We start from the raw sequence: 60,948 nt of genomic DNA on the forward strand, positions 1-60,948 counted from the left end.
GGACCACCCGTTTTCCCACTACCCCTCTTTCCCCGTTGGGCCCGTCCTCATAGGGTTTCCATTGTAACCGGGAGGCGGGGAGGGAGGGGGAGGGATGGAGGAGGGAGGTGTGGAGGGAGGATGGGAGGGAAGGGGGGGAGGGGATGGGGAAGGGGGGGAGGGGGAGGTGGAGGGAGGGGGAGGGAGGGGTGAAGGTGGGAGGGTGGGGGACCTCCCCTTTTCCCAGCACCCCTCTTTCCCCGTTGGGCCCGTCCTCGTAGGGTTTCCATTGTAACCGGGAGGCGGGGAGGGAGGGGGGAGGGAGGGAGGAGGGGAGGGGGATGGAGGGGGGGAGGGGAGGGGGAAGGGGTGGGAGGGGAGGGGGAAGGGGGGGAGGGGGGGAGGTGGAGGGAGGGGGAGGGAGGGGGGAAGGGGGGAGGGAGTGGGGATGGAGGTGGGAAGGAGTGGGGAGGAAGGGGTTGAGGGGGGAAGGGGGACCTCCCCTTTCTTTTTTCGAAACACTTGCCCCGGTGGCCCACGAGCATAGGGGCCCTTTGCTGATCTGTGTATGTTAAGTGACTTGCAATAAAAAACACAACTTTAAAAAACAATCAGTTGCTTTTCGCAACAATGTAGCACCGATCTCACACAAGCATTGTGACGTCACAAGCTGAAGACCTTGAAAAAAAAGGTTACAAATAAAAAAATGTAAATTTGTAAAGAGTAGACACCCAATAGCAGCTGCTTGTCCATTGTGACGTCACACGCTGAAGACTAAATCCGCACCACAGCGCCCCCTATAGAAACTTCAATAAGGGGGGGGGTGAGCGCTTTAAAACCTCTGTAACTTAAAAAATATGCGACCAAATTAAATGAAAATATCGCGGCCGGTCAGCCGGGAGGTTGGTGATCAAGGCGGTGCAAAAACCGTGGCGCGACGGAGGGGGAAGGGGGAGGGAGGGGGACCTCCCCTTTTCCCAATACCCCTCTTTCCCCGTTGGGCCCGTCCTTGTAGGGTTTCCATTGTAACCGGGAGGGGAGTGGGGGGGAGGGAAGGGAGGAGGGAGGTGTGGAGAGGGGAGGAATGGAGGAGCGAGGTGTGGAGGGAGGATGGGAGGGAAGGGGGGAGGGGAGGGGGGAAGCGGGGGAGGGGGAGGTGGAGGGAAGGGGAGGGAGGGGTGAAGGTGGGAGGGTGGGGGACCTCCCCTTTTCCCAGCACCCCTCTTTCCCCATTGGGCCCGTCCTCGTAGGGTTTCCATTGTAACCGGGAGGTGGGGAGGGAGGGGGGAGGGAGGGAGGAGGGGAGGGGGATGGAGGGGGGGAGGGGAGGGGGAAGGGGTGGGAGGGGAGGGGGAAGGGGGGGAGGGGTGAAGGGGGGGAGATGGAGGGAGGGGGAGGGAGGGGGTAAGGGGGGAGGGAGGGGGACCTCCCCTTTTCCCAGTACCCCTCTTTCCCCGTTGGGCCCGTCCCCGAGGGGTGAGGGAGGTGGGGAGGGATGGGGAGGGAGTTGCGGAGGAGGGGGGGAGGGAGTGGGGATGGAGGTGGGAAGGAGTGGGGAGGAAGGGGTTGAGGGGGGAAGGGGGACCTCCCCTTTCTTTTTTCGAAACACTTGCCCCGGTGGCCCACGAGCATAGGGGCCCTTTGCTGATCTGTGTATGTTAAGTGACTTGCAATAAAAAACACAACTTTAAAAAACAATCAGTTGCTTTTCGCAACAATGTAGCACCGATCTCACACAAGCATTGTGACGTCACAAGCTGAAGACCTTGAAAAAAAAGGTTACAAATAAAAAAATGTAGATTTGTAAAGAGTAGACACCCAATAGCAGCTGCTTGTCCATTGTGACGTCACACGCTGAAGACTAAATCCGCACCGCAGCGCCCCCTATAGAAACTTCAATAAGGGGGTGGGGAGCGCTTTAAAACCTCTGTAACTTAAAAAATATGCGACCGAATTAAATAAAAACATAATTTTCCAGAAGCTGTCCGCGTGGTGATTAATGCTGTGCAAAAATCGTTGCGCTACGGTTTACCGTTTTGGAGAAATCAGCGAAATCAAATATATATACATACAAATAAAACGACACAAGATCTGAGCTTTAATAGTAGAAGGTAGATAGATAGATAGATAGATAGATAGATAGATAGATAGATAGATAGATAGATAGATAGATAGATAGATAGATAGATAGATAGATAGATAGATAGATAGATAGATAGATAGATAGATAGATAGATAGATAGATAGATAGATAGATAGATAGATAGATAGATAGATAAGGGGGAAAAGGGTAACTCGAGAGTGGGACCCCTCCGGAATTAAAGCGGTCATCTCTGTGTGGAGCCACAGGAGATGGGCATGGTCCTCAATGAGTATTTCTCCTCTGTATTTACCAAGGAGAAAGACAGGAGAACGGAGGAACTTGGGGCAGTCAATGGAAGTGTCTTGAGAGCAGTCAGTGTTACGGTCGAAGAGGTGCTGAAGGTGCTATTGTGTATGAAGGTAGACAAATCTCCACGGCTTGATCAGATATATCTGAGGACATTGTGGGAAACTAGAGAGGAAATTACGGGAGACCTGGATGAAATTTATGAGTTGTCTTTAAATACAGGAGAGGTGCCGGAAGACTGGAGAGTGGCAAATGTTGTGCCTCTATTCAAGCAGGGAAAATGCTGGCAACTATAGACCAGTGAGCTTAACATCTGTAGTTGGAAAGTTACTAAAGGATATTCTGAGGGATAGGTTATACAGGCATTTGGACGGGCAAGGGCTGATTAGGGATAGTCAGCATGGTTTTGTATGTGGGCAGTCGTGTCTCACAAATCTGATTGAGTTTTTTGAAGATGTGACCAAAAAGGTCAATGAGGGCCGATCTGTAGATGTTGTGTACATGGATTTCAGTAAGGCATTCAACAAGGTTCCGCATGGTAGGCTGCTGTGGAAGGTTAGATCACATGGGTTCCAAGGCGAGATAGCTGAATGGATAGAAAATTGGCTTTATGGAAGGAAGCAGAGGGTGATGGTGGAAGGTTGCCTCTCGGACTGGAGGCCTGTGACTGGTGGTGGTGCCTCGGGGTGCGGTGCTGGGCCTGTTACTGTTTGTCATCTACATTGATGATTTGGATGAGAACATACATGGCAAAAATTGGCAAGTTAGCTGATGATACATAAGTGGGTGGTTTTGCAGATAGTGAAGATAGTTGTGAAAAATTGCATCAGGATCTTGATCGATTGGCCAGGTGGGTTGAGGAATGGTTGATGGAATTTAATACAGAGAAATGTGGGGTGTTGCATTTTGAGAAGTCTAACATGGGCAAGAACTACTCTGTGAATGGTAGGGCTCTGGGGAGTGTTATCGAGCTGGGGGATGTAGGGGACTTTATGGACTGTGTACAAGGTTTAAAAAAAATAGATATGTAGGTGAATCAACCAGGAAGAAAGCTAATTTGCTTCTTGTTTTGTGCACCAAGAAAGGGTTAATTGATAATCTTGTCACCAAGGGGCATTTAGGGAAAAATGAAATTAAACTAAACCAAACTAAACTGAAACAATAATGCCCTAATTAACTGGCTCCGGTTGTAGGATAGTGTTAATGTACGGGGATCGCTGGGCGGCACGGACTTGGAGGGCCGAAAAGGCCTGTTTCCGGCTGTATATATATGATATGATATGATATGATAAGTGACTGCGGCCTGTTCCGTAAATGGAGGAGGCTGCGTTATGTTCATTAATTTTTGTTTACCCTATTTGGCTTGACGTAATTTAAATCAGCCTGCTTGCTTATAAAGTGACAAGCTGACGTCAAATTTAAATAATGGAGGATTAGAGTGAGCTAGTTAAAACTATATTTTAAAAAAGGGTTCTTGTTACACATTGATACCTATGCCTAAAGGTTCTTTTTTTTTTTTTGGTCTGTCGAGTTTAGTTTTTAGCTTAGTAGTTTCCGACTGAATTTGTAGTTAACTTGCTAGCGGTTTCACAATTTAGCCTTTACCCCCGTTTACAGTATGTTAGGATATTTTCTCTCACTTTGTTTGAGAGCGTGGGGATGGGGGGGGGAAAGTCCGAGTTTTGTATGTGCTTTTGTGTTGGTGGTCTTCCTGTTTTTTTGTTTGAGGCAAATTATTATGTCGCTGCTTATGTAATATAATTTACACCTTCTGATGGTACCTGGGGATGATGATGTGCGTGGGAGGGTTACCATGGTGAGCTGGAATGTCCGCGGCATGGGCCACCCAATTAAACGAGCTAAGGTGTTTTCACACCTTAGGTCTTTATCTTGCGACCTTGTGTTCGTCCAAGAAACTCACATTAGAACATTGGGGCAGAGACAGTTGCGCTGTAGATGGGCAGATCAGATATTTCAATCCACATTTTCTAGCAAAGCCCGCGGGGTGGCAATTATGGTTAAGAAAAACATAGATTTCAGACATATTTCTACAGTAAGTGACCCGAATGGTCGATTTCTCATAGTAACTGGGTACCTTTACTCTGTTCATGTAACACTGCTTAACATTTATGGTCCGAATATTGATGATGCAGCTTTCTTCCGCAAAATCTTTGATAAGCTACCTGACCTTTCTAATACGAATGTGATTGTTGCAGGGGACCATAACACAATCCTCGACTGGCACCTGGATAGGTCATCAAATAAAATGTGTAGCCCTTCGAATGCATCCACGGTTTTGAAAAATCTCATCTCCTCCACCAATTTAGTTGACATTTGGAGGATACAGCATCCCACAGACAGAGAATACTCTTTTTTTTCTCTAAAATGCACAATTCATACTCTCGTATCGATTATTTTTTATTAGACTCGAAACTCATACCTAATGTAATAAATACCAAATATCATAACATTTTGATCTCAGATCACGCTCCAACCTCAATTATCTTTGACTTTAAGCTGTCTAAACGATGTGCTAAATGGCGACTGCGCCTTTCCTTGCTTAATGATGGAACTTTCTGTAAATACATGTCTGAAAAAATTACAGAATATTTGGAGACCAATGACACTTCTGATGTCTCGGACTCCACCTTGTGGGAAGCTTTCAAGGCAGTTATGAGGGGTCATATTATTTCGTATGAAGCGTCTTTAAAGAAATCCAGAGAGAGACGTCTACAAGAAATTGATTCTGAGTTTTCTCCAATGGAGACGTTGTATAGGAGCACAAACAACCCCCAAACGCTGCAAAATATGCTCAGTCTTAAATATGAGTATAACACGATTCTAACAAATCAAGTCAGTGACCAGCTACTGCGACTGAAACAGCGATATTTTGAATTAGGGGACAAACCGCATACATTGTTAGCCCGTCAGCTTAGAGGGCAACAAGCAAGTAGGGCCATACATATAATAAAATCAGGCAAGGGTGTTGTATTAACCGATCCAAAATTAATAAATGAACGCTTTAAGGAGTATTATCAAGAGCTGTATAAATCCAAAGCTAACGGTGATATCAATGCATGGTTAAAAAAGTTGGACATACCAAAATTAGATAGTGCCTCTTGTGAGGCCTTAAAATCAGAACCCTCCTCTGTAGAAATCATGGATGCAATTAGGTCATTGCAAAACGGCAAGAGCCCTGGGCCAGACGGTTTTGGAGTCGAATTTTATAAGAAGTTTGCTGACCAGGTAACTCCGATCCTGCACAGGATGCTCTCCCACTCAATCGAGTTGAAAAAGCTCCCACCGTCATTGTACAATGCTAATATTTCTCTCTTATTGAAACAAGACAGGGATGAAACCAATCCCTCCTCATACCGACCAATTTCTATGCTTAATTTGGATTTCAAAATTTTTACTAAAATAATGGCGACTAGACTAAATAAGTGTATAGAATCCATTATCCATACGGATCAGACCGGGTTCATCCCCAATAGGTTCTCTTTCTTTAATGTTAGAAGAGTAATGAATATTATGTATCACAAATTCGACAGTTCTTCCAAACAAGCCATTCTGTGTTTAGACGCAGAAAAAGCTTTCGATCAGGTTGAGTGGGGATATTTACTCAGAGTGCTGTAAGAGTTTGGTCTTGGTGCCTCTTTTATTTCCTGGGTACGTCTTATATATGCTCATCCCACCGCTTCCATACTCACAAACCAGGATAGGTCACCCCCTTTTGCCCTTCAGAGGGGTACGCGACAGGGCTGCCCCCTCTCGCCGCTAATCTTTGCGTTAGCCATTGAGCCGCTGGCAATTGGCATAAGAGGGCATGCACTTATAAAACCAATAATACTGGGTGGGGTGGAACATAAGATTTCGCTTTATGCGGATGATATTGCCATCTTTGTATCTGACCCTGAACATTCTGTCCCTTACCTATTCCAGCTTATTAATTCCTTTGGCGAAGTCTCAGGTTACACTATAAACTGGCAGAAGAGTGAACTTATATCGATAACAGCAGAATTAGACCCTGTATTCTTAGCCAGTTTAAAACAAATCCGGATAGTATAAAATATCTGGGCATTAAAATATCTAAAAACCCCAAGACCCTTTTTAAAATTAACTTTACCGAAAGGTTGAACAGGCTACAGGAGAACATAGAGAAATGGAGAACGTTGCCTATTTCCTTGATTGGCCGCGTGAACGCAGTAAAGATGGTCTCCCTGCCGAGATTTCTGTATTTATTTCAGAATGTCCCTGTTTTTATCCCCAAACCCTACTTTAAGTTAATCGATTCTATCATTATGCCATTTATTTGGGGATATAAAGCACACAGGATCTCAAAAGCTTATCTTCAAAAAACGAGGGAACATGGGGGACTGGGGTTACAGTGCTTTTTATATTACTATTGGGCGGCCAATGTTAGAGTCATGGTATAATGGCAGTATGCATATGAACGGGGAGTTGGATATGACCTGCCCCCTTGGCTGGCGATTGAAAAAAGCTTAACCCCAAAAACTTCTCTCCCTGCTCTCCTTTTTTCATTACCCAGATCTCTCATCTCTCTTAGAGAGGATCACTTCACTCTGTCCAATGCTCAGAGAATATGGCACCAAATTAGGAAAGCTTGTGACCTTCTGAATACGTCAATGCACGCCCCAATCTGACATAACAACATCACGTCCAACAACATCACGTCCATCGCCAAGAAAGCCCAGCAGCGCCTCTACTTCCTCCGCAAACTGAAGAGAGCGGGAGCACCCACACCCATCATGTACACTTTTTACCGAGGTGCCATCGAGAGCATCCTCAGCAGCTGCATCACTGTGTGGTTCGGAAGCTGCACAGCCTCCAGCCGTAAGACCCTGCAGCGCATAGTGAACACTGCTGAGAGGATCACTGGCGCCTCACTCCCAACACTCCTGGTCCTTTACACCACCCGCCTCACCCGCAAAGCATTGAGCATTGTGGGTGACCCCTCCCACCCCTCCAACAGCCTCTTCACCCTCCTGCCTTCAGGGAGAAGGTTTCGCAGCCTGAGGTCAAGCACCACCCGACTAAAGAACAGTTTTTTCCACCAGGCTGTCAGGATGCTGAACTCTCTCCCCTCCCTTCCTCCTCTCTCCCCTGCCCCTATGGGACCTGGACTTTAACACCCCACACACACGCACATCCAGCACCAGACACTTTTAAAAAAAAAATTTGAAGTGACTATATTTTATATTTTATGTTTTATGTTGATTGTTGTTTGCTGTGCCTTTTGTTTTATGCACTTTGTTCCTCGGGATTGTGGGAAACGGTATTTCGATTTTCTGTCTGTGTGAACTGGCTGAGGATTGACAATAAAATTGACTTTGACTTTGACTTTGACTTGACTTTCCCCCCATCATTTACAGACACAGCATTCAGAGAATAGAGCTGTAAAGGGATAGTTACAATAAAAGATTTTTACATAAATAAACACTTTGCATCATTTGATCAGCTACAATCCAAGTTCTCATTGCCCAAAACTCAATTCTTCAGGTACTTACAGCTGAGAAATTATGTTCGACAAAACAATTCGCTTTTTGAGTCCCTGCCCGAAGACGACTCGTTGTCCAAAATTTTGCTGGGTCCCCCAGAAGCAAAGAACCTAATCTCATCTTTTGTAGGTATCTTTTCAAACAAACTAGATAAATCTACTTTAAAAATAAAACAAACCTGGGAAGAAGACCTTAACATTGAAATTGATGACGATGTCTGGAAGGTAGTACTGAAAAGTATAAAATCCTGTTCTATTAATTCTAGGCTACAACTGATTCAATTCAAGGTTATACACAGATTACACTACTCTAAGGTTAAGCTGCATAAAATCTTTCCTGATCTCTCACCTTTGTGTAATAGATGCAAGACCGCTGAGGGTACACTCGCTCACCACTTTTGGACTTGTCCAAAACTTCACAACTTTTGGTGTCTTTTATTTCAATGGTACTCCACTGTTTTAAACGTCACTTTAACTCCGGACCCTGAAACTGCTCTATTCGGGTATTCCACAACGCTTGAGAAGCTAGACCATAATGCTCGCACAATCTTGGTTTATGGTATGGTAATTGCCAACAGATGTATTTTGAAACTATGGAAATCAGACTCTGCTCCTCAGTTTGAGACTTGGTTAAGAGAATTAATGGACATCTTACACGTAGAGAGGTTGAGATATGAATTGTCTGGCAACCCTCAAAAGTTCTTCAACATATGGAACCCAGTGCTGCAGCATATTAAGGACAAGTAAAACTATCCCCTCAATGCCACATGCTTTTGTACCTTCTTTGAATCCAGCAGTGAAAACACTGAAATATTTGACTTGTGAAAATTACCTTGCCTCATGTTTTTGTGCTTTTGTCTTTTTTGTCACATTGTAGTTATGTTTTTTTTAAAATGTATTTTAATTTATTTATTTGTTTGTTTTTGTTTGTTTGTTTTCATGATTATGTAGGGAAGGGGAGGGATGGGGTTTACTGTTGTTGTTATATGCACTGTAATCAATTAAAAGAGGATACAAAAGAGACATCGAAGAAGCTTTTGGATTGGCATAAGGATATGGAGTGATATGTATATTGCTAGTCCTTCATTGTTGCTGTGACTAAATCTTATTAAAGTTAAAGAAGGTGGCTGATGCCACCTCTTGAGGGCAATTAGGAATGGGGAATAAATGCTAACCTTTTCAGTAATGCCAAGATACTGGAAGATACAGAAGCACTGAAATGATCCATATTTCCTCTGAACTTGGAACCAAAGCATCAGGAATGTATTTGTTTAGGGGACAATTCCCTGATACTCTATTGACCGCGTCAGCCTTCCTTACGCAGCATGAAAGCATGAGTCGGGTGTGAGTGAGTAACTGGGCTGTAATGATTCTGGGAAATTTGACTACGTGCTCTCTCCAGCTCCAATTTCCTGGACAAACTAAGCAGCTTTTCCTCCATCCTTCTTATTTGCATACGGTTACGTAGCTAATAAGGAATCAAAAAGAAAAATCTGGATGGTTTGGTTTCAATTCCCCCATTGTTTTCTCCATTGCCCCGAAGTCTTTTTTTTTAATGTTCTTGACGTTCTAAAGCTTTCCTGGATTAAGAACCAGAGGATGTAGGTTTAAAGATGACAGGGGAAAGATTTGATAGGAACCTGCAGGGCAACTTTATCTCTCACAGGGCGGTGGGTAAATGTAACGAGCTGCTCGAGGAGAGGGTTGAGGCAGCTACAAAAACACCATTTAAAAGATACTTGGACAGGTACATGGATAGGACATTTTTTAGAGAAATAATCCAAATCCCTCTCGATGGGACTAGTTTGAATGGGGGATCATGGTTGGCATGATAAATTGGGCGAAGGGCCTGTTTCCAATCCGTATGACTCTATGATCCTCCAACTCTAAGTCCTGAAACTGTTTTTGCTGTTTATATATAAACCTCACTGGAGCTTTAATAACCTGGAGTGCTATAAGAAATGGAACATCTTCTGTACATATTTTGGGAGTTTGGGGAAATTAACAATGACATTTTGTCTTCCTGGACAATTTATAAAGGAAGTTTTGAATCCAGAATAAGACTTACAATCTCACTCCCGTACTAAATTAAAGTCAAAATTAGAACAAAAGGGAACATTTTCTAAAGTGACTGACATTCTTTGTGGTCTGAAACATAAAATAATTGAATCGTTTTTGTGACTGAGGAACTCAGGGTGGCACAGCTGTCGAGCTGCTGCCTCACAGAGCTAGAGATTTGGGTTCGATCCTGATCCTGTGGTGCTCTCTGTACGGAGTTTTCACGTTCTCCCTGCGACCGCGTGGATTTCCTCCGGGTTTAGTTCAGCTTAGTTTAGAGAGATAGCGCAGAAACAGGCCCTTTGGCCCACCGAGTCCACACCGACCAGCACATTCCTGCACATTAACACAAGCCTACATACACGTTGGACAATTTACACTTATACCAAGTATACAAACCCAAGCCAATTAACCTACAAACCTGTACGTCTTTGGAGTGTGGGAGGAAACCGAAGATCCCCACGCAGGTCATGGGGAGAACGTACAAATTCCATACAGCCAGCACCCGTAGTCGGGATCGAACCCGGGTCTCTGGTGCTGCAAGTGCTGTAAGGCAGCATCTCTACTGCTACCCCATTGTGCCGTAAGGCAGCATCTCTACTGCTACCCCATTGTGCAGCCCCGGGTGCTCCGGCTTTCTCTCATATCCCAGAGGTGCGGGTTTGTAGATTAATTGGCCATTGAAAATTCCCCCGGATGTGTAGGTGCCCCAGCCTGTTTTCATGCTGCATCTCTAAACTGAACTAAACGAAACCCCTGGTTGTAAATGGAAAAAAACAAGAAAACAATTATCTGGGCCTTCAGAAATGTGGGTGAGCCTGTCAGGCATTTCTGGTAAGGCATTAACTCAGAGCGCCCAAGGTATTCTTGCACTTGTAGAACTTGCTAATGTAAGTTTCAGATGGGTTTAACCCTTCATGGTACAAACTGAGATGTCTGGTTCGCCAGGCTTCTGGGTCTATTTTCTCCTCATGATAATCTTAGGATATGGCAATCATCGAGTTACAAGATTGATTTTAACCGTTAAGGATAAGAGATGCTATTTCTTACATTTTCAAAATGATATTATGGAAGCCAATCAAAGAAGTAAATGGTTGTACCAATTTATTAGAGGGGTTTGTGGAGGCGCACTCAAATGAAGGTTTTACTGAACTGGGATGGCATAGCAATACAGCTAGTTTCATAGTGCCCAGGGACTGGGGTTCAATCCTGATCTCTAGTGCTGTCTGTGTGGAGTTTGCACACTCTCCCTATGACCACGTTTGTTTCCTCTGCATGCATCGGATTCCTACCACATCTCAATGACTTGCCGGCCAATTTGCCACTTTAAGTTGCCCCTTAGTGTGTAAGTGAGTGGTTGAAACTGATGGAAGTTGACTGTAACTTATGGGGAGAATTTAAAAAATGGAAGGTGGGGTAAGTGTACGTGGGTGGTGGATGGTTGGGACACTCAGTTGGTTTGAGGGCCTTCCATGCTGAATGTCTCCACGATGCCAGGAAGGTGAGATCTTGTTTGTGGTGCGGTGGGGAGGAATTGAGCTGGCTCCGCACTGTATCTGTACTTGGACTTGCATAGATGATTAAAGGTGGTGGAGTGGGACTAGGTACACACACTGCATGATTGTTGGTGCTGGCAGTGAAGGTCCTTGTAATCCAAAGAGTGTCTGCCAGCACTAATTACAGGATGGAATCAAACTTGACCTGAGGTAAATGGACCATCTATCCTGTGCCCCGCCCCCTCTCCATCCTTTCTCACGATCTCTGAATGAATGCCCCTCACATTCACGTTCTGTGTTCAATCTCACATCATGTGCCTGGAAATTATCTTTGCCGGTCAGGATTTATGTTAATTGCACTGGGATTGATAACCACTCTCATCCTTTAGGTTCATATCTTCCACTAGAGTTTAAGGAAAGGCAATGGGATTGATCTCTGGGGCTATCCTTTGCTTCCTGTGTGCATTAGTAATTTATTTCCTTCGCTCGGGAATTTCTACAATTTAATTAAAATCCTGCGCAATCGTACTCTACTGGTATCTCATTCTCCATATTCTTCAGAATCCAGCGCAGTCTAATCCCACTCTCCCCTTTCCTCACACCCTCTAAACATCACCCTCTCTCCCTCAGATGCTACAACCTTCTATATCACCCCCCCCCCCCACCCCCGTATAATCTGACACTCTCTCTCATACCCAAGTGGGGCATCGGCAACAGTGGGGCCTCAGCGGCAGCGGTGAGACCTCGCAGCGATGGGCCTCGCGGTGGTGAAACCTCGCGGTGGTGGCGATGCCTCGCGGGTTGGCTCGCGGTTGATGGTTGATGAGAGCCTGGGGGGGCCGCCGTGGGGGAGGGGGAGAACAATGAACAGTGGGGAGGGAGGGGAAACAAAGGACAATGGGGACCCGGCGTGGGGGGGACCGCTGTGGGGGGGGGGGGGAGAACAATGAACAGTGGGGAGGGAGGGGAAACAAAGGGCAATGGGGACCCGGCTTGGGGTGGACCGCTGTGGGGGGGGGAGAACAATGAACAGTGGGGAGGGAGGGGAAACAAAGGACAATGGGGACCCGGCTTGGGGGAGGACCGCTGTGGGGGGGGGGGGGGGAACAAAGGGGGAGCCGGCGTACTTTGTAACTTTGTCAGCGCTGCAGGTGGCCGCTGTTTGTACACATTGGGTACGCAAGCAAAGAATTTCACTGTGCCTTGTCACGTGTGACAATAAAGTATTCCATTCCATTCCATTCCAAAGCCTGCACTCTTAATCTCCCAACCAATTTGTTTTGAGTCTCCCTCATACCCTACAATATCCCACCCAGTCTAATTCCTCTCTCCTTCCCACCCTTCTCTCCAATATCCCACCCAGTCTATTTCACACTGTGCACCCTTCAATATCCCACCAAGGTCTTCCGCCGCCCTCACAGAGAGGCATTCGTGATCTGAATTCGAACCCGCGGGGTAAACGTTCAAGGTTCGGCCGATGGCAAGAAACTTATAAATGTAATAAAACAACATGGCATCACGTTTAGGGCAGCACAGGTAGGCAGACTGGTCAAATGGGCGCATTCAAGACAAAATGATAACATTTTGGTAGGAAGAACGTAGGCAGGCAATGGAAGATAAACTGTACAATATCATACGATTGTAGGAATAATGAGAAATACTTTAAGGTGACAAATGGCGGCACAGTGGCGCAGCGGTAGAGTTGCAGCCTTACAGCGAATGCAGCGCCGGAGAGTCAGGTTCGATCCTGACTACGGGCGCCATCTGTACTGAGATCTTCGGTTTCCTCCCACACTCCAAAGACGTTCAGGTTTGTAGGTTAATTGACTGGGTAAATGTAAAAATTGTCCCTAGTGGGTGTAGGATAGTGTTAATGTGCGGGGATCGCTGGGCAGCACGGACTCGGTGGGCCGAAGGGCCTGTTTCCGCGCTGCATCTCTAAAAAAAAATCTAAAAATCTAAATCAGAAAGGCTGGTAAAATAAGCCCTGTTCTTTATGAATAGGTGTAGAATGTGCAAAAGCTACAACTAATGTAAAAACTATTAAGAAATTACTCAACTTCTGTTGCAGCACATTTCATTTATTAGCTCATATATGAAAATAACTGCAGATGCTGGTACAAATCGATTTATTCACAAAATGCTGGAGTAACTCAGCAGGTCAGGCAGCATCTCGCAAGAGAAGGAATGGGTGACGTTTCGGGTCGAGACCCTTCTTCAGACTGAAGAAGGGTCTCGACCCGAAACGTCACTCATTTATTAGCTCTACTCTTTGAGAAGGTGGCGTAGCGGTTGAGTTGCTGCCTTACAGCGCTTGCGACGCCCGAGACCCGGGTTCGATCCTAACTACGGGCGCCGTCTGTATGGAGTTTGTACGTTCTCCCCGTGACCACGTGGGCTTCTCCGAGATCTTCAGTTTCCTCCCACACACCAACGACGTTCAGGTTTGTAGGTTAATTGGCTTGGTATAATTGCAAATTGTCCCCAGTGTGTGTAGGATAGTATTGATGTGTGGGATCACTGGTAGGCTCGGACTCGGTGGGCCGAAGGGCCTGTTGCCATACTGTGTCTCTAAACTAAACTAAACTAAACAAAACAAAACATAAGAGAGGGGACAGAGGAGATGTATTGGAATGGTGCCAGGGATGATTCACATGTGAAGAAGGTAGGGTTGTTGTTTGGGTCACAGAGGCCGAGAGATTTAGATTAAGACGCTAAATCACGTGAAAGATTTTATAAAAAATTGGCAAGGGATAAACAAAATGCAGAGGGAACGTGTGTAACGAGTTTTTATGGACTGCAGGTGCTGGTGAAGTGGTGTGCATTTCCTGGTAGGGTGGTGGCAGTATGCTCAATAGCAGCTTTCCAACAGAATTGGTCAATACCTTATGGAATAAAACAAAGCATCTGAGAAAGTGGAGGGAGGGGGGTGGGGGGTGGAGAGGGGCAGGGGGGTGGGGGGCAGGGGTTTTTACTTGTTAATTCCGACAAAGAGCTGCCACAAGCAGAATAATGTGAATAGAGTCATTCTATGAAATAAGTTACTACAGGTGCCTATGGAGCAAGCGTGAACGCAAGGTATACCACCCTCCCTTACACGTACACTTCAAGCTGCCCCGGCAAGGCCACCAGAATAATCAAGGACCAGTCTCACCCCTTCTCGAAAAAAAACTTCTTCTTCTCCCCTCTACCATCAGGCAAGAGGTACAGAAGTATGAAAACGCACAGCTCCAGATTCAGGGGTCGTTTCTTCCCAGCTGTTATCAGGCAACTGAAGTATCCTATCGCCAACTAGAGAGCAGTCCTGACCTACTGTCTACCTCATTGGAGACCCTCCGACTATCTCTAATCGGACTTTCCTGGAATTTATTTTGCACTAAATCAAGAGATTTTATAAATACATAAGGGGGAAAAGGGTAACTCAAGAGTGGGACCCCTCCGGAATTAAAGCGGTCACCTCTGTGTGGAGCCACAGGAGATGGGCATGGTCCTCAATGAGTATTTCTCCTCTGTATTTACCGAGGAGAAAGACAGGAGAACGGAGGATCTTGGGGCAGTCAATGGAAGTGTCTTGAGAGAAGTCAGTGTTACGGTCGAAGAGGTGCTGAAGGTGCTATTGTGTATGAAGGTAGACAAATCTCCAGGGCTTGATCAGATATATCTGAGGACATTGTGGGAAACTAGAGAGGAAATTGCGGGAGACCTGGCTGAAATTTACGAGTTGTCTTTAAATACAGGAGAGGTGCCGGAAGACTGGAGAGTGGCAAATGTTGTGCCTCTATTCAAGCAGGGAAAATGCTGGCAACTAGAGGCCAGTGAGCTTAACATCTGTAGTTCGAAAGTTACTAAAGGGTATTCTGAGGGATAGGTTATACAGGCATTTGGACGGGCAAGGGCTGATTAGGGATAGACAGCATGGTTTTGTATGTGGGCAGTCGTGTCTCACAAATCTGATTGAGTTTTTTGAAGACGTGACCAAAAAGGTCAATGAGGGCCGATCTGTAGATGTTGTGTACATGGATTTCAGTAAGGCATTCAATAAGGTTCCGCATGGTAGGCTGCTGTGGAAGGTTAGATCACATGGGTTCCAAGGCGAGATAGCTGAATGGATAGAAAATTGGCTTTATGGAAGGAAGCAGAGGGTGATGGTGGAAGGTTGCCTCTCGGACTGGAGGCCTGTGACTGGTGGTGGTGCCTCGGGGTGCGGTGCTGGGCCCGTTACTGTTTGTCATCTACATTGATGATTTGGATGAGAACATACATGGCAAAAATTGGCAAGTTAGCTGATGATACATAAGTGGGTGGTTTTGCAGATAGTGAAGATAGTTGTGAAAAATTGCATCAGGATCTTGATCGATTGGCCAGGTGGGTTGAGGAATGGTTGATGGAATTTAATACAGAGAAATGTGGGGTGTTGCATTTTGAGAAGTCTAACATGGGCAAGAACTACTCTGTTAATGGTAGGGCTCTGGGGAGTGTTATCGAGCTGGGGGATGTAGGTGACCTTATGGACTGTATACAAGGTTTAAAAAAAATTGATATGTAGGTGAATCAACCTGGAAGAAAGCTAATTTGCTTCTTGTTTTGTGCACCAAGAAAGGGTTAATTGATAATCTTGTCATCAAGGGGCATTTAGGGAAAAGTGAAATTAAACTAAACCAAACTAAACTGAAGAAATAATGCCCTAATTAACTGGCTCCGATTTATCACTCAACCTGTAGCTTTCCATGCCTAGGCAGTTCAAGTATTCATCGAGGCACGCTGCTAACTGCCATCAGCAACTCCACCTCTACCGCTCTCATGGGCAATGCATTCCAGGCAGCCACCACCTTCCAGGTAAAAAGATTCCCCCCAAAACCCCCTGATACTCCCCATCTACCATGCCGAATTTATGCTCTCCAGTACTAATGGTAGTGACATTTTTCACCTGATGCATTCGCCACAATACTTATACTGACATGGAGTCAATATTGGACTTATTCCTCCTGCTGTAGGCTCATATTCTGTATACATACCATGCTGCCCAAAGCTCCCTCCATTCTCGGAGACCGTTTCCATGGATGTAGTCATCTCGTACATCGATTTGAATGTTCGATTTTGCATGTTTAGTAACTCGGAATAGACGTACCCATCCATTACACTAAGAACAAATATATAGCATGACAAATAATTCACAAACCCACTAAAGTTTACAAGAGGTATTTTTAAATGCTGTGTGTAGGAAGGAACTGCAGATGCTGGTTGAAAACGAAGATAGACACAAAAAGCTGGTGTAACTCAGCGGGCCAGGCAGCATCTCTGGAGAGAAGGAATGGGTGACGTTTTGAGTCGAGAGCCTTCTTCAGACATGATCACTAATCATCTCTCCTGACTTCTAAGTGCAAACTTATAACCTTCGCGTTTTGCAGTGGCAGTAAGTTGAAATACCATTGCATTTTTCTGCTGCCTCATAAAATGAAGCATTGATGACTGTAAGTTTGATAATATTGTGTAAGTATATGGCCCAGTTTCTTCTCTGTGAATTAACTTATTCCTTGCACATTTGACCTAATTCTGAACGCTTTTGCCCTCAATCTCTGCCTTAATGATACTATTTAGCCTGGGAGACATTTCGCTCTCTTCAATGTACGAATGAATGTCTGTTGCACGTCATCATTTTTGTTCAAACCGGTTTGGGACCTGATTGACATTTTGTATTGTTCTCTGGCGCAACAACCTCCTCGCTTGCCTTTTGATTTTTAGATGCGCCATTATAATATAAGTAGTCAAGTATGATCACATTGCCATTGGTCAAGTGTGTCTGCAACGTGACCAAAGCCGTAAATTAAGCATTAAGTACCACAGACAACAAAATAAAAGGTAGTGGTCTGTTAATGAGATCAGTGTTAGGCCTGTCCCACTTAGGCATTTTATTAGGCGACTGCCGGCGACTGTCATAGTCGTAGCAGTTCGCCCAAAAACTGGCGACTAAACCCCCCCTACGACAATGTCGACAACAAGCTACAACAACCTACCACCTAGTTGATGTCAAGCTACAGCAAGCTACCGACAACCAGCGCTCCAATCGTCGCGACTTAGGTTGTCCACCTACGACCGCACCTACGGCAACTTACAACCACACAGGCGGCATCCTACGACAACCAAAGTCGACCTACGTCTACCCGCGACAAGCTACGACAAGCTACGACCGTGTCGGCGACAACTGAAGACAATTCACGTCATTTTGGCCTCTGGTTTTGACACCGGTAGGTAGTCGCCAATGGAATTCAACGAAGTCCGACAACCTACGTCACCTAGCGACAACCTACGACAGCGGCTACATCAGGGGATGTCAAGCTACGATCATTGGCGTTAAACCAACAGTCGGCTAAATTTTTTTAACATTTCAAAATCCAGCGGCGACCAGAAAAACGCTACGCCTCTTTGGAGACGACTCACGACCGTACAGGTGATACCCCGGCGACCGTGTGGCGACAGCCTAGGCCCCTGTGGTTGCCTAAAACGTCGCCTAAGTGGGACAGGGGTTTAACAGTGACAAAGAATCATGTGTGGTTTTATCATATGGCAGAATATGGGTCAAGTTAAAAAATAACAAAGTGCAGTAAACAATGGTAGACGTTATTCATGGTCCCCCAAACAATAGCTGTGGTATTGAACGTGGCATGAATTAGGAAACTAGGTGATAAACAATTGGGTAATAATGGAAGAGTTTAACCGACATATAGATGGATAAGTAAAATGTGTTGAAATAAGGTGAAAGACGATGTCATGGACTGTATACGTTTTTTTTTCGATTCGTATGTAGGTGAATCAACCAGGAAGAAAGTTAATTTGCTTCTTGTTTTGTGCACCATGAAAGGCTTAATTGATAATTTTGTTATCAAGGGGCATTTATGGAAAAGTGAAAATATGATAGAATTTAACAATGAGTTCTAATCTGAAAAATTATTAGATAGTATTTAGATAATCTATTTCTCTGTCCATGTAGTTAATAATGAAGTAGATTTTCAAAGTCTACAGAGAGACTTGGGCCTTTTGGAAGGGTGGGCTGAAAGATGGCAGATGGAGTTTAATGCTGATCAGTGTGAGGTGCTGCATTTTGGTAGGACAAATCAAAATAGGATGTACAGGGTAAATGGTAGGGAATTGAGGAATGCAGTGGAACAGAGGGATCTGGGAATAACTGTGCATTGTTCCCTGAAGGTGGAATCTCATGTGGATAGGGTGGTGAAGAAGGCGTTTGGTATGCTTGCCTTTATAAATCAGAGCATCAAATATAGAAGTTGGGATGTAATGTTAAAATTGTACAAATTATAGGAAGGATGTCGACAAAATGGAGCGGGTACAGAGGAGATTTACTAGAATGTTGCCTGGGTTTCAGCACTTAAGCTACAGAGAGAGGTTGAACAGGTTGGGTCTTTATTCTTTGGAGCGTAGAAGGTTGAGAGGGGACTTGATAGAGGTTTTTAAAATTTTAAGAGGGACGGACAGAGTTGACGTGGGTAAGCTTTTCCCTTTGAGAGTGGGGAAGATTCCAACAAGAGGACATAACTTCAGAATTAAGGGACAAAAATTTAGGGGTAACATGAGGGGTAACTTCTTTACTCAGAGGGTGGTGGCTGTATGGAATGTGCTTCCGGTGGAAGTGGTGGAGGCAGGCTCGATTTTATTATTTAAGAGTAAATTGGATAGGTATATGAATGGGAGGGGATTGGAGGGTTATGGTCTGAGAGCAGGTAGATGAGACTAGGTCAGAGAAAGTGGTCGGCGTGGACTAGTAGGGCCGAACGGGCCTGTTTCCGTGCTGTAATTGTTATATGGTTATATGGTTATATGTTCTACATGCAGGTGCATGGCTCCTTAAAGGTCGAGTCGCAGGTAGATAAAGTGGTCACAAAGGCTTTTGGTACATTGGCCTTCATCAGTCAGAGTATTGAATATAGAAGTTGGGAGGTCATGTTGCAGTTGTTTAAGATGTTGGTGAGGTCGCATTTAGAGTATTGTGTTCAGTTCTGGGCACCATGTTATAAGAAAAATGTTGTCAAGTTGGAAAGGGATCAGAGAAGATTTACGAGGATGTTACCAGGATTACATGGTCTGAGATGTTGTAGGCGGGATTCTATTCCTTGGAGCACAGGAGGATGAGGGGTGGTCTTATAGAGGTGCAAAGATTCATGAGAGGAATAGATCGGGTAGATGCACAGAGTGAATTGCCCAGAGTAGGTGAATCGAGGACCAGAGGCCATAGGTTTTAGGTGAAGGGGAAAAGATTTAATAAGAATCTGAGGGGTATCTTTTTCACACGAAGGGTGGTGGGTGTATGGAACAAGCAGCCAGAGGAGATGGTTGAGGCTGGGACTATCCCAACGTTTAAGAAGCAGTTAGACAGCTACATGGATAGGACAGGTTTGGAGGGATATGGACTAAACGTAGGCAGATGGGACTAGTGTAGCTGGGACATGTTGGCCTGTTTGGGCAAGTTCAGCCGAAGGGCCTGTTTCCACACTGTATGGCTCTATGACTCTAAATGTTCATTCCCTCTATCCTGTATCTGTACACTGTGCACGGCTTGATTGTAATCATGTACAGTTTGTTTTTTTTGCTGACTGGAAAGTCATAGTCAAACAGTGTGGAAACAGGCACTTTGGCCCAACTTGCCCACACCGACCAACATGTCTCATCTACACTAGTCCCACTTGCCTGCATTTGACCCATATCCCTCTAGGGCATGCAACAAAAAAAAACTTTCCCCTCCCTCCACCCCCTCCCTCGCTCCCTAGGAGATAGATTTAATCTTTAAAATGTGAATAACTTTAAAAATATAACACAGATTTCAACAAAGCATCTTCCATTAGCACCAAAGGGATGACGGTGAGTGAGTTGGGCCTAAAATTGCTGAGCTATCGTGTACCGTTTTGGCTGTAGTTCAGGAACAAACAAACAAACAAACAAGAGTTTTAGTATATAGATGTGTAGGAACTGCAGATGCTGGTTTAAACCGAAGATAGACACAAAACGCTGGAGTAACTCAGCGGGACAGGCAGCATCTCTGGAGAGAAGGAATGGGTGACGTTTTGGGTTGAGACCCTTCTTCAGACATGATCACTTAATCATCTCTCCTGACTTCCAAGCGCAAACTTATAACTTTCGCGTTTTCCAGTGGCAGTAAGTTGAAATACCATTGCATTTTTCTGTTACCTCATAAAATGAAGCATTGATGATTGTAAGTTTGATAATGTTGTGTAAGTATCTGGCCCAGTTTCCTCTATGTGAATTAACTTATTCCTTGCACGTTTGACCTAATTCTGAACGTTTTTGCCCTCAATCTCTGCCTTAATGATAGTATTTAGCCTGGGAGACATTTTTCCCTCTTCAATGTACAAATGAAAGTCTGTTGCACCTCGTCATAATGACCGACATTTTTGTTCAAACCGGTTTGGGACTGGATTGACATTTTGTATTGTTCTCTGGCGCAACAACCTCCTCGCTTGCCTTTTGATTTTTAGATGCTCCATCATAATATAGGTAATCAGGTATGACCACATTGCCATTACTCAAGTGTGTCTGCAATGTGACCAAAGCCAGGAATTGAGCATTAAGTACCACAGAAAACAAAAGAAAAGGAAGTCGTCTGTTAATGAGATCAGTGTAACATGTGTGGTTTCATCATATGGTAGAATTTGGGTCAAGTTAAAAAATAATAAAATGCAGTAAACAATTTTAGACGTTATTCATGGTCCCTCAAACAATAACTGTGGTGTTGGACATAATTGGGAAACTAGGTAATAAATATGGGGTAATTATGGAAGAGTTTAACCTACATATAGCTGGATAAGTAAAATATGCTGAAATAAGGTGAAAGATGGCTTCATGGACCGTCTACAAGGTCTTCTTCTTGATTGATATGTAAATGAATCAACCAGGAAGAAAGCTAATTTGCTTCTTGTTTTGTGCACCAAGAAAGGGTTAATTGATAATCTTGTTATCAAGGGGCATTTATGGAAAAGTGAAAATATAACATTGAGTTTTAAAGTGTTCTAATAATCTGAAATATTTTTAGATAATATTTAAATAATCTATTTCACTGTCCATGTTCTACATCTGTAGAGGTTCAAGAGAGTATTCGTTGACATAGCGAATCTCCTCAATATTAATAAATGTTAAACCAAGCGGACCCGTTGGGCCCTAACCTCTCCTGCATTGGTGCAGCACCCTCTACTCCTCCCCTCCCCCCCTCCCTCCTCCCCCCTTCACCCCTCCCTACCCTCCACCCCACCCCTCCCTCCCGCTAACCCCTCCCCTCCCCCCTCCCCTCCCCCTCCCTCCATCCCCCTCCCCCCTTCCCCTGACTCCATCCCCCTCAACCCCCCTTATCCTCCCCGCCTCCCTCCCTCCCCCCCCCCCCCACCCTCCTTCCCCCCCCCCCCCCAGGAGATAGATTTAAACTTTAAAATGTGAATAACTTAAAAAATATAACACCGATTTCAATGAACCTTCTTCCATTAGCACCAAAGGGACGATGGTGAGTAAGGTGGGCCTAAAATTGTCGCGCTATCGTGTACCGTTTTGGCTGTAGTTCAGGAACAAACGAACAAACAAACGAGAGATTTAGTATATAGATACCGATTCTCCTCCAAGTTGATGGGCTTTCAATGTGCTAACCTAGCCAGGATTGAGAGTATGGAAGAGAATGTAAAGAGAATTCAAGGGGAACTGGACAAGCTGAGTGAATGTGTGGAAATATGGCACGTGGAATATAATGTGGAAAAATGTGAAGTTATCATTTTGGTATAGAAAGCATAGAACACAGGAACAGATCCTTCAGCCCACAATGTCTGTGCCGAACATGATGTCAAGTTAATCTCCTCTGCCTGCACGTGATCCATATCCCTCCATTCCCAGCATAGCCATGTGCCCAACTAAAAACCTCTTAAACGCCACCATAGTATTTGCTTCCGCAACCACACTTGGCAGAGCATTCCAGGCACCCACCATTCTCTCTGTGTAAAAATACTTACCCTAGCCATTTTCTTTAAACTTTGCCACACTGCCCTTAATGCTATGCCCTCTGGTCTTCGACAAAAGGTTCTGACTGTCTACCCCATCTGCGCTTCTCATCATTTTATATATTTCAATCTTCCCTCAACTTCCAATGCTCCAGTATGTAACAAAGAAAAACAAGTATTTGTTAAACGGTAAAAGACTGGGACCTATCAGTGCAGGAACATAAATCGTCACATGCACTTGGGGCCCAAGGTATGAGTAAGGAAGTTTAGCTGGCATTATATCGAGCCTTGGTAGTACTGAACCTGGAATATTGCGTACAGCTTTGTTCTCTGAGAAAGCATGCATTTTCCATGGTGGGAATGCAGCGAAGATTCATTAGTCTGATTCTAAATTGCAGGATTTATGCCTTATGGTGAATGATTGTACTGACTCGGACTATATTCCATAGAGTTTAGAAAAATGAGGGGAGACCTGCTGCCTCAAAGTTCCAGCAATTTTGGTTCAATCCTGAACTCCAGTACGAAGGTATCACAAAAATGCTGGAATAACTCAGCGGGTCAGGCAGCATCTCTGGAGAGAAGGAATGGGTGACGTTTCGGGTCGAGACCCTTCTTCAGACTGTACCAGCATCTGCAGTTATTTTCCTACTGAACTCCAGTGCTGTCAGTGTAAAGCTTGTATGTCCTTTCTCTGTGGGACTGGGTATCCTTCAGTTTCCTCCTTCATCCCAAAAACATAAGATCATATGGTCATAAGTGATAGGAGTGGAATTAGGCCATTCGGCCCATCAAGTCTACTCCACCATTCAATCATGGCCGATCTATCTCTCCCTCCTAACCCCATTCTCCTGCCTTCTCCCCATAACCTCTGACACCTGTCCTAATCAAGAATCTATCTCTCTTTGCCTTAAAAATTCCCACTTTGCCTCCATAGCCTTGTGTGCCAAAGAATTCTACAGATTCACTACCCTCTGACCAAAGAGATTTCTCCTCATCTCCTTCCTAAAAGAACGTCCTTTAATTCTGAGGCTATGACCTTTAGTCCGAGACTCTCCCACTAGTGGAAACATCCTCTCCACATCCACTCTATCCTATCCACATCCACTCTGTTTCAATGAGGTCCCCCCTCATTCTTCTAAACTCCAGCAGGTACAGGCCAGTGCCGACAAACATTCATCGTAGGTTAATCCACTCATTCCTGGGATCAATCTTGTAAACCTCCTCTGCACCCTCTCCAGAGCCAGCACATCCTTCCTCAGATATGGTGCCCAAAATTGCTCACAATATTCCAAATGCGGCCTTACCAGTCAGTGCCTTATAGAGCCTCAACATGACATCCCTGTTTTTTTATACAAGCCCTCTTGAAATAAATGATTCGACTTGCAAATTAACTTTTTGGGTTGTAGAGCAAAAAGGTTATTCAGCTTCTCTGCCATTTCTTTATTCCTCATTATCACTTCTCCTGCATCATTCTCCAGCGATCCAATGCCTCTTTCTTGCTCTTTGTATGACTGAAGAAACTCTTGCTATCCTCTTTTATATTATTGGCTAGCTTACATTTCATCTTTTCTCCCCGAATTGCCTTTTTAGTTACCTTCTGTTGTTCTTTAAAAGCTTTCCAATCCTCTGGCTTCCCACTAATCTTTGCCATGTTATACGCCTTCTCTTTTAGTTTTATACTGATCTTGACTCCCCTTGTCATCCACAGTCACCTCTTTCTCCCCCGAGAATTGTTCTTCCTCTTTGGAATGAAAAGATCCTGCATCTTCCAGATTATTCCCAGAAATTCCTGCCATTGCTGTTCCACCGTCCCTCTCCAGGGTCCCTTTCCAGTCAACTTTGGCCAGCTCCTCCCTCATGCCCCTTTGCTCAGCTCCAAACCGACATCCAATTTCACCTTCTCCCTCTCAAATTGCAGAGTAATACTTATCATATTGTGGTTGCTACCTCCTAATGGTTCCTTTACCTTGAGTTCCCTTATCAAATCTGGTTCATTACATAACACTAAATCCCAGAATTGCCTTTTCTCTGGTAGGGTCCACTGCAAGCTGCTCTAAGAATCCATCTCGGAGGCACTCTGCAAATTCCCTTTCTTGGGGCCCAGTACCAACCAGATTTTCCCAGTCTACCTGCATATTGAAATCTCCCATAACCACCGTAGCGTTGCCTTTTTTTACATGCCAATTTTATCTCCTGATGTAATTTGTACCCTATATCCTGGCTACTGTTTGGGGGTCTGTAAATAACTCCCGTTAGGGTTTTTCTACCCGTATAATTTCTCAGCTCTATCCACAATGACACCACATCTTCTGATCCTATGTCACCCCTCGCTAAGGACTGAATTTCATTCCTAACCAAGAGAGCTAACCCACCCCCTCTGCCCACCTTTCTGTCGTTCCGATATGACGTATAGCCCTAAATATTCAGCTCCCAGCTCCGATCCTCTTGCAGCCACGTCTCTGTAATTCCCACAACCTCATACCTACCAATCTCTAACTGTGCTACAAGCTCATCCACTTTGTTTCTAATACTAAGCGCATTCAAATACTACATCTTTAATTCGTTATTCACCTACCTTCTCACACTGGTACCTATTTTATTCTAATACAAAGCTTGAAGACAGTGAATTGTGATGAGGATATCATTATACTTCAAGGACATGTGAAACAAAAAAGTGCTGGAGAAACTTAGTGAGTCAGGCAGCATCTGGGGAAGGAATGGACAGTCGATGTTTTGAGTCCGGAACTTTCTTCAGACTCCTTAAGCAAATCTTAATGACTTGGAGCCTGAAGAAGATTGCCAACTCAAAACGTCGCCTGTGCATTTCCTCCTCAGATGCTTCCTGACTTGCTGAGTTTCCCCAGCACTCTACTGATGATTCCAGCATCTACAAGGAAATGTAGACAGACTGGCAGAATGGGTGGAAGTGACAGTGGACATTGAGAAATGCTAAGTGTTACATTTTGGAAGGAAGAATAACAAGAGCCATTCATCGGAGAAAGTAACTTGAATTTCTTTCTGATGTGGTTGCAATGTCGACATTACTGAATCAACCCATTAATTTTGAAAGCCACAATCACATTCTTTTGGGTACACCGCACTGGTCCAATATGGTTTAATTTCATTTCAGGAGTTAATCTATATACTAAAACTCTCGTTTGTTTGTTTGTTTGTTCCTGAACTACAGCCAAAACGGTGCACAACAGTGCGCCAATTTTAGGCCCACCTTATTCACCATCAGTCATCCCTTTGGTGCTAATGGAAGAAGTTTCATTGAAATTGGTGTTATATTTTTTAAGTTATTCACATTTTAAAGTTTAAATCTATCTCCTAGGGAGGGTGGGGGGAGGGAGGATAAGGGGGGGTTGAGGGGGAGGGGAGGATAAGGGGGGGTTGAGGGGGATGGAGTGGGGGGGAGGGGAAGGGAGAGGGGGAGGAGGAGGAGGGGGAGGAGGAAGGGGAGGGGGGAGGAGGAAGGGGGGGGAGGGGAGGGGAGGAAGGGGAGGGGAGGGGAGGGAGGAGGGTGGAGGGAGGGGGGAGGGAAGGGAGGAGGGGGAGGGGAGGGGGAGGAGGGGAGAGAGGGGGGAAGGAGAGAGAGGAGAGGGGGGAGTGGGAGAGGGGAGGGGAAGAGGGCAGGGGAGAGGAGAGGGTGCTGCTCCAATGCAGGACAGGTTTGGGCCCAATGGGTCCACTTGGTCTAGTATCAACTAAAGGGTGCATTTCCAAGAGGGATGTAGAAAAAGAGAGATTTTGAGGAAACTGATTTATTTATTGCAATTTGCAAGGTTGAGAAAATGGTTTGAAAAAATAGGTTCAGGGGCTTTCTAGTTTTATTAATTGAGGCATGGAGTGCAAGAGTAAGGAAACCACGATGAACCAATCTAAATAATTGCTGAAGAAGGGTCTCGACCCAAAACGTCACCCATTCCTTCTCTCCCGAGATGCTGCCTGACCTGCTGAGTTACTCCAGCATTTTGTGAATAAAAACCTTCGATTTGTACCAACATCTGCAGTTATCTTCTTATACTAAATAATTGCTAGAACTACTGGCGTATTAAGTCCAATTATGGTGCCATACTTTGAGAAAATTGCAAAGGCTTCAGAGAAGGTGATAACCACTTGTGAGGTGTTTGCGCAGTAATCAACCAGAACCAGAACCAGGTGTAATAAGGGATTTACTGAAAAGTTTCCATTGATTTTAGTTGGAGCAAAGAAGCTGGGGCTGTTTCTTCTTTGGACTAAAGGAATCGGGTGGAGGTGTTCAATATCACAACGGACAGAGGCAGAATATGTAGAGAGAAATCATTTCCATTCACCAAAGAGCAAAGAACTGGAGAAAACAGAATGAGGATGATTAGTAAAAGAACCAAAATTGCAGGGAGAAATCCTTTATTCAATAGCAACGGGCTGGGAGTGGACTCAAGGCCAGAGTCAGTGGGGAGAGAAAAAAAAATAATTTGCAGCTGGAGCTGGATAAATACTTGACTTTTTTTTGGCAAGGGCAAGGCTATTGAGAAAGGACAAGGATATTAGATGACAAGGAACTGCAGATGCCGGAATCTTGGATTACTTCCATTTCCCTGAGCGTGACAAGATTGGTCAAAAGACCTCCTTCCACGCCAGAACCACTCGGCAATGTCGTAATGCTGTGAACTATTCACGTGCATCTGCCGTCGGGTAACAGAGGACAGACACACTCAGGAATTTGGAAACAACCTGCACAGGTTCCCCAGATCCAATCGCTGTCTGCGAGGGGGCGGGATCCACCTTGATTCATTCCCTTGCCCCTCAGGGCACTGCAATGAGCATTTATATCCTTCACATTTCCTGGAGCAGGACACTGAGAGCAACACACTCAAGCTGTCACTCGAGAAGATAGCCCGCTCCCTGCAAATGCAACCAGTATGACATCCACGAGACCAGCGAAGCCCAGCGCCTGCCTTGTCCCGAGCTACTACGACGGCTTCTTAGAAAAGATGGAGAATAGAAGCCAGGTAAGTACTTTTCTTACAATTTCGCTGTCGTCGTTTTTGCAATGAATTTTTACGTTAGATTTTATATTAAAATGCTGACAGGTGCTTTTGAAAGTCTACCTGTAACTCGGTTGCCCTCTCGTTTAGTAGTTGATAGCTTATTGATGTCAACCATCAGGCTATTTATTAAACACTGCAACCTCCAAATAGGCTCCGAACCATCTAGACTTGAGGGGACATTATTTTTGACTTTGCACTATTATTGTTTATATAAAAACACACACACACATATAACAACTTTTATCGTTTATTTATTTGTTATATGGAAAAACATTTAATGTATGGCGACTATATATATTTATATTTATTCACAAAATGCTGGAGTAACTCAGCAGGTCAGGTATATATAGGTATAATTAACTAAAGGGTTGGATCAGCAGTGCTGTATCAATACTGAATGTGTGCCCCAGGGCTCTGTTCAGGAAAGCTCTAATGTTTATAATTTGTGTAAATGACACCGTTTCAGACATTCAATGCACAACAATTATATTTGCTAATGATGCAAATTGGAGTGGTATAAATGAATCGTTAGGAACAGTAACAATTAATTAACAAGTTCGACAAAGGAAAAAATAGGTGGGCGGAATAAGGGCAATTAATCGGAACAGGGATAAATGTATAAACACGACATTTCAGAAAGAAAATAAGGCAAACGCCCCTGGTGCTTTGCCAATCCTTGTGTTTTCAGCACTAAATACTGAAATATTGCATTCGTATCTGTGCGTTACATTTTGCCTTATTTCTGATTTTTACAACACAACACGATTGTTGACAATCTCCAGTGACAGCATTCTATTTTGAATTTTATTAAAATTTGTGTATTGTGCACTTTTTAAATAAAAATGCCTGCTCTCCCATTTCGGTCGATCTCTGGTTCTCTGCCACTTCAATGTTGGTTCCATCTCCAGTTATGTTTCCCCTGCGCCTTTAGACGTTGAGATGCAGCGTGGAAACGGGTCTTTTGGCCCACCAAGTCTGCGTCGACCAGCCATCACCCTGTACACTAGCACAATCCGACACACTAAGCACAATTTACAGAAGCCAATTAACCTACAAACCTGTACTTCTTTGGAGTGGGGGGTGGGGGGAGAAACCAGAGCATCTGGAGAAAACCCATGCGGTCACGGGGAGAATGTACAAACTTCCTACCTACAGACAGTACCTGCAGTCAGGATCGAATCTGGGTCTCTGGTGCTGTAAGGCAGCAACTTTGCTGCTTTTGCTGCCCTGTGAAATTATTTTCTTTGCTGGCTCAATAATCCTCCCAAAATTTAGGTTTCCTGTGCCAATGCTCCTTATTTTGGAAGAATTTCCAGTTACTTATTACATTCGCGCCATGGTCCAAACTGAACTCTCTGGTTGGTAAAGGGAAGTACATTGTGGATGATCATATTGTTATCATGTGTTGTATTTATGCTGGCTGGTTAGCACGCAAAAAAAGCTTTTCACTGTACCTCAGTACACGTGACAATAAACTAAACTGAACTACTGTTAATGTCTATGATGTCCAGCTGAGGGGCAGTGCAAAGTGGCACACCCAGTAGAGCCGCAGCCTCTCACCGCCACAGAACCAGGTTCAATACTTGCCTCGGGTGCTGTTTGTACGGAGTTTTCATGTTCTCCCTGTGACCATGTGGGTTTTCTCCTGGTGCTCCAGTTTCCTCCCACACTTCAAAGACATCTGGGTTTGTAGGTTAATTGGCTTCTGCAAATTGTCCATAGTGCGTCAGATAGAACTAGTGTACGGGTGATCGATCACTGGTCGGCACGGAGTTGGTGGCTGAAGGGCCTGTTTTCATGCTGAAGAAACTAAACTAAGTACAATAGCAGTGTAGGAGTCTAACAGGTTACCTTCTAACATTCTGCTATATTATTTATATATATATAGCAGAATGTTAGAAGATATATATATATGCTGTAACAGAGTAAGAGTTCTGCACTCCATAGTGCAAACATGGAAGTCTAGCACAGGTTGACTTGTGCACTACAGTAGCTGGTGGCTATCAGTATGATCCAGCCCATTATATTAACTGGTTACCAGGCATTTATACATACGGCAGAGGTTAACATGATTGCACAGAACAATAGTTATGATTTTCCAGATTATTGATGAGCTGATGCAGTTTATTGATGATGTTGCTTACACACCCCATCACTCTGAGGAAGAGCAGGTCAATAACTGGCTGAGTTAAATTTATCTTCTTTATTTCTTGGATAGGCTATGACTTGAGAGGGCTTCATGTTGTTGACTGATTGCTGCACTGGGTTTGCTTGAGGGCAGTTACCTGTGATGCATAGATCACCACACAGACCATTAGCATCACTGCAGAAATTCTTTGGAAGCATCCTATGCTTAACCAGTTTGGGCAGTTTCAACAAAGGGCTTATTCTACCGTATAAAATCAGGTCTTTCCTGGTAACTCCAGTAGACAGCTTCATTTATACCTTCTCCACTGATGAGGTGGCCCTTGTCAGCATCTGGTCCCAAAAGAGGATTTGAATAATTTTCAGACCAGGGCTGACAGCTTAATGCACCTCATTATTTTTAGACATTACGATCCCTAATATGATACGGGTCTTCCCTTCCCCTTGCCTTCAAGAACCTTGCCATTACCAAACCCTCCATTCCCAATATCCTGGAGGTTACCATTGTCTGGAGGGATTGGAAGGAACCCCAGGAATTTGATCCATCGACCAAGCATTGGCAATCTCTATTCTTTTCAAAATGGTTATCTTGGATGGAAGTCACGAAGTGATGATCTCGCACGAGATGCAACACCTGTCCCTTTACCTCCCCCCTCAACACCATCCAAGGACCCAAACAGTTTTTCCAGGTGAGACAGAGGTTCACCTGCACCTCCTCCAACCTCATCTATTGCATCCGCTGCTCTAGATGTCAACTTATTTACATCGGCGAAACCAAGCGCAGGCTCGGCGATCGCTTCGCTCAACACCTGTGCGCTCGGTCCGCGTTGGCCAAACTGATCTCCCGGTGGCCAAGCACTTCAACTCCCCCTCCCATTCCCAGTCTGACCTTTCTGTCATGGGCCTCCTCCAGTGCCATAGTGAGGCCCACCGAAAATTGGAGGAACAGCACCTCATATTTCGCCTGGGCAGCTTGCAGCCCAGTGGTATGAACATCGACTTCTCCAACTTTAGATAGTTCCTCTGTCCCTCTCTTCCCCTCCTCCTTCCCAGATCTCCCTCTATCTTCCTGTCTCCACCTATATCCTTCCTTTGTCCCGCCCTCCTAACATCAGTCTGAAGAAGGGTCTCGACCCGAAACGTCACCCATTCCTTCTCTCCTGAGATGCTGCCTGACCCGCTGAGTTACTCCACCATTTCGTGCCAAATGTCTCTTGATAATTATGGGGAGAAAGCAGGAGAATGGGGTTAGGAGAAATAGATCATCCATGATTGGATGGCGGAGTAGACTTGATGGGCCGAATGGCCTAATTCTACTCCTATCACTTATGATTGCTTGTGTCCAAACCATGACCATAACCAGTTCTGACCTCCTGCATTTACCTACACATGGTTGTTGGAGTGTAATTAAAATTCTGCCTCGCATGCTTTCCCAAAGTACCTAAAACCAACTTGTGGTCCAATGGCTGGTATTAATTAATTCGACAAAGGTTGCAAATTAAAGATATGATTCATCAATCTATGTCACATTAACCTAGTTTGACTGTTCATGTATTTTCAACATCTTTATTTTTAACACTCCATGTTTTTATTTCCTGTGAAGTTCGGGAATTTGACACTAAAATGTGTCACTGAATTTAAGGTGTGTAATATAAACACGTGAGTAGTATCGGGATGTAAAATTCGAAAATGCTCCAAGCACTTTCAGGTGTGTAGGGAGAGAAGTAACGTGCCAGATTAATGGCATGTCACCAGACTTGCTTCAATGAAAGTGTTTAGTTCAAGGCTATAATTACATTGCATTATTTTACTGTAAATCCACACGTGTGTCAGAAACTAAAACAAATTGATTGGGAATATTTTATTGCCAAAAAAAAAAGATTAAGTTTTCGATTTGCCTTGGCGTACTGATTTTAGTTTTGAGTTATAAATGTTGTGGTTTTTGCAATCTGAATGCAAACCAAGAATTCGGGAGTAAAAAGCCAAAAATCCTGGGTCACGGGCTCAATTAAATTTTAATTGAGTCAGGTCTGGAATGAACTTAACCCCAGTTAATTTTTTTTCAAATTTATTTTGGTGATAGATGGCACTGGGGCAGGAGTTTTTAAACCAGGCTTGAATTCTTCCTTTGGGGTTGATAATTGCTCTTGAGGTTATATTGTTCCAGTTCTTGTTCCAGTTCTGCTAGATTTCTACTGACAGAGAAAACTTCCACAAAACACAATGTGTCTCCCCTTTTGTTGTAATTCTAACAGGATACACCCTCCTCCTCCAAAAAAAACCTCTACTTTTGTCTGTTTTTCTCTCCCATGGCAAGAGTGCACATTTAAAGCCGCACAAGAAACTTCAAGTAAAAACAGAAAATGCTGCAAGCATTCGTCAGTCAGTCAGTCAGTTTCTGTGAGAAGAGAAACGTAATATTTTGGGTAGGAGACTGCCAGAATTAGCAAAGGGAACATGCAGACTAATTCTACATTTAAAGATCAGCTTTTTTTTTAATAACCTTTCACCTGACTGAGGGATAGTCAGTGCATAACAGGAACTTGTCATTAAATGCCAGGATGATGACCTGTCTATGCTATTGAAAATGGTTTTCAATAGAAGGATATGAATCCAAAGGTCCCAAAATATTACTAAGAATAAGTATTCTTCTCACAAATCTAGATAACCTCAGTTTTCCAACATCTTGGGTGATTCTAGTTTTTTGCAGTGCTCCCTTGGCACAGCAACAGAATGTCAGTCTGAATCACCTTGACTATGACCAAAACCAATACTTTCTGACTGAGAAACAAGGTGGACAGTAGGATTTTGGACAAAGTGCACATAACTTCCTGACTATCACCCCACCCCACTTCTGCAAAGGAAGGATTACATTCTTGTTAAAAAATACCCTGGTGCCATTACTGTACAATAGTGAAGCAGTTTTGTCAAAATACTGTGTCGATTTTTTTTTTTTCCTTATTGATTTTAACTTTTGAGGTCTATATGAAATTCCCCATTTCTCTTTTTTTCCAAATATTTTTAATCTCCTTCCTCGTAACCTTCAGGAATCAAAAAATCAATCTCATCTAAGGTTCCTTGTTTATCATTTTGAAGACGTGCTGTAAAAATTATCTGGATTGACGTGATTCTTGACATAACCTGGCAGTTAAATGCAGGCCTTTTTACCTTCCTCGCGAATTTACAGGGGTTATAGTAACAGCAGTCTACATCCCACCGAATGCTAACGCTAGCACAGCTTTAGGCTACCTGCTCGGTGCAATAAACTCACAACAGAGCACATATCCAGAAGCAGCCCACATCATAGCCGGGGACTTCAACCATGCAGACCTAAAGTCAGTTCTCCCGAAACTTGAACAACACATAAGATGTGCTACCAGGGGGAAAAACACACTAGACAAGGTTTACTCAAATATTAAGAAGGGTTTCAGGTCAGCACCACTACCACACCTGGGGCAGTCAGATCACCTGTCCATATTCCTAACTCCAGCATACACCCCACTCAGGAGGAAAGCTCCAGTCACCATAAAGACTGTTAAGACATGGCCTGAAGGAGCTTCCTCGCAGCTGCAGGATTGCTTCGAAAGGACCAACTGGGATATTTTTGAGGATCAGGACTTGGAGGAGTACACATCAACTGTACTTTGCTACATCCAAAACTGTGTTGACAATGTCACCGTCGACAAACGCATCCGGTTGTATCCCAATCAAAAACCCTGGATGACAAAGGATGTCAGGTCTCTCCTCAAGGACCGTAACACCGCCTTCAGGTCTAGTGATAGAGCTCTATACAGTGCTGCTAGAACCAACCTGAAGAGAGGCATCAAGGATGCCAAAGCGTCCTACAAGAGGAAGATTGAGGACCACTTTTCCAACAATGACCCACGGCGGGTATGGCAAGGCATCCAGCACATCACCAACTACAAGACCAGCAACCGCACGACTGCCGACGGCGACGCCTCGCTGGCAGAGGAACTTAACTGTTTCTTTGCTCGTTTCGAGGTGAAAGCTACAGTGGCAGACATAACACCCTCTCCAGCACCTGACAGCAACACCTTCACTGTGCAGGAGTATGATGTTAAGCGCGTGCTCAGAGCAGTGAATCCCAGGAAAGCTGCAGGCCCCGATGGTGTGACGGGCAGAGTGCTGAGGGAATGTGCAGACCAATTATCTGAGGTCTTCACAAAAATCTTCAACCTGTCCCTTTTAAAATCCACCATCCCTCCCTGCCTGAAGTCCGCCACAATCATCCCACTGCCGAAAAAGTCTGTCATCAGCGGTCTTAACGACTACCGTCCGGTAGCACTCACACCGGTCATCACAAAGTGCTTCGAGAGACTGGTCCTGCAGCACATCAAAGCCAGCCTCCCACCCACCTTCGACCCACACCAGTTTGCCTACAGAGCAAATAGGTCTACAGGGGATGCCATCGACACTGCTCTTCACACTGCACTGACCCACCTTGAACACCAGGGGAGCTATGTGAGGATGCTCTTCCTCGACTTCAGCTCTGCCTTTAACACGGTCATCCCGAGCAGACTGGTCACCAAACTTTCCGACCTTGGATTTTCCCAAACCATCTGCCAATGGATCAAGGACTTCCTGACCAACCGCCCCCAGACCGTCAAAATAGGCCCTCACCTCTCCTCCACCATTACACTGAGCACCGGCTCACCACAGGGCTGTGTGTTGAGCCCCATCCTTTACTCCCTCTACACTCACGACTGCGCCCCCACCCATCCCACCAACACCATCATCAAGTTCGCGGATGACACGACTGTGGTTGGACTCATCTCAGAAGGAGATGAGACAGCCTATAGGGATGAAATCCAAAGGCTGGCAGCATGGTGTTCAGTGAACAATCTGGTCCTGAACTCCTCCAAAACAAAGGAACTTATAATTGACTTTAGAAAAACCAGTGTAGATTACGACCCACTCTACATCAATGGGGTCTGTGTGGAAAGGGTACCAGCTTTCAGGTTCCTGGGTACGCACATCGCAGAGGATCTTACCTGGTCTACCAACACCATCACCACAGTAAAGAAGGCACAGCAGAGACTCCACTTCCTGAGGATCCTCAGGAAAACCAACCTGCAGGAGAAGCTCATGTTGTCCTTCTATCGCTGCTCCATCGAGAGTGTGCTGGCATACTGTATAACCACATGGTATGCCAGCTGCTCAGAAAAGGACAGGAAGGCCCTTCAGAGGGTCATCACGACGGCCCAGAAGATCATCGGCTGCTCACTGCCCTCCCTGGAGCACCTGTTCAGCCTACGCTGCCTCAGTAGAGCAGGCAAAATAATAAAAGATCCATCCCACCCCAGCCACCGTCTGTTTGTTCATCTGCCCTCTGGTCGACGTTTCAGGTCGATCAAATCCCGAACAAACAGACTTAAGAACAGTTTTTACCCCAGGGCCATACGAGAACTGAACACTACCTTTGCACTAGGCAACACCGTTAAAAAATCTTGTACTTAATATAATTGTATTTAATTGTATTTATGTATTTATTTGTTTTTGCATTTATTGCATATATGTTTGTACGCACCGTCAGGATTGGCTATTTTTTAATTTTGTTGTACTCGTTGCAATGACAATAAATGAATATTATTATTATTATTATTATTATTTGGCCAGAAGTGAGAATATTTGCAGTATTGGAACAACTCAGTTACTGTAAGTGCACCTTGCTTCCTGATGCCAATGTGAATAATACGTTGACGCATCGCACATATACTCCCAAAACATGTCTGTCCATGTCGACATACAAAACAACAATTTGCATTTAGATGGCAGATGTTTTTTTAATCCTATTCTTTCTTTCCTCCGATCCTTTGAATGTCCCAGTATGCTAGAAACTAGCCTTTCATCACTGGAATCTGAATTCATATCAGACTGAACTGATAAGTTTAGTTTAGAGATACAGAGCGGAAGCAGGCCCTTCAGCTCACTGGGTCCCCGCACACTAGCACTATCCTGCTTTTACAATTTACAATTTTGCTGAAGCCAATTAACCTACAAAACTGTGCGTCTTTAGAGTTGGGAGGAAACAGGAGCACTTGGAGAAAACCCACGCGGTCACTGGGAGAACGTACAAACTCCGTACAGACAGCACCCATAGTCAGAATCGAACCCAGGTCCCTGCGTCTGTAAGACAGCAACTCTGTCGCTGCGCCACCATGCCGTCCCATAAGTTAGTAATTATTTTGCTCTGTGCTGGACAGAAAGGTCACGCACAACTTGATTTTGAAATGGTCTCCATTAGGTTCAGAGGTGACCCGTGAATAGTATAAAGGCATCTCTTGAGCACTGTATTGACAACTGATGCAGCATTTACAACTTTATTCTGTGGAACAGGAAGGCTGGTTTGAGAGAAATGTCTCGTGGGAGCAGTTATGAGATTAGACCCGAGGCATGTTGAAGGCCAATGTACAGGGAGAGTTCCTATGCATCCAGCCTTGCTGGATTTGAACCCACCAGCACCTAATGCAGACTTAGATACTTAAACAAAAATTAATGCAAGTTTGCAGTGAACAGTTCGCCATCAGTGGTCACATGATGAAACAAAGCACAGTACTCTGATGCTGAAAATCAGGAATAAAAGAAAATTGTTGGAACACTCAGCTGGATAGGAAGTGTCTGTTGTGAAAGCAAGAACATTAACATTTCAACTCCGTTGATCAAAAAAACAGAGGAGTGTGTCTGTCTGTGTGCGTGTCTTTGCCTACAGTGAAAGATAATGCTGGGCATTTGCAACATTTTTGGTCATGGAGTTATATTAGGAAAGGTGATTTTTTTTCTTATCTCTGCATGGAATCTGCAAGTCATTGTCTGACAAGTAGGCTTTGTGTGTGTGATGCTTAACTTGATAAATCTCTCTTTAATCAATGTGGTTTCATGTCAGTTGGTGCTGGTGGATGGACTGGAAAAACTACTTAAAACCCCCCCCCCCCCCATTCTTTTTCTGGATTTGGGTGTTGGCAGCCAGACCCACTGTTCTTCCTCGTCGCTAAATGTCCTACAGAATGCAGTGGTGTTTTGCTTTCTTGAACCACTGCAGTTCTTCTGGGGAGAGCACCTCCATAGCAAGTTGGGTTGGGTGTTCCAGTATTTACACCTGGTAGTGACAAAAGACCAGCAATATTTCCAAATGAGGAAATACTTGCGGGGGAACATGCAGATAGTTGTGTTTCCATCCACCTAGTGCCAATGTATTTCTAACTGGTGGAGGTCACAAGTTTGGGAGGTGCAGTCGGGGTAGCCAGGCTTAACAACTGCAGTGCACTTTGTAGATGTACACGTTACTGTCTTGGTATACTGGTGATGGTAAGTGGAGAGTGTTTCATCACACTCCTGACAGTAGTGTCTTGGGAAAATGCTGGTGTGGGCCTTGGGGTGTCAGTTGCCACAGGCTGCCAATTTTGTAGCCAGCACCATGTTCACTTAGTTGGTCCAGTTGAGTTTGGGGGTCAGCGGTGGCCCTCAAGATATCATTGATGGGGACTGATTGATTGTAGTGAGGTGAGGCGAGTAGTTAGATTTTCACTTGTAGGAGTTGGTTTTATCACCTGGCATTTTAGTGGTGTGGATGTAACTGGCCACTTGTTGGCCAAGCCTGAATGCCCCCTAGGTTTTGCTGCAAGTTGGGTATAGGTTGCTCCTTTTGCTGAGTTGCAAGTGGAAGTAAACGTTGTACAATCATGAGGGAACATCCCCACTTCTGACATGATAACGGGAGGAAGATCATCGATGAAGCAGCTGATGATAATTGGGCTTTGGACTCCAAATTGAGGAAGCCCATTGCAGGGATGAATGATCATTGACTATCATTGGGGTGGTGCAGCAGGTAGAGCTGTTGCCTCACAGTGCCAGAGACCTGGTTCGATCCTGACCTCGGGAGCGTATGGAGGTTACATATTCTCCCTGTGACTGTGTGGGTTTCCTCTGGATGCTCTGATTTCCTTCCACATCCCAAAGATCTGCAGGTTTGGAGGTTAATTGGCCTCTTTATTTTCCCCTAGCGTGGATGCCAAAGTGGGAGAACTAGTGCGAATGGGCGATCGATGGTCGGCATGGACTTGGTGGGCCGAAGGGCCTGCTTCCATGCTGTATTTTTCAACCAATCAATCAGCTCAATTGATCAATCAACCACACCATCTTTCTTTTTCTGATTCATGACTCCAGTTTTTAAATTGGTTTCCCTTTTTACTGCCCACTCACCTCAGTTTTACCAGGATCCCTTGATGTCATATCCCGTCAAATACTTTTGTCATCCTCCTAGTTCTACAATTCAGTGGTCCATATTTGGATTACTGTCTAGAACATAGTCATTCTGAAAAATTATAAACCAAGCATTAGTGAGGAGGTTATTTCTTCAGCAAGTGCTGCTTGAAACCACTGTTGATAATGGCTTCCACCACTTTGGTGATGACTGAGGAGACTGGATGGGCAGTAATTATTTACATCTTTGTTGGGTAGATGCCAGTGATGCAACTCTGCTTGGTCAGTGTGGCTTGTGGCACAGCGAATTCTGGACTGCAGGTCTTCAGTGCCACAGCTAGGATGTAATCTTATCTCCTAGCCTTCCCTGTGTCTAATACTGTGGCCATATTGTGCTGTGGCTCACAGACCTCCTCGTTTAGTCATTCACAGATGAGCATTAAGTGCGGCCCCCAAATGCCTACCTATTGTTAAGATCGTCTTTCTGTCGATCAACTGGGGAATGTATTGTGCTTTAACCTCTGAAGAATGATTGGTCGTGATTAGATTAAATATTGTCAATTTCGCAGTCTCGACAAGCGATGATCATAAAGGAAAAGGCCAAAGTCCCCCTGTCACCTGATCCAAATTCTGCCCCTTCAACCTGCATAATGGCATAAATTGCTCAGCAATGGGTCGTAAATATTTCCCATCGGTGGAATTGGAGTTGGATCAAAACATATTTTTGAGAGTTTACTTCCTGCATGTGAAATCTTATCAGCCTTTTAAAACCTCACACACACTGGTACAGGTCGGGGTGGTGGAGTACTAAGCTTGAAGCTTAAGAAATTTATAATAATTCTTGGCAGTGAACGTCAAGTACCAGAGGCGCATCCAATGTCTTTAACCCCTCTCTGGATTACTGGCTTTGGGAGATCATGTTGGGGTTTTAATTTGGAGGGAGTAAGCTTTATCTTTTTGGTGCAGATTTTCCCCTCTGACACCAGTTAGAAGCAGAGTGGAATATCTTATGGTAGAAGATGCATAAAACGTATAACTCCACTCCCCCTCCTGCAAGCCAAATTGAATCATTCCAGCATCCAAGTCATGCTATGGGACAAGATAATGCAGCCAATGGAATTTTCCGATACTCCTTCTTTAATCTCCATTTTATACATTCCTCTTTTCCAACTCCTTCTGTTGCAAATTGCCACTGCCAAGGTATCCAGGAAAAATAATCCAGCTTAATACAATTGATTTTTGCCATGCAAGAGTGAATATTATTTACTAACACAGCCATAACATTTGCATTGGGTTCAAATTACAAGCAGATTAACCTATTTATGACCAAATGCAAATTCAGCGGTAATCAGTAACAAATTAATCCTCACGATTGGAAATGGCAATTGAAAAATAAACCTCTGTGTTTTGATCAATCTGCCAGATTCTAGAAGAGGTTGATTTGTTGTGTTGCAAAATGTAACTGAGTAGGAATCATTAACTCAATGGCTGAAACATTATAGAGCTGGTTTATCTGCTTGGGATCATGTGTGACATTTGCATTGGCCCTAATACAGTCACTGGTGATTCATTTATAAGACTGATGATGTAATTGTACAGGAAGGAATATATTTTTCATTTATTCACTCGTGTTTCTGGCAAGCCGACGATACAAAGAGTTGTGCTATAACGCAGGCTTCCTTAATCCAAATCCAGTTCGGTTTAGAGATACTGCATGGAAACAGGCCCTTCGGCCCACCGAGTTCACGCAGTCCAACGATCATCCCGTACACTAGCACTACCCTATACACTAGGAGCAATTGACAATTTTTTCCTGCTAATTAACCCACAAACCTGTACATCTTTGGAGTGTGGGAGGAAACCAGAGCATCTGGGGAAAACCCATGCAGTCACAGGGCGAATGTACAAATTCCGTGCAGACAGGATTGAACTCTAGTCTCTGGCGCTGTAAGGCAGCAACTCTACCACTGCGCCACTGAACTGCCCACGATGGATGATGGATTAGGAACAGTATTTACATTATGCGGGCCGCGCTGGTTATATCGTGATGGGGAGATCTTGTTTAAATCGGTACTTTGAAGGCAACTATAGCCTGTCCAATATAATGTGACTTTCTGTCATGCGAGGTTCCTTAGGAACGTAACTATCATGTACAACTACTCGTAGGTTTGCATGTTGTGAACCATTCTGACGGGCCTGGCAGCTTTAAGATGGAGGGGTGGGGTGGGGGGGGGGGGGAGGTTTCCTGTGTTACAGCAACAGACTCGATCAAACAGAGAATTCCATTCAGTCTCCATGGCGATGCTAGTGATCCAAACCACTTGTTTACCAGCCAGAAGGACCAAGAGTTCTGGGGAGGGTGAAATGGGGGAGGAACTGAAAGAGAGAAAATAATGTGATGATTGTATTTCCTCACTTAATGTGCAATTTCTTTTGGCAGAAATACAAGAGGTATTGGACGGTGCTCAGAGGGAACGAATTATTCTTCCAGGTGACCAGCAGGGATCCAATGGTATGTCACTGTGTTTCTGTAACCAAGTACCCCACGTCATCCATTTTGTAGAAGCCTCAGTAAACAACTTATTGCATGGTTTGATTTTATTTACTCTTGTGGCCAGAGTGAGGTAGGTGGGAGATAGCAGGGGGGGAGAAAGTAAGTAGTTTGTATGGTTTTGCCAAAATGGAGGAGTATCTTGCACTAAATGGCCCGATTCAGGAATAATTTTCTTGTTTTTTCTTTTTGCCATGCTGAAATGTATTTACATTCTTGGAACTCTGTTACCTCTTAATATTAACACTTACCGAGGCTGCCAGCTCCTTCAATTCTGGAACTTTCTATTAACCCTGAAGCAACCATCTGAAAACAATTATTAAACCAAAACCAGGAAAGCTAAATTCTATTTCTTTCCTATTTGCTTGATATACACTTTTACTCCACTGCTGCACCACCCTGCCACCACTCTTCAGGAAGCAAGGACTTTACTTTGTGCTTTTATTCCCCGTTTATTAAAATAAAGGCAAAAAAGTTTAAACCTTCTATGCATATTCATTTATATTATGAACCTGTATTTTTCAGTATATTGAGAAAATCAATCTTGAAGACTTCATGTCTGTGGAAGATGATGAAATCTATAATAATAACCTACAACACATCTTGATTTTGAAGCTGAAATCTGGAGACATAAAGTTAAAGGTAACATTTTGTCCTTGTGTTGAGTTGAGATGCTTTTGGCCCTCATGGCTTACATTCTAAGTGAATCTTAGTATGAACGGAATCTTTTAGAACGGAGATGAGGAAAAACTTTTAAGTCAGAGAGTTGTGAATCTGTGGAATTCTCTGCCTCAGAAGGCAGTGGAGGCCAATTCTCTGAATGCATTCAAGAGAGAGCTAGATAGAGCTCTTAAGGATAGCGGCGTCAGGGGGTATGGGGAGAAGGCAGGAATGGGGTACTGATTGTGAATGATCAGCCATGATCACATTGAATGGCGGTGTGGCTCGAAGGGCCGAATGGCCGCCTCCTGCACCTATTGTCTATTGTCTATTAAAGAGGGTGTAGGATTGAGGGAAACAAAGGTTAATTCCCAAAGTAACCATTCCCTCAACTGGTCCTTTATTCACAATTCCATGACTACCTATTGTTCCCTCTCACGGCACTTTTGTGTGTTACTATAGGAGATGCGGCATACGCCCTCTAACTTTCCTACCTACTCCTTACTCCTGAGCTGGGAGTCATCCAGGCTCCCAAATAGTCCATCCAGGTGAAGTGCTTTAAAGTGCATGTTTTGTCACCTTTTCCAGTTCTGAAAGAGAAGAAAGGGTGGAGAATATGTTTGTCCAAGTGATACAAGCATTGATAGTGCATCTGAGGGAGGATACTGAATGCTTGGTATCACAGCTGACCTGCGTGGTGGATGTGTAAGTAGATGGATATGAATAAGGTAGACACAAAATGCTGGAGTAACTCAGCGGGTCAGGCAGCATCTCGGGAGAGAAGGAATAGGTAATGTTTCGGGTAGAGACCCTTCTTCAGACTGAATAAGAGCAGCTTAGAGAAAAATCAAATGTTAGAACCACTAAATAAATACAGAACTTGGTTGCCTGAAATATTCAACAAATCGAGCAGTTTCTGTGGAGGGAAAAACTAATGTTACTGGTGGATGATCTTTGATCAGATCTAACCAGTTCTGACACAAACAAGAAATGCTGGTTATGTGAAATTGTTGAATTTAATATTGTGTCCCGACTGTTTCAGTGGATTCAGACAGAAGTTTCCTTGAGATGATATTGGGAATAATTTAACTGTCATAAGAGCCAGGATGTTTAGATGCTAAAAATCTCTGAAATAGGCAGGCAAATCGGCATAATAAAATTACAAAAAAGGCACGATAAAGGCATTTACTGACAAAAAAAGGCATGTATTTCCACCACCAAAATATGGTTAAAAATTATAATATAAAGGTACACTACATTAAATGATCAAATTGCCTGGTTGCACATAATTACTAGCATTTTTTTCAAATTACCTGGCTCGAAGGGCCGAATGGCCTACTCCTGCACCTATTGTCTATTGTGTTAAATGATGCCGTCTGTCAGACATAATATGCTTCAGTTGTGAAAAACCTCTTTCTACCCCAGCTGAGGTCACTGGTGCATACCCGAAACAAACTACAGCTCTATATTCATGTTGATATCTTGTGCATAACAACTACCTTTGAGAACTTTAGCTATGTTTTATATTTCTTCAAGATCTTTGTTACCTAAAATCATTCTCTCACATTTTCCTTGTATGTCTTTACCTACATCGCCAGGAACCTTATGAATATTGTCAGTTACTTTGTTGAAAACCTGCAAGTTATTCACTAATGTTTCGCCACGTTTCTCAAGGGAAGTGATAGCTTGTGGGAAGTTTGCAAAATTGGAAGCAATAAACACAAGATGACAGTGGAGGAACATTTTCTGCATGATTTCACTGATGATCCTGACTGCAGCAGATTCTTCTTCTTCAAAACAGTTGACGATTTCTTTTATCTTTTCACAATTTGCAGCAGAGTAGAGTACTGCAGAGTGCTATATACCCCCACTAAGTCAAAACGGGCTGAGGAGGTAGCGGAATCTCTGGTGCCATTTCCTTGAACAACTGCTCAGGTGCTTTGAGGAAGATTTTCTTGACATTGGAAACTGGGCAATCGACATTTGGAAACAAGCTACAAAATCCATCTCGTAATGGAGAAAACATGCAAACAGAAATGGGAGTTATTTAAGTTTGTGTTTTTTTTTCTCCACAGGCAGATAGTTTGGAGAGCCAAGTGCAATGGAAAAGCTTCATTCACACAGTTACAAAGGTAAGTCAGTTCCATTGCCACTTCACTGTTTGCTTTAGTTATCTTAGATAAATGGTGAAAAAAAACATTGCTCTATCCAATCAGGTGCACAATTTATGTTCATAAGTGATAGGAGCAGAATTAGGCCATTCGGCCCATTAATTTTACTCCACCATTCAATCATGGCTGATGTATCTCTCCCTCCTAACCCCATTCTCCTGGCTTCTCATAACCCCTGACACCCGTACTAATCAAGAATCTATCTACATCGACGACTGCATTGGTGCTACCTCTTGCACCCATGCAGAACTCACTGACTTTATACACTTCACCTCCAATTTCCATCCTGCCCTTAAATATACCTGGACTATCTCTGACATCTCCCTCCCGTTTCTGGACCTCACCATCTCCATCACAGGAGAAAAATTAGTGACGGACATTTATTACAAGCCCACCGACTCGCACAGCTATCTGGACTACACTTCTTCCCACCCGGTCCCCTGCAAAAAGTCTATCCCCTACTCCCAATTCCTCCGTCTACGCCGCATCTGTGCCCGGGATGAGGTGTTTCAGACTAGGGCTTCCGAGATGTCCTCGTTTTTCAGAAAACGGGGCTTCCCCTCCTCCATTATAGATGAGGCTCTCACTAGGGTCTCTTCTACATCCCGCAGCTCCGCTCTTGCTCCCCATCCCCCCACTCGCAACAAGGACAGGATCCCCCTCGTTCTCACCTTCCACCCCACCAGCCAGCGGATCCAACATATCATCCACCAACATTTCCGTCACCTACAACAGGACCCCACCACTGGACATATCTTCCCATCCCCTCCCCTCTCTGCATTCCGCAGAGACCGTTCCCTCCGCAACTCCCTGGTCCACTCGTCCCTTCCTACCCAAACCACCCTAACCCCGGGCACTTTCCCTTGCAACGCACGAGATGCAACACCTGTCCCTTTACCTCCCCCCTCAACTCCATCAAAGGACCCAAACATTCTTTCCAGGTGAGACAGAGGTTCACCTGCACCTCCTCCAACCTCATCTATTGCATCCGCTGCTCTAGATGTCAACTCATCTATATCGGCGAAACCAAGCGCAGGCTCGGCGATCGCTTCGCTGAACACCTGCGCTCGGTCCGCATTAACGCCACTGATCTCCCGGTGGCCCAGCACTTCAACTCCCCCTCCCATTCCCAGTCTGACCTCTCTGTCATGGGCCTCCTCCAGTGCCATAGTGAGGCCCGCCGGAAATTGGAGGAGCAGCACCTCATATTTCGCCTGGGCAGTTTGCGGCCCGGTGGTATGAACGTTGACTTCTCCAACTTCAGATAGCTCCTCTGTCCCTCCCTTCCCCTCCTCCTTCCCAGATCTCCCTCTATCTTCCTGTCTCCACCTATATCCTTCCTTTGTCCCACCCCCGACATCAGTCTGAAGAAGGGTCTCGACCCGAAACGTCACCCATTCCTTCTCTCCCGAGATGCTGCCTGACCTGCTGAGTTACTCCAGCATTTTGTGAATAAATCTATCTATCTCTGCCTTAAAAATATCCATTGGCTTGGCTTCCACAGCCTTCTACGGCAATGAATTCCTTCTGATTAAAGAAATTCCCAATGAAAATGTTGTAGGATAGATCTTCCATTCTGAAATCCCTTTTGTGGTGATCCTCTCCCTGCTCCACATGAATACTTAGTTTGGCTTGATACACTGACTGAATATTACGTCAGTGGGTGTAAATGGAACAAGCAAAATGTGGTTATTTTATTCATCGGGAATCAGAAGAAACATTTTATCTTGTTTTCTTTCTTGTTTCTTCAACTGGGAATATGAATGAGATGAATAAGAAGTGTTATGGAAGAGATGCTAATAATTTTTTTTAACAAGGGATGATTTGGCAACTGAACAATTGTATGGATTTTTTAAAGTTCCAGACCATTTCTCCTCATGAGATCGGCCATTTTGAAATGAAATAATACATTCAATCAATCTGTAATAAATGTCACAGGAGTAATGCAACCCCCCCCCCCCTCCCCCACTTCGCTCTAAACTTGAATGTTTAAATTGCAGTAAGATTTCTAAATAAGGAAATACAATTCATTAAACTGTTGTGACTGAGCATGTTGTTTTGTTCTGAATATTGTGGTGTGTATTGGAGTCATACAGTATGGAAACAGGCCCCTTTGCCCAACTTGCCGTCACCGACCAACATGCCTCATCTACCTGTCCCAAGTCCTACCTACCTGTGTTTGGCCCCTATCTCTCTCAAAGTTTCCTATCCGTGTACCTGTCTAAATGTTTCTTAAACATTGCGATAGTACCTGCCTCAACTACCCCCACCGGCAGCTCGTTCCATATACCTACCACTGTTTGTGTTTTTTTTAAAAAGTTGCACCCAGGATCATATTAAATCTTTCCCCCCTCACCTCAAACCTTTGTCTTCTGGTTCTTGATTTCCCCTATTCTGGGTAAAGCAGTCTGTGCATATACCCTGTCTATTTCTCTCATGATATTGTACACCTCCAAGGTATTTATTCACAAAATGCTGGAGTAACTCAGCAGGTCAGGCAGCATCTCGGGAGAGAAGAAATACCTTTGATTTGTACCAGCATCTCCAGTTATTTTCTTATTGTACACCTCCAAGATCGCCTCTTATCCTCCTGCACTCCATGGACTAAAGCCCTAGCCCGTTCAACCTCTCCCTATAGCTCAGGCCCTTGAGTCCTGGCAACATCCTCGTAAATCTTATCTGCACCCTTTCCAGCTTCACATAATGACCAAAACTGAGCACATTGCTCTAAATGTGCCCTCACCAATGTCGTGTACAACAAATGTGGCCTAACCAATGTCTTGTACAATTTTCTTTATATAGCTTGAGATTCCCAACCTGATTCTCCTCCCTGGACAGATTTGGAGACTTCGGGAGGTACTTGAACAGGAGATAAAGCGACGGCGAAAGTTGACGTCCTCTCCACCACCCCTGCCACCACCACGTGACCAAAACTACGATTATGTGGAAAACATCAGGTGCCTTTCTAGGTGTTGAGAGGAAGTGGGATTAGTTGATGTTGAGCAAGGTGAAAGGAGGGATGAATTTCTTCTGAGCCCGTTGCATGTCCATCTCATTTTTGTTTGTTACGTCGTCTTCTGCTATGTTCACTTCTTTCTGCCCTGTGATTCCCTTCATGCTCTTTGCTCTTTGCTCAATCACTCACCTCAGCGGTTTTCAAGTATGTACCTTGTGCATGCTCTTGTAAGAAGAATATTGAATCCCAGTCCAACATTATATTCTCCTATATACGTCAAAGGAAAGCAATGTAAATCAGCAGCATTCTGTCCTTGTCAGCTCAACCATGGTGCCCCTTTAGTTTGATCTGCAAAAGCTAATAGTTGATCTTGGTGAGTTCAATGATAGTGTGACACAAAGATGAGACTGTTAGTTTAGACTAATTGGGGATTGTCATCATAATTCGATTATCTGGACTTGAAGCCCAAGATTGCATCGTGCTTCCAAAGTATTTGTACGAAAATCTTCTGGGCTTCTGTTTAATGGCAGTATTGGGCCTACTTGTTATGAAAAAGTTAACTCCTCTACATTGACTAAGGTAGTGGTTATAGAGGCATTAAATGTTAATCATCAACCTTTAGTCAAGAGAATACTTTCATGTTTAGTTGAACGCTATCCTTTTAAACTATTTTTTTTGTCTCCATTTCTTCCAGCTGTTTCTATAAAGTCTCAAGGATGGAAGCTGAGTCCCTGCTGGCAAAAAACATAGAATTTGGAAATCTGTTAATGAGACCCAGCAGTGATGACCGAGACCTATCCGTTTCAACACGACAAGCATTCAACAAGTAAGGAAGGAATTATGATCAGTGCATCAATGCATCCTCTGGCCACCCAAAGCAAATTGCAACCAGTTGTATGTTAACAACCAGTTAACACTTTCTAGGTTGTGTGGAGAAAAAGGATAACTATTTTCTGCATAATACCCCATAAGCAGCTCCAAACTACAAACCAATTAACATGTGTAACAACTAGGGTGACGCAGCCCCAGGGACCCGGGTTTGATTTTACTACAGGTGCTGTCTATACGGAGTTTGTATGTTCTCCCTTTGGGTTTCCTCCAGATAGAAACATAGAAACATAGAAAATAGGTGCAGGAGTAGCCCATTCGGCCCTTCGAGTCTGCACCGCCATTCAATATGATCATGGCTGATCATCCAACTCAGTATCACGTACCTGCCTTCTCTCCATACCCCCTGATCCCTTTAGCCACAAGGGCCACATCTAACTCCCTCTTAAATATAGCCAATGAACTGGCCTCAACTACCTTCTGTGGCAGAGAATTCCACAGATTCACCACTCTCTGTGTGAAAAAAAACTTTCTCATCTCAGTCCTAAAAGACTTCCCCCTTATCCTTAAACTGCTCCGGTTTCCTCACACACTTCAAGTAGTGGTGTAAGGGTGATCACTATTCGACACAGACTCAGTGGGCTGAAGAGCCTGTTTCCACATTGTATCTCTAAACTAAACCAAGGTTCTAGTTTTCTTGTTCCCTTTATTTTGTTTTCTTACTGTCAAGCCAGTCCCGTGGATGATTTGTTTCCTGTTTTGATTGTGTGGGTTCTGTTGTGAATGAGGCCAATGTGAGTCCCTCGGAATTTACTGTACATGTGATAGGGGTGGGTTGGTGTGTGGTTTGTGAGACCCTGCGCTCCTACAACAGCTTCTGATGCACGAGGTTCTTAACTGATCCCAGTCTTAAATGCTATCCCTCCATAATGAACAATTGTGAACCAGGGAATAAGTGGGCATGTTGTATTTTTCAAGGGGGCTTTGGGAACATCTTTGAATCTTTTCCTCTGTCCACATGATAATATCCTCCCACGATGGAGCTTGAAATAGCTTGTCTGTTTCATGAGTCTGCTGTCAGGCAAGCAAATTATGTGGCTTACCTTTACAGAGCTCAAGTGGGCATTGGGTACTTATTCAACCCTAATGTGAACACCTGCTTCATGTACCTAAAGAATGTAACTGAACCCTTTCCAACATGAAAAGAATGAAAACAAAGCGCTACTTATTCCTTTTTACCAGAGATGACGCCAGACTCGCTGAGTTACTCTAGCATTTCATATCTATCTTTGGTGTAAACCAGCATCTACTGTTCCTTCTTACACATGAAACCTGCCACAACTGCTTTTACATTGTGAAATTGGAAATGATGTTATTCACCATCTCTACTGAAGGAAACTTCAAATATTCTACATACTGGAGGCAACAATTCCATGAATATTTTAATTGTGCACTCATCAAAGGTTAAACCAAACGATTAGATAATGTCAAGCCTGGGCTTTCTGGATTTTATAACTGCAAAGGGAAAGGAAACCTGAGGGAGTTAAGGAATTGAGTAAATATTAATTAGCATTGCAAGCGATGTAATGGGAACATTGGATAATGGTCAAAGAATGTTAGAAATACCATTTAATAAATGTGTTACATTTCAGAGGGACAATTGTAAAGCACTACCGGATACGATGTGTTGACAGTGGTTACATCATTGACATTGATGAAGGCGTAAGTAAGCTTTTAAATAATTACTATCTTCGTGCCGCCATTTTGAGTCCATATGATTCAGCTGATGATGAGACTTCCAAAATGGTTCTGAATCAAAGAGCAGAAGGATGACTGGGTTTGCAGATTGAAATGAGGGCAGCAGTAGCAATGTTACATTTGGCCTTAAAATACCAGCAATACAAAAGAACAACATGTCACCTGGCACTTTAATGCCATATTTGTCATCCAATAAAATATGATCTGCAGGTTGGGTAAATTGGGATTTGGAGATTCTACAACACTCTTTGGCTGAGTAACCTTGCGATACGGCACATAGAATCTCTCTCTGAGAATAAGTACCGAGCTGTCAGAAAATAATAACTTGTGGAATTATGCCCAGGAAGACAGCCATCCATAGAGCAGAAACATTGGTTAAAGTAACTGTTTTTTGTAATTTTTGTTCAAGTTCACTATTGTATTGTTGACCAATTCTGGCCCAGTGTTGATCCTTGAATCCATCACAGTAAAGTCTGGGTGTGTGCTAGTTTTGCACAGCATTGTCTCTATGTCACTCTCAACCTTCCCAATGGCCAAATAAAAATACTTTCTTGCATCTCCACCATCCTACCCTCCATCACAGGTAATGCCTTCTGATTTCACTCCCCAGAGCTCATGTATTTTGCAATGCACACATAACATATCAGTGCAATGAAGAAATGAAGTGATTCGTCATTGTTTCATTCTAAAATTGTGAACAATATCTAATGAACATTTGTGCAATCTACTATATTGCAAACCTGCCAAGCTGCTTTAGCGGACCATTAGAAAACCTTGGTACTGAGCCACATGATAATATATTTGGGCAGATGAGCAAATTAGTTATCGGGCAGTTATTAAACACAAGAGGGAACTTGTAAGGCTCTGGAGTGAATTTTCGAGTTTATGGTCTTGTCAGCTGCAGGCAAGGGCCTCTAAGGAAACGATTAAGAAATGTTGGCATGATTTGGAGCCCAGAATTGGAATAACGCAGGCATCTTGGAAGGTTGTGGGGCTGGGTTAGATTACAGAAATATGTTGGGATTTGAAAACGTAGGTGAGACTTTTAAATTTCAGGCTTTACCTGACGAGGAGCTGTTCATGAGGGAAAATAAAAATTATACTTGTTTTCTATGTGGGTTTGCACCCTTGTCTTAAACCATATCTGCTTGTGACCTTCCTGATGCCATTTACAATGTAATGTAACTTACAATATAAATCCAACATCATAACATGCAAAACCTCTTTGTGACAATGTACTGCAAACTGCAACTGTACCAATCATGCAAATTGTGTTCTGGTATTTTCCAGGTTTTGTGCAACAGTAGACAGGAGATCGTCAACTATTTTATTCAACAAACCAATGGAGTGCTGAAGCCTTTGGAAATACCTACGGACTATGAAATCAATCTGAGTATGTTTTGGCCTTTAATTCTTAATGGATGTATTGGTTATTTTTACAACAATTCATTTGATTGACTAGGATTCAAAATTGGCGTGCCAAAGGAGGAATGTCTCTTTCTTCCCCCCCCCCCCCCCCCCATATGAACTATTCCCTCTTTAAATTCCTGACGGTGGATGCAGGGAGGAAATCTATTGGGAGAATCTAGAACTAGGGGTCACCCTTTGACATCAAGGCGGGTGCCCATTTAAGATAGAAATGAGACAACTTTTTTTATTCTGGCAGAGGCCCTAATGTCTTTGAAAGTCTTCCTCCAAGAGCCATGGGGGCGGAGTCTTTAAATATTTTTAAGGAGGAAATAGATGCATTTTTGAAGAACAAGGAGTACAAAAGAACATTGGGAATAGGTGCCGATGCGGAAATGGAGGTTGCAATCAGATCAACCACCATCTTGTGAGAAACAGGATGATTAAACCACCAGGGACAGGACTGGGAGAATTGTACAAACATCGCCCCAGTCAGAGATAAGACGGGCAACGAAAGCCGAGTCTGGAACTGCACAGGGAACAACCCATATCAGGGGTTACCAGTTTTACGGGACCTCGGGGAGAGTGACACGGTCAGTGGACCTGCTTCAGAGGGATTACTCTGGATCTGTGGACATAAGGCCTACTCAGTACTTCCGGGAAAATGGAGTGGAACGTGTTTTATTGGGTTAGTGCAGCTGGGATTCTTTTTGTTGCTAGCCAGGGGAGGACGAATGCTGGGCACCCCAATGTTTGATGACCTACAAAGGGAAAAAAGAGAGTTGGAGATAGGAACCTGGGAGGATGATGAGTGGCCTCCGGCCCGAATCATTTCATATTATGGGCCAATGAGGTAAATGAATATTGCAAATACGCCCCTGATCGGGAAACTGCTAATTACCATGCACATGCAATGTATGATCTGGGGGGTACCCGGGGCGGTACAGAAGATTGTGCACCTCAGCGCTCTGATTGGAAGGAGCCCGAAGGGGAGGGGGATTCAGCAAAGGGGAGGGAGATTCAACGAAGTTGTATTGTATAAAGAGAAGGCACTGTCTTTGTCTCGGTGTGTCTCGGTTTGGAGAGGCACCTGGCTCTGCAGACTCGTATATAAACATTTCTTGTTTCCACGACTTTGTCTCTGGCATCGTGATTGTGAGCACTCACATTTGCATCTCACAAGCTTATTAAGTGGCAGACCAGGTTTGAGGTCAGAGTCCTGCTCCTCCTTTGTATTTATAGACAATAGACAATAGGTGCAGGAGGAGGCCATTTGGCCATTCGAGCCAGCAACACCATTCAATGTGATCATGGCTGATCATTCTCAATCAGTACCCTGTTCCTGCCTTCTCCCCATACCCCCTAACTCCGCTATTCTTAAGAGCTCTATCTAACTCTCTCTTGAATTAATTCAGAGAATTGGCCTCCACTGCCTTCTGAGGCAGAGAATTCCACAGATTCACAACTCTCTGACTGAAAACGTTTTTCCTCATCTCCGTTCTAAATGGCCTACCCCTTATTCTTAAACTGTGGCCCCTGGTTCTGGACTCCCAACATTGGGAACATGTTTCCTGCCTCTAACGTGTCCAACCGCTTAATAATCTTATATGTTTCGATAAGATCCCCTCTCAATATTTCTAGAAAATATTGCTGCAAATACTGGGTTTTGGGTCATCTGACTTCTCGATGTTGGTTTTTGAGTAGTATGAACAAGTTATAATTAAGGGCATGCCTGTATTGACTAGTATTTAACTAAGTGATAGTGGTACCTTGGGGTGTTAACGCTCAAAATTACTGTACCCATATAAACATTTGGTGAAATGTATCTGCTTTCTTTCACAACCCTGTAAATGCACACAATAATGAGTTGAGTTATTTAGCTCGCAGCACAGTAGTACAAAACAACTTGCGATCCCACTGCAGTTGACTTGGACTGACTATACAAAGTAGGACAGAGGGAATGCGGGCGTGCAACATTTTGGAGTGTTCAGGTTGCTGCTTTTGGTAACCATGGAGTTTAGAATATTCATCTGATAATCCAAGGCAGACACTTTAGGTGGATATTTTTGAAGAGAAAGGAGTGTTCCTGGTTTGCTGTTAACTCCCCTCCCTCAACTAATACCGGCAAAGGATATATTCATTGTCAAGAGTGTTTTATTGTCATGTGTCCCGAAACGGAACAATGGAACTTTTACGCAACAGCACAAGAGATATGTAAATATAATACTCTGTACACACGATAAAAACAAAGTTCAGTATATAACAAGCAATAATAGCGCAAAGACAAAATGGTTCCCCCATGTCTATGTAGTTCAGAGCTGAGTTGGAGGTTGTTATGTTTAACAGCCTGATGGTTGTTTGGGAAGAAGCTGCAACAAAACATAGGCATTCGTTTTCGGGCTCCTGTACCTTCTTCCCCATGGTAAGAGTAAAGTGAAAGCGTGGCCAACATGACGTGGGTCCCTAATGATGCTGGCTGCCTTTTTGAGGCACTGGTTCCTGCAGATTTCTTTGATGTCGGGAGGTCAGTACCCCTGATAGACTGGACGGTATTCGCTACTTTTTGCAATCTTCTTTGTGCCTGAGCATTCGAGTTGCTGAACCAGGCTGTGATGCAAGCAGTTAATATGTTCTCCCCTATCCACCTTTAGAAGTTCTAGAGAGTATTTGTCGACGTGCCAAATCTCCTCAATCTTCTAAGGAAGTGGAGCTGTTGATGGACTTCCTTTAGGAAGGCATCAATGTACTAGGTCCAGGACAGATCTTCAGAGATATGCACGCCCAATGAGGTTTCGGAGTTGAGCACCTTTATGATGGAGTGTGTGCATTTCTTTTAATCTTTATCTATATTTTATTCCCTTTAGCTTTTTTCTTTGTGAGAAGGGAGGTGACTTTAATCTTGACTGACAAAATACTGATCAAATCGGCCATTAGCTTTACAAACAGTGTGATTTTACTTTCAATTGACTGCATGTAAACTGGCAGCTGATCTAATTGTATTTGTTTAGATTACAATTGCTTGCTTCCCTATCTTTTCCAAACTTCCTACTGTCGAAAAGGGGCATTCAAGTTGGGGACCAGCTTGGTACCACTGAGATGCTTCATGTGCTCACTGTGCATAAAACAACACTTAAAAGCTGCTTTTTGGTGTTCATTTCCATTACTCTTACCTTTTAGGTATTGTGGAGGAAGATGCTGAAAGTGGAGAACTGATTCATCGGAAGCTGGACACACTCACACGATCAGCAACTAAGACATTGTTTAAGCCAGGTGAGCATAATAGTTGTACTAGTTTATTTTGATAATGGGTCAGTGTTGCCTCTGAGAAGACAAAGGTTTGATGGCATTGGGCCTGCACTCGCTGGAGTTTAAAAAGATGAGAGGGGACTTCCTTGAAACTTACAGAATAGAGAAAGGCTTGGATAGAGTGGATGTGGAGAGGATGTTTCCACCAGTGGGAGAGTCTAGGACTAAAGCTCATAGCCTCAGAATTAAAGGATATTCCTTTAGGAAGATGAGGAGGAATTTCTTTAGTCAGAGGGTGGTGAATCTGTGGAATTCTTTGCCACAGGCTGTGGAGGCCAGGTCAATGGATATTTTTGAGGCAGAGATAGACAGATTCTTGATTAGTATCGGGGGTTATGGGGAGAAGCCAGGAGAATGGGGTTAGGAGGAAGAGAGAGATTAGCCATGATTGAATGGCAGAGTAGACTTGATGGGCCGAAAGACCTAATTCTGTTCCTATCACTTATGACCTTAAAAGTAATTCTGATCATAGAGAAACTAAGATAATGGACAAAGACTTTTAAACTTGAGTTGTTCCAGATTAGAGAAGATACCTCTGAGGAACAAATGTGTGCAAAGGAAATCTGCCATTTGAGGTGGTCATGCACTCCGCCTTTTCCTGCACGTGTCCAGGCAAACGTGTACATTATGTTTCATGTTCACCATTCATCTATCTATCCTTCTCGCTGAAAGTTAAGGTTCCTGCAATAGTCATGTGTCCAATCTTTCTTTGCAGTTAAGAAAGGGAAACAAAGTCCGAAGAAGCCTGTAATTAAAGAACCAGAAACGGGGCGCATCAACAACAATGGTTAGTTTTTATTTTGAGTTTCCAAACTACACTGTTGCATGTTAAATATTATTCACATTTTTTTTGGTGGGGGGGGGAAATTCTCCAATATGGGGATCTTATAGAAAAGTTTCAAATTATAAAAGGACTGGACAAGCTAGATGCAGGAAAAATGTTCCCAATGATGGGGGGGGGGGGGGGTCCAGAACCTGGGGCCACAGCCCAAGAATAAAGGGGAGGCCATTTAAAACTGAGATGAGAAAAAAACTTTTCACCCAGAGAGTTATGAATTTGTGGAATTCTCTGCCACAGAAGGCAGTAGAGGCTAAGATATTGTGTTTAAATATCTAGTTTAATACAAAGCCAGTGCCCTTTAATTTCCCAAAATTGACCCAAATGTGCTTAATAGCAGTGTTTCATATCTTGCATCAGAATAGATTTCTATTCATCAGGAAATGCCTGTTTTTCTAAGCTTTTCCTTTGGAACAAGAAGAGTTTGGAGCCCCATCTAGTGGACACATCATTCTTCTCTTTGGCGAAAGCAGGTGATAGGGGGAGAGACTGAAGGAACATTCTTAAGTGCTGGAAATCTGTGGTTTAACCCCCCCCCCCCTTGAAACATGTTGGAATCACTCACTGGGTCATGCAGCATCTTTGGAACGAGAAACAGTGAACATTTCCGGTCTGGGACAGGCCGGCCTAAAATAGCAAACCCACCTCCTGTCAGTGCAGAAATCTGATAATTATTCCTTCTTTCCAATTGTATTCTGCTGGTGATTGGTGACAAGAATATTTGTGTGATTAGAGCAAAGTCCGAAAATTAATGATACTGATACTGTGTTGATTTATACAATTAACCTTTGGTCCTTGGACCTTGTATGGTGCTGTGTCTTCTTGATCGAATGGATATGAACGTCAGCAATCTCAGCTATGTCTACTAAGAATTAGATTTTAGGGGGCACAGGATGACTCATCAACTTATTCTCTATCAAGAGGGCGTGCAGCGTAGGTTTACTAGGTTAATTCCCGGAATGGCGGGACTGTCATATGTTGAAAGACTGGAACGGCTAGGCGTGTATACACTTGAATTTAGAAGGATGAGAGGGGATCTTATCTAAACATATAAGATTATTAAGGGGTTGGACACGTTAGAGGCAGGAAACATGTTCCCAATGTTGGGGGAGTCCAGAACCAGGGGCCACAGTATAAGAATAAGGGGTAGGCCATTTAGAACTGAGATGAGGAAAAACTTTTTCAGTCAGAGAGTTGTGAATCTGTGGAATTCTCTGCCTCAGAAGGCAGTGGAGGCCAATTCTCTGAATGCATTCAAGAGAGAGCTGGATAGAGCTCTGAAGGATAGCGGAGTCAGGGGGTATGGGGAGAAGGCAGGAACGGGGTACTGATTGAGAATGATCAGCCATGATCACATTGAATGGCGGTGCTGGCTCAAGGGGCCGAATGGCCTCCTCCTGCACCTATTGCCTATTGTCTATTGTCTATATGAAGGTTTTGCATATAACAAATCTTTGAATGTGGCATGACAGGTTTGGTAAGGTGCACAGCGTTTGCTTTTCTTTAAAAGCAGAGAGATAAGATGCATAACTTTGTACAGTAAAAAAGGTTGGTCATCAAATGACAAAGATTTAAGATAACTTTGCGTTTATGAAAAATGCAATTGTACCACATTTTCTTCATTGTTAAGAACTAGACTGCATTGAGGGTGGAGGAAGCAGATTGGTTGATTACTATAAGAAGTGACATGACATACCTGAAAAGGAGTAACTGGCAGGACCATGAGAGGAGGAGGAAATTGGGATTAATTATAAAGCTCCTTCAAAGAGCTCTCCCAGACACCAGGGAAGGAATGGTCTATTATATTACCATGTGGTTTTCTAAAGGCGTGTTGTTTATCACCCTGCATATTAAAATATATATTTTTTAATTTTAAAATCAAAATAAAAACAGCAAGTGGGATAAGTATAGACAGGCATGATGGTTGCCATAGACACGGTGGGCTGAGAAGGCTGTTACTATATTGTATAACACGATCACTTTAACACTGCACATCGTGTATGTGTATGTGTATGTGACAAATAAATTCGACTTGACTTGACTTTTGCTGTTCTTCCCTTTAGAAATTAAGAAGCTAAATCAAGCCAACATGCAAAGTAAGTTGAAAATAAGGATAAGCAAAGTCAATAAAATGATCTAACTCTAATGTGGGGTAATGTCGAGCTCCTTCTTCGATAGTTATGTGATTTGAATTCCAGAAGTTCGCAAAGTGGGGATAGCTGATGTAAACCTTTCGTATTTCCGCCAACAGTTGTTAACCCAGTAACTTTGACCACACTCTTGAGCATAATATCTTCAAAATGAGCTTAAACCTTTATTAAATAGCCCCACCCTGTTTTTCCATTCTATGTACACCAAGTAGAAATTGTTTTACAATTGCATCCAAATTAATTTTACCATTCCCACCCTCTTAAATACAGAAAATCTAGGAACCTAGAAGTTGTAGATTGGGAAATAAACAAAACCATAGTCGCTGCTAAACTGGATGATCTATTGTTTAAAAAAAAAAAAGGAATTCTGCCCTATCCCATAGGATTATGGGGTCATGCAGATGAAAATGCAGAAACGGGCACTTCAACTCACCGAGTCCATGCCAACTATCAACCATCTATTTCCACTCATTCTAATCACTGCAAAGCAGAGAGAGAAGAATTTTGGGGGCGGCCCAGTGGAAGAGTTGCTGCCTTTCAGCGCCAGAGTCCCGGGTTCAATCCTGACTCTGGGTGCTATCTACACGGTGTTTGTACGTTCCTCCTGTGACCGCATGGGTTTTCTCCGGGTGCTCTGGTTTCTTCCCACATTCCAAACATGCAAGCTTTGCAGCTTAATTGGCTTCTCCACATTTCCCCTAGTGTGTCAGATAGTGCTAAAGTGCAGCGTGATCACTGGTTGGCATTGGACTCAGTGGGCCGAAGGGCCTGTTCCACACTGTATCTCTGAAGTCTTTAAAAAAAGAAAAAAAAAACACATGGTCATAGGGCAAAAATGCAAATTCCACACAGCACCCTTGTCATGATGGAACCTGGCTCTCTGACGCGGTGAGGCAGTGGTTCAACAAACTGCCTCACTATGCTGCATTAATATGGTGATGAGCTGGGATTTATCTGACGTTCTTCCTGCTAGTAGCTCGGACGTGAAATGCAGTAAAACACTGACAATCTGGCACACAGGATTTTGGCAGTGCCAGATGGGCAGATGCCCCAAACTATTTGATTTCACTCCTATTAATACAAACAAATTTTAGAATGCTATGGAGAAAGCTAAGGTTATTTTTCAGTGAACCAGATGAGTTTAAGGGAAGAATGTAGTAACAAGGAACTGCAGATGCTGGTTTACAAAAAAAGAGACAAAGTGCTGGACAGGCAGCATTCCTGATGATGGGTGACGTTTCGGGTTGGGACACTTCTTCAGACTGAAGGGAACCAGGGCCCTAGTGAGTTTAAGGACAGCAGGGGTCAGGATTGGACAGCTGTTTCTCTGTTTATCACTGTATTCTTGGGGAACATGTAAATGAACTGAACTTTTCATCCCGTACAAAATTGGATTTGTCATGATCTCAGACCATTGAAGTATCGGGAATTGTAGATGCTCTGCAAGTATTTATGTTGCCCTTTAACAATTAAGTAAATATAAATAATGTGCAGTGTCACTCGAAAAGACACTGCTTCAAACAAAAGGAGACATTGACTAAGAACACCATGGATGGGCAGTTTTCATGAACACCTGGTTTTTGTTTCTTTTGCAGGAATCGTTAAGGTAGAACTACGAGCACATCTAAAAATTGAGCCACCAGCAATGCCTCGTCAGCCCATCAATCTTCCTGGATTAACAGACGGTAAGTGGAAAGGACGGGCAATGTGGGCATTGGGATATCCTTCTTTGTGACATCCTACCAAGATCTTATTGTGGCAAGTGTGCAGAGCTTCACCTGCCAGGGATACGTGCTGGAGAATTTGAGGATGGTTAATGAATTCCACAGGATTTTCTGTCGGTGAAATTAGTCGATGGAACCTCCTGAAAGCCCTTAACCTCCCCTCTCAAATTTCAGCTGCTTAAGATTCATGAACCACAATGTGGCCAATAACACTGAAAATCCCAACCTAACTTAAGGGGTGGCACAATGGTACAGCTGGTGAAGCCCGAGTTTGAGTGCTGCCTGCGAGGAGTCTGCACGTTCTTTGTGTCCGTATGGGGTTCCAGGAGCTCCCATTTCCTCCCGTACCCCAAGATGCCTGGTTTGGTAGGTTAACTGACCACTGAGTTCTTTACTCGTGTGTAATAGAAGAATTTGTGAACACTTAGTGGGAAGGCAAGATGACTAAAATGGGACTGGCACAGAATTAGTGCAAATGGGCGCTTAATGGTTGTCTGGGACTCGGTGGGCTGAAGGACCTGTTAACGTGAGGCGTGACTGATGCCAGTGAGTTAGCTGATATTACAGTGCACACTTCAACATCCTTGTACAATAATTACACGCTCGTCACCATTATTACCACTCTTGATGTCCCATCATTAAATAGTTTGTGCCTCTTACGATTTTGAGCATAAAACATTTAAATATCGTTATACATACTTTTCTCTTAAAAAAACAACAGGTTTTAGTAGAGATCTGGGCTTCTCTGAATTGTTTGTTGTAGTGTGCATGCCATTAAAGCAAAGGGAAAACCCCTCAAAGGCTGGAGTTGTACTGGATCGCTGTTTTTTCTAAACAAAGGTGGTTGTTTAGAGATACAGCAATCGCCCCGTTCGCTAACACTATCCTACACACTGGGGACAATTTGCAATTATTACCGAAGTCAATTAGCCTACCAAACCATAGGTCTTTGGAGTGTGGGAGGAAACCAAAGCACCCAGAGAAAACCCACAAACTCCTGCAATGTCATCTTATTCAAAGACTTTACTCAAAGTAGATTTGGGCATATTTGTCCATTTCTTAATACCACATTTGTCTCTGCATTCATCAAAAAAAATTTAAAAAGAGGGGAATTCACAATTTTTTTTAACCATTTCTCCACCAGATGTCACCAAAGAGCTCAACAAAAAGTTGCAGCAGAGAAGGGCAGCGATGAGTGAATGAGTGACTTCCTGAAGGTCCATTTTCTTTTGTGAATCAGAGGAGCACCGGGTGAAGAATTTGAATAAGGGCATTACAGGTGACATGCCTGAGCATGTGGTGTTTGAATTTGAAAAACTGACTCTCATTCAATGATAAAACCTCTTTGTAAAAGCTGTACATTTAATTTTGATTCTGATTGATGCACGGTTTGATCATTTGTATTCGTGGTACTTCTCGTTTAATGATTGTTGTATCAATACTGATTTAACTGAGAAGTATGCTATATTGCAGTATATTTCCTAAAGTGCCAGGCATGAATGAGATGCCCAACCTGGACTGTAAACAGAGAGAGAAAAATGTTGAGGTTAACAAATCAAGTTTCCCTGCTCCACAAACACCTACTGCACACGACCAGATTCCCACATTAAACTTTTCATTGATGCCTGTTAACATAGAGAAGATCTATTCTTTTTCAGGGATTAAATGCTATCAAATCAACAGAATTTGAAACGAGGGAATCAGTCTTGACGTGTATATAATGTAGGATGTAAAGGGAGGATTGGTATGGAGGGGGGTAGAGAAGGAGTGAGAGGGATCTGGAGGGGCATTGATGCTCCAAGGGAAATTTGCAAAAACTGTGCGAAGGGAGATAGAAAAGATTAGGAATCCATGACAAGTGTGAAACAAACTCATTCTTTCTAAGCTGTGTTTAATACTCTTAACCGATCAATAGTTTTCTAGTCCTCTTCCATAGTGCCAACAACTCAACAATATATATCTAAAGTATATTCCAGAGAGAAACAAAGAGGCTTAAAAGATTGAGCTTCACCACTGGAGTGCAGCTTTCTTCTTCTATTTTGCCTGAATCATAATTGTCTGGAGATGGTTAGTTAACACTCCATATTTACAATAACGTGTGCTTTTTCAGAAAGCTGAGTAACAGCAGTGCTGTGCATTTTATCCCAAGAGATTTATGTAATATATATGCTCTTGAAGTAACTGATATTTAGGAACTTAATTTCTTATAATACACTTTAAAATATATATCTTGCTTTTGTTTTCTATACAAGCAAATATGCTACTCTTTGGCAGTGTGAATCAAAGGGACGAAACCTCCCTAATTTTCCTGCCATTTACATGGGAATTGACCCAGAGTTAAATTAACACTGGGCAAAAGTTAGATAATGAGGCACAAAGAGTAAGATTGTAAAACTATAAAGCAAATGATTTTGTATGTAATTATTGGTTATCAATGAATGGATTTATATCTAATTGTAACATTATTTGTTTTGTAATAAAGTCTTCCAAGACATTTTATGGAGTTAAATGATTTTTTTTTTTAAATGTATTGTGTGTGAATGATCTTTATCAGCTCACCATAAGTACGTTCATGGTCACATCGCTTGTTAGAAATCCACTCAACTTATAATGTCTTCCCAGTGATACTGAACCTCAAGAAAGAGCATGATTATTGGAAGGGTGCATGTCTGAGGAAGAACAACACTTTGAAAGGCATAGATCCGGATAGCGATGCGTCTAATTTGCAACACTCCAGCCATTAAAATCATTGACA

The 60,948-nt window shown here is 43.6% G+C and overlaps 1 protein-coding gene across 1 annotated transcript; it reads left to right on the forward strand.

Moving 5' to 3' along the window:
* The first annotated feature begins 27,268 nt into the window (after positions 1 to 27,268).
* LOC144607258 (signal-transducing adaptor protein 1-like) lies at positions 27,269 to 59,509 on the forward strand. The gene is made up of 12 exons (XM_078423979.1): positions 27,269 to 27,440; positions 40,285 to 40,356; positions 40,921 to 41,037; positions 43,131 to 43,187; positions 46,029 to 46,183; positions 46,877 to 47,008; positions 48,663 to 48,732; positions 50,059 to 50,161; positions 53,353 to 53,445; positions 54,197 to 54,268; positions 58,065 to 58,154; positions 59,338 to 59,509. Exons 1-12 carry the CDS (start codon positions 27,351 to 27,353, stop codon positions 59,394 to 59,396), a joined length of 1,110 nt encoding a protein of 369 aa, XP_078280105.1. The 5' UTR covers positions 27,269 to 27,350; the 3' UTR covers positions 59,397 to 59,509.
* The last annotated feature ends 1,439 nt before the right edge of the window (positions 59,510 to 60,948 follow it).

Source organism: Rhinoraja longicauda, chromosome 28, assembly GCF_053455715.1.
Source record: "Rhinoraja longicauda isolate Sanriku21f chromosome 28, sRhiLon1.1, whole genome shotgun sequence".
Lineage (NCBI taxonomy): Eukaryota > Metazoa > Chordata > Chondrichthyes > Rajiformes > Arhynchobatidae > Rhinoraja > Rhinoraja longicauda.

Bases quoted from the DNA above. Each gene is read 5' to 3' on its own strand.
- LOC144607258 (XM_078423979.1), top strand. From the start codon at position 27,351: ATGACATCCACGAGACCAGCGAAGCCCAGCGCCTGCCTTGTCCCGAGC. The intron at 46,184-46,876 runs GTGCCTTTCTAG...CATTTCTTCCAG, and splicing joins GATTATGTGGAAAACATCAG to CTGTTTCTATAAAGTCTCAA. The intron at 54,269-58,064 runs GTTAGTTTTTAT...TTTCTTTTGCAG, and splicing joins GGGGCGCATCAACAACAATG to GAATCGTTAAGGTAGAACTA.